Source organism: Bos indicus x Bos taurus, chromosome 12 (genome assembly GCF_003369695.1).
Source record: "Bos indicus x Bos taurus breed Angus x Brahman F1 hybrid chromosome 12, Bos_hybrid_MaternalHap_v2.0, whole genome shotgun sequence".
Classification (NCBI taxonomy): domain Eukaryota; kingdom Metazoa; phylum Chordata; class Mammalia; order Artiodactyla; family Bovidae; genus Bos; species Bos indicus x Bos taurus.
The window spans coordinates 51,236,508-51,308,596 of record NC_040087.1 but is presented as its reverse complement, the minus strand read 5'-3'; positions in this window follow the sequence as shown (position 1 = coordinate 51,308,596).

The following is a 72,089-nucleotide window of genomic DNA, read 5'->3' as shown; positions in this document are numbered from 1 at the left end:
TTGGATATGGCAAACGTCTCTCCATTTGATTGATTTCACTTTTTACCTGACCATAGCTATAACCAACCCTATTCTGAACTATTTTATGTTTAGCTCTTTTTTTGAATCTTTTCTAAATATCTGAGGTTTAAAACAAAGCTTATTGATTTTTATTCCTTATTGTTTAACATGAAAAGTTTAAAGTTATATTTAAGAACAAAATATTTTGGCCTAAAAATTTAAAATAAGTCAAACTAATGCAGATGTACTATAGCAATAAACGTATCTTTCTAGATACACAAAAACTCAGGAACAACATCCAGATGTGCTTTCTTAAAAAATTACTTGAAGACATAGTCAGCCAAAAATTTGATCATAAAAATTCAGTAGCATGGAAGGGTGTTATAAAACAAAGTTGTATTTTTCATTAAAACTACCTTAAAACAGTTTTGGTCAATCAAATTGCTGTAAATAAGTATATTTCCTGAGTCCTTGACTTCCTATTTTTCTGTTTCTTTCATCCATTAAAAGCAACTTACTAAATACATTTAAGTCACAACTTTTCCCCTTCAAATGCCTTTATATCATGTATATCAGCATCCTCTTGCTCCTTTAACAAATTACCAGACAGTGGCTTAAAACAACAGTGACATTCTATCTTACAGTTTTGGTTGTTGGAGGTCTGAAATCAATTTCACTGGACTAAGATAAAAGTGTCAGCAGGGCTGGTTCTTTTTGGAAGCCCCGAGGAATATCTGTTTGCTTGTCTTTTCCATCTTATGGGAAGACACTCACATTTAGACTTGGGGTCTCTTCTTTCATCTTCAAAGCCAGCATCATAGCATCTTCTCTTCTCTCTGATCTCTGCTTCCATCATCTCATCTCTTTCTGATTTGGATCTTTCTGCCTTTCTCTTACAAGAACCCTTATGATTACACTGAGTCCACTTGAGTACTCTAGAATCATCTCACCTCAAAATGCTTAACTAATGACATCTGCAAAGTCCCTTATACTTTGGGAGATAATATATTCCCAGGTTCTGAGGGTTGGAATGGGGATGTCTTGTGGCAAGGATATGATTCAACCTAGCATACCATGTTCCATTTGTTCTGGTATTTAGTGTTTCAGAGGAAAAGTAAGGTTATCACTATTTTCATTTTCTTAAATCTGTAGTTATTTTCAAACAATTTAAAATCACCTATCTTTTTTTTTGAATTCTTAAAAGGATATGGTAGTGGTAGACTTCACTGGTAAATTTAATTATTGGACCCAGGTCTTTTTCCCTTTCTGTTCCCAAACTCTTTGCCTTGAACTTTGCAGTTCCTGCTGCCAGTGAGGTGGATGCATTCCCCAGCCCTTGCCTTTGGTCTTGACTAGCTGGCTTGCCCTCCAGCCTCATTTTATCACTTCTCATTTGCCCTGGTCTAGCCACATGCACCAGGCCTTCAAATAACATTTCCTTTGCCTCAAAGGTCAATCCCCTCTCTTGAACTTGGATGCATTCTCTTCATCCTCGAGGCCACTGTGTTAAGGAAGCCTTCTCTGATTCCTGGACAAAATTTTACTGCTCAGCAGCCATTCATTGCCCTTCAGTCTCATTAAGCCAATTGATGAGACACAAGACTATGTTCAACTGTTACTGGAGACATAATCCATTTAACAGATATTTATTGTGAACTTGATATAATGTCCTTGAGAGGGCTCTCAACCCAAGAGAAATATTGCATCTCCAAAAACAGCTCTTGTTGACTGAGGACCTGCTCAGATAACTTGGCAGATGTTGTCCAAATCTGGTTTTCAGCTGCTTGTACATGTACGCACACATATGTACTTTAATCTACTTTAGAGTCTGTAGACTTTGAGGATTGCTGAGGATATGCCTGGGTAGATAATCTTGACAGGAAGCAGGGCTTGTTAGTGACAGAGACAACTTGGATTATCTTGAGACGTATGGCACTTAAATAAAATCAAGACACTCTCTCCTCTATTTGTATAGGATTTGCCTTCAGAAAACACTTTTGGTGCTGAAAACCCTTCAGGAACACTCTGGAGTATACGAGGGTTGACTGATGGGCCCAAGAACCAGTGCTCATGCTAAAACTGAATGTGTTATTCTCCACCTCATTTCCAAGCTTGCCAGGCAGATTATGATGGCCAGGATGAAAGCTGAAACTATGGGATGGCCATGAGATTTCATTTACTTGTTAAACGAGGCCATGAAACAGCTTAGTTTGATTGAGGGCAGTACTTCCAACTCTCCTGTGGAAAAAGAAATACACTTCAAACGGTTATATAAGTCTGCTTTCAGACCTTCGGGTTCTCATTTATGCACTCTCCATGCATAAATGGGCTTGAGCTTAGCCCATGCTAAGGACACTGTTTACCCATCTATAGACCATTCCTTTCCTCCAAGCCTGATAGAGAGGGGAATGGAGATGGCTTCTTAGAGAGCTGAATCCCTGGAGAAACATACCGCCTAGCATGTCAACATCCTCCCAATGTCCTTCTTTTGTATTTCTTTTCATTGAGGTATACCTATTCTTCCTTATCAAGATCTATCATGAGATTCAACTTGCTTGTAGGGTTAGTTGATGACTGATCTTTCTAGAAATACGCTTTCATTATAACACCATACCATCAACTTCTCACCTAACATGTGGCCTGGTTCTACATGCCAGAGGCAGGATTCCCCCACTCACTTTACAGAGTCTGTGATTATTCCAAACTCCACCCTCAAGTTCTTTAGGCCAGAAAGACTGTGGCTTTTTTAAAATCAGAGTTTTACCAAATATCAAAATGAATCCATCACAGGTATACATGTGCTCCCCATCCTGAACCCTCCTCCCTCCTCCCTCCCCATACCATCCCTCTGTTTGGCAGAACTAATACAATTATGTAAAGTTTAAAAATAAAATAAAATTAAAAAAATATATATATATATATATATATAAGCAAAAAAAAAAAATCAGAGTTTTAGATGTCCTTCATCTTAATTAAGACCTATATTTGTCTACATTTAAATCACACTTTCAATCAGATTAATTGATCCTGAAATACTTTGAACATGTTTCCTTTGTAATTACAAAAAGAGGCATATTTCTGCAGAGAGTAATAGTAAGTAGGGGTTTCCCAAGTAGTGCTAGTGGTGAAGAACCCACCTGCTGGAGACATAAGAGATGCAGTTTCGATGCAGTTTCACCTGGAGAAGGGCATGGCAACCAACTCCAGTATTCTTGCTGGAGAATCCCATGGACAAAGGAGCCTGTTGGGCTATGGTCCGTAGGGTTGCAAAGAGTTTGACATGAAGTGACTTAGCATGCAGCTTGTAGGAAGTAAAGACACGGGAACTTGAAACTGCAACCAACAGCACTGTGACCTTAGGCAAATCCCCTCTTTTGTCTGAGGGGTGATTTCCTCATTTGGAACACAAAGTATCAGTCTCAAATTTCTTTTAACATATATATCTCTATAAATTTTAAAGTTCTGTGGTTTTCATGGTGGGACAAGAGTTGGGGGGGAAGATTCCTTCTTTCCGTTTTCTTTTAAAAACTGTATTGAGGTACAATTGGCACACAATAAACTGCATAGATTTAAACTGAATAATTTCATATGCTTTGATTTCCCAGGTATACCCCTGGGAAACCATCACCATAGCCAAGATATCCATATCCATTGTTCCCCATTGGTGCCCCATTGTGATCACTCCTAGTCCTCCTTTCAGCTCCTCCTCTGAAAGGAGAAAACCACTCATCTGCTTTTAATCTCTATAAATTACTATGGGGAATGGAAATCCACTCCAGTATTCTTGCCTGGAGAATGCTATGGACAGAGGAACCTGACGGGTTACAGTCCATGGGGTTGCAGAGAGTCCAACATGACTGAGCGACTAACACATACACAGTGTCACCTCATGGTTTTGACTTACAGAACCCTAACAACTAATGATATTGAGTCAATTTTCATGGGGTTCTTTGCCATTTATATATATTCTCTGGTGCAGTGTCTTTCAAGGTTTGCCTGCTTTTTATTAGATTGTTTGATTTTTTTATTATTGGGTTTTCAGAGTTTTTTGAAGTGAGGTTAAGACAATGATTCTGAAACAAGTATAATAAACATAATTTTATTTTTTATTTTTTTTTCTTCAGGTGGAACTCCCTGTGGGACCCACATATGTATTTTATTTTATTTATTTATTTTTTTAGTTTTTTTTTAAATTTGATTTTATTTTTAAACTTTACAATATTGTATTAGTTTTGCCAAATATCGAAATGAATCCGCCACAGGTATACCCGTGTTCCCCATCCTGAACCCTCCTCCCTCCCCCACCCTCCCTCTGGGTCGTCCCAGTGCACCAGCCCCAAGCATCCAGTACCGTGCATCGAACCTGGACTGGCAACTCGTTTCATACATGATATTATACATGTTTCAATGCCATTCTCCCAAATCTTCCCACCCTTTCCCTCTCCCATAGAGTCCATAAGACTGTTCTATACATCGATGTCTCTTTTGCTGTCTCGTACACAGGGTTATTGTTAAATGAAAAAAAATAAATAAAGTACATTCTGGATACAAATGCTGTGCCAGATATATTAGCAGTGTCTTTTAAAGAGCAGAAATTATGTGGACCCTGAATTTCTGACCCACATAAATATAAGGTACCATAAAATGGTGGTGGTTTAAAGTCACTAGGTTTTAGGGTAGTTTATTACATAGCAGTATATTATCAGAACATTCACCATGGGATCTTTAATCTTTAATCACCAAGGAATAAAGAAGGAGAGGAGCAGAAATGAGTCAGGCAGCAGATACAGTGATTCAATCTGCTTTTGCCCCACCCAGTGGCTCTGTTTTCACTTTTCTGGTAAGCACAGGCATGCATGTGAAGTCACTTCAGTCATGTCCAACTCTTTGCAACCCTACCGACTGTAGCCTGCAGGCTCCTCTGTTCATTGGATTCTCCAGCAGGAATATTGGAGTGGGTTGCCATGCCCTCCTCCAGGAGATCTTCCCAACCCAGGGATCAAACTAGCATCTCTTGCATCTTCTGCATTGGCAGGCATGTTCTTTATCTCTAGCACCACCTGGGAAGCTCTCTAGGAAGCTGAACCTCTCCTTGAGTTCTATAATTTCAAGTCCTGATAAAAGAGAAGGAAATTCATTAGGACTGACTCAAATGTATTCTTTTTTAAAGCCGAATAACATTCCATTGTATACATGTACCACAATTTCCATATCCATTCATCTGTTGATGGACATCTAGGCTGCTTCCATGTCCTAGCTATTGTAAAAAGTGTTGCAACGAGCATTGGGGCAGATGGACCTACAGCCTATTGTACACAGTGAGGTAAATAAAAAAGAGAAAGACAAATATTTTATATTAAATGCATATGTATGGAATCTAGAAAGATGGTACCAATGAACCTATGTCCAGGGCAGTACGGAGATGCAGACATGGAGAACAGACGTGTGGACCCAGTGTGGGAGGGAGAAGGTGGGACAAATTGAGAGAGTAGTAACATACAATGGAATGTCACTCAGCTTTAAAAAAGAATACATTTGAGTCAGTCCTAATGAACTTCCTTCTCTTTTATCAGCACCTGAAATTATAGAATTCAAGGAGACAGTGAGCTTCCGAGAGGGCTTCCCCAGGGGCTCAAGTGGTAAAGAATCTTCCTGTAATGCAGGAGACTCAGGAAATGGGGGTTCAATCCCTGAGGTGGGAAGATTCCTCTGCAGGAGGAAATGGCAACCCACTCCAGCTTTCTTGCCTGGAGAATCACATGGACAGAGGAGCCTGGTGGGCTACAGTCCATGGGGTCGTAAAGAGTTGGACATAACTGAGCATGCATGCATGACCTGACCTGATGACAAGTATCATTGCACATTTCTATAATGCCTAGTGCTGAGGACTCAATGGGGCTCAAGCTTTAGCATCTGCTCATAGGAAGCATGTAGAGAGTGATGTCATTGCTTCTTTGGGCAGCAGTGGGTATTGGTTCTTCCTGAAATATCCTTTGTATCAATCTGGACAATGTCTGGGTCTGGCCATGAAATATTTCCAGTGAACATATATCACTTCTTATAAGAGCATGTCTGAGGGCTACAGAGGTTCTTCCAGTCTGAGGCAGGCATCTCAGGCACCCTCTGGAGGAAATTACACCTTGTTCTTCCACAGAAAGAAGTGGGAGAAGGAGTATTAATTTTCTATATAAGCAGCATTCTCAGACTACAGTTGATGGACAGTTACTTTTCTCGGTAGGCATACCTTTGGTTCCTCAAGATGATAGGTTTGGAAGTCCTAAAATAGCTTCTTCCTTTCCTGAATGTGAAATTTGAAAGGGAATACTTTGATGGATTTCCTGCACTAAATGGTACCTGAACATTTGCAGACACAATATAATTAGAGTATTGTTTGATACTTATAGTGTGTGGATTATCAAGACCTAGGGCAATTCAAAATGTGGGGAAAAAAAGCAATAAAATATACAAGTAAAAAAGGAATTGGGAATAAAATTGTTAATAAAGTACCTTTTGCTTCTAAACGCAGGATGCAATGTCACAAAAGAAAATGGAGATACCTAAGTAGAATAAAATTCCAAGGGACTTCTGTTCTGAAGTATCAAAGCTACACATAATGGCAAGGACAGTTCTCAAAACCCATATAGACTGTCATCAGTGAAAGGTCAGAGTCTTTCTCTCTTAAGCTGAAATAGGCTTGTGCTAATGCTAAGTGCTTTTGTTTGCAGTTGTTTTTAAAAATAATCTTGGGCTCAACAAGGGAAATGCCATAGCTGTGACAATTAAATTATTTGAAGAATCTGAAATGTCTTACATTATGTAAGTCTGCAATTAAAATTACTTGAGGCACTTTTTGTTGTAATAGTAACATATATTCATTGTTATAAATCTTGAAAACACATGTAAACAAAAATTGACTATCAGCTGTTAATATTTTGTCATATTGCTTTTTAGTCTTTTGTCTTTGTTTTTATGCATTTGCCTCAATTATTTAAGGAACAAAAAATTAGATTCACATTATAAAATACAGCAAAATGGTAGTGTTCAATAGAAGACAGTGCTTCTTCACCCATATAATCACTGCCAACAGTTGTTGCCAAGTTCCACTCTTTTTTCTATGCATATATATTAACCAAAAATGGGATCTTAGTGTACATTCTACTTTATCTGTTTGTCTGATCACATATTAATTTTGTAAAATATTCTTTTATATCATTTTTAATGAAATGGACTTAGTGATTGAATTACTCAAACTCATTAATATTTAGGTTGTTTTAATGTTTATATCATCATGATTAGATAAGTATTTATATGTATCCTTAGGATAAATTTCCAGAAGGGGAATGTTGGATCAAATATTTTCTGGTCTTTTAAGATTTCTCTTGCGATAAAAACAAAAATTGTCCTCCAGGAGAGATACAAATTTAGTTTCTTATCGGCAGAGTGTGAGAAAGTGTCTTTCCCTTATGGTTGTCTATGTTGACTATTATTTTTTAATCTTCTCTAATCTGATCCTAAGAGGATCTAATTATTATAATTTACATTTCTTTAACTGCTGAGTGAATGTGAGCATACAATTTCCAGTTTAGAGAAAACAGTAAATTGAATGTGCTTAGCATAGTCCTTGGAGAAGGAAATGGCAACCCACTCCAGTGTTCTTGCCTGGAGAATCCCAGGGACGGAGGACCCTGGTGGGCTGCCGTCTATGGGGTCGCACAGAGTCGGACACGACTGAAGCGACTTAGCAGCAGTAGCAGTAGCAGCAGTATAGTCCTTGGGGTTTAACTGAGTGAGTAACTTGCATCAGGTGACTCCAAGTGGGAAAGCTGCTGTAAGATGAAGTGAGAAGTGTGGCACTACCTACTTCACAGATCCCATGTTGACAGCCTAAGTCCACAAAAAGTGACAGCAGGATGAGATATGCTGGGAGCAAAGACGGAAGCAATGGAGACCCTTGTGGAGTCATGTTTCTTTTTCATTTGGGAGAGTTTTGTAGCTTTGAGGTCTCTAAGGTCTTTCCCTTTGGCTTTCCATCTGATTTGAAGATGGGACCACCTCTTTGAATGCCTTTATTCTTTCTGTAGAAGTTTTTGGAACCAATCCATTTTGGAGTGCTGGTTTACACACCTGGACCTCCTTCTGAATGACTATCCTCTCTTCTCTGCAGACTTTAGTCCCAGGAAGCCCATTAGAACTATCTGTGGAACTTTTGTGACCATTCATACCTCTCTCCCCTCTCCATCCCCTCACAAATTAAGTTAGAATCTCTGGGCAATGGGACCTGGACAGAGTGGTGCCTTATTTAAAGCTTCAAATATGACACTAATGTGCCTCCAGGCTAAAAAAACAAAAACCAAAACCCACTGGATTAGTTTATTTCCACCCTTCATTTGGAAAGCAAATTTGGAAGACTCGGCAGTGGCCACAGGACTAGAAAAGGTCAGTTTTCATTCCAATCCCAAAGAAAGGCAATGCCAAAGAATGCTCAAACTACCGCACGATTGCACTCATTTCACACGCTAACAAAATAATGCTCAAAATTCTCGAAGCCAGGCTTCAACAGTACGTGAATTCTGAACTTTCAGGATTTAGAAAGGCAGAGGAAGCTGGATTTAGAAAAGGCAGAGGAATCAGAGATCAAATTGCCAACATCTGTTGGATCATCGAAAAAGCAAGAGATTGCCAGAAAAGCATCTTCTCCTGCTTTATTGATTACACTAAAGCCTTTGACTGTGTAGATCACAACAAACTGTGGAAAATTCTTCAAGAGATGAGAATGCCAGACCACCATACCTGCCTCCAGAGAAATCTGTATGGAGGTCAGGAAGCAACAGTTAGAATCGGACATGGAACAAGAAACTGGTTCCACACTGGTAAAGGAGTATGTCAAGGCTGTATATCGTTACCCTGATTATTTAATTTATGTAAGCTGGAGTCAAGATTGCCAGGAGAAATATCAATAACCTCAGATATGCAGATGACACCACCCTTATGGCAGAAAGCAAAGAACTAAAGAGCCTTTTGATGAAAGTGAAAGAGGAAAGTCAAAAAGTTGGCTTAAAACTCAACATTCAAGAAACAAATATCATGGCATCCAGTCTCATCACTTAATGGCAAATAGATGGAGGAACAATGGAAACAGTGAGATACTTTGTTTTTTGGGGCTCCAAAATCACTGCAGATGGTGACTGCAACCATGAAATTAAAAGACACTTGGAAGAAAAGCTATGGTCAACCTTGACAACATATTAAAAAGCAGAGACATTACTTTGCTGACAAAGATCTGTCTAGTCAAAGCTATGGTTTTTCCAGTAGTCATGTATGGATGTGAGAGTTGGAGTATAAAGAAAGTTGAACACTGAAGAATTGATGCTTTTGAACTGTGGTATTGCAGAAGACTCTCGAGAGTCCCTTGGACTGCAGGGAGTTCCAACTAGTCAATCCTAAAATAAATCAGTCCTGAATATTCATTAGAAGGACTGATGCTGAAGCTGAAATTCCAATACTTTGGCCACCTGATGTGAAGAACTGACTCATTGGAAAAGACCCTGATGCTGGGAATGATTGAAGGCAGGAGAAGGGAATGACAGAGGATGAGATGGTTGGATGGCATCAACAACTTGATGGACATGAGTTTGAGTAAGCTCTGGGAGTTGGTGATGGACAGGGAATCCTGGCATGCTGTAGTCCATGGGGTCACAAAGAGTCAGAAACGACTGAGCAACTGAACTGAACTGATTCTTCATATATTACAAGAAGCACTTCTCTTCACACTGTTCCCCTCCCTGTATACAGATATATATATATATGTGTGTGTATATATATATATATACACACACACACACACATATATATGTATATATGTATAATTTTCCTAGCCAGCTCTAACTTGGATTTTACTGAAAAGAATCAGAACAATGAAGTGATAAACAATATGCAGTTTTACTACCTAGGTGCATGTAAGCCTAATGAGTATCACAATAATGCTTCTTGTTAAATCAGCAGTCTCTCCTGTTAGGGAGAGTTCAGTATGTTCTATGCCTAGAATCAATTTCATATTGATTCAAATATTTATTAGTACCAGCAAACAAATCAGTCCCTTAGCTTCAAGGATGTGAGTCTAGAAGTTCAGCCAGGGGACTAGAAATAGGTACAGCAGCCTATGAGCCTAGAGAAACTGTCTTATCTGAAGTCCAGGAGCTCTGACATCTGGCAACCAGACCACAATCCCAGGTTTGTCTTTATTTCCTTGCTGACATTTCAGATATAGAAACTACCAAATCACACTGGCTAGCTGGACCCATGGGTCCCACTATGGCTTCCTTGACATCTTTCTCTCTTTAGGTTGACTTTGATGTAAGATTTTGTAATTTCCATCTCGTCTCTCAGTTGTGGTCCAAAATGTTTGTCTTTCCCTCATGATTCAGAAGAACCACAGGGAGACCTGGGTTCAATCCCTGGGTCGGGAAGTTTCCCTGGAGAAGGAAATGGCAACCCACTCCAGTACTCTTGCTTAGGAAATCCCATGGACAGAGGAGCCTGGCACAAGCTACTCTCCATGGGGTCGCAAAGAGTCGGACACGACTGAATGACTTCATTTTCTTTCTTTCTTTCTTTACAGGGAAGAATAGCTCTAAACCAAAGTTGGTTCCCCTAGCAAGAATCATCTCCTTTTTCTAGGGTCTTCTCCAGTTCCCTCTTTGGAAGCTTCCCCATCCTCTACAACAACGGACAAGAGACAAAAGTGTATATTAGAGACTTCCCTGGTGGTCTAGTAGCTAAGACTTCCCCTTTCCAAAGCAGGAAGTGTGAGTTCAATTCTTAGTCAAGGAGCTAAAATCTCACATGCCCTGGGGCCAAAAAACAAAACATAAAACAGAAGCAATGTTGTAACGAATTCAATAAAGTCTTTAAAAATGGTCTGCATCAAAAAATCTTTAAAAAGTGTATATTAGACAGGGAAACACTATGCTTAGTATTCAGATAGTGCTATCCCAGCAGAAACGTTCTTCTTAGGGCTTTTAAATACATTAGCTCTTTTTTATTTGAATACCTGCATCTAGTCAAAGCTATGGTTTTTCCAGTAGTCATGTATGGGTGTGAGAGTTGAACTATAAAGAAAGCTGAGCATTGAAGAATTGATGCTTTTGAACTGTGGTGTTAGAGAAGACTCTTGAGAGTCCCTGGTACTGCAAGGAGATCCGATGGACTGCAGTCCATCCTAAAGGAAATCAGTCTTGAATATTCACTGGAAGGACTGATGCTAAAGCTGAAACTTCAATACTCTGGCCACCTGATGTGAAGAACTGACTCATTGGAAAATACCTTGATGCTGGGAAAGATTGAAGGCAGGAGGAGAAGGGGATGACAGAGAATGCAATGGTTCGATGACATCACCAACTTGTTGGACATGAGTTTGAGCAAGCTCTGGGAGTTGGTGGTGGACAGGGAAGCCTGGTGTGCTTCATTCCTTGGGATCGCAGAGTCCTCCAACATGACCGAGTGACTGAAATGAACTGAACTGAACTGACTTTGATTCCCCCGTTACTGCTGGCAGAAGTGTAATTAAGAATATGAAATCGTGGTCAAAGACCTATGGGCATGCAGGAGACTTTATCAGTTTGCGTCTCTCTGAGCTTTAATGTTCTCATCTGAACAGTTCATAATAACACCCGCCCTGCTGGCCTCACAGGGTTGTTGCAAGAGGAAGAGTATGAAGTGATGAACACCTCATTACTGAAGTTTAATCTATAAGCAATAAAATGCACAAGGTTCAATACATTTTTGCCAAATATATACACCGTGTAAAAATACCCACAGAGAGCCACAATAGCTCACCATCGCTGTAGAAAGATCTCTTGTTCTTTTATGTTTAATCCATATCACATCTCCAGTCACCACACAGAAAACCACCCTTCTGATTTTTACAGCCTAGATTAATTTTCCTTGTCATTTAATCTCAGATAAATGGGATCATATATTATGCGTTTTTGGTATGTGTTTGAACTTGTTCTCTAAAATAATGTCTGTCAGATGCATGTATGTTTTGCATATCCTTCCTTTTTATTGAAAGTGACAGTCGCTCAGTTGTGTCTGACTCTTTGAGATCCCATGGACTGTACAATCTATGGAATTCTCCAGGCCAGAATACTGGAATGCGTAGCCATTCCTTTCTTCAGGGGATCTTCCCAACCCAGGGATCAAACCCTGAACTTCCACATTGCAGGCAGATTCTTTACCAGCTGAGCCATCAGGGAAGCCCAAGAATACTGGAGTGGGTAGCCAATCCCTTCTTCAGTGGATCTTCCTGACCCAGGAATTGAATTGGGGTCTCCTGCATTGCAGGTGGATTCTTAACCTGCTGAGCTACCAGTGAAGCCCTTTTTATTGCTGAGGAGTATTTTGTTGCATGAATATACCACATTTTGTTTATCCACACTCTAGTTGATTGATATTTAGGTTATTCCCATTTTTAGCTGTTATGAGTCAAACTACTATAAACCTTTTTGTACATGTTATTTGGTATATACACACTTTCTTTTCCCTTAAGTGTGTATTCAGGGTGGAATTGCTGGGTTATGGGGGCAGGTACGACTTTATCTTTGTAAAAAATTGTTAAATTGCTCTCAAATGCATATTTGAGATAGTTCATGCAAATATGTTCAGACTCTTTAGTTTCAGTGATTCTCATGGGTTTCAGTACCGTTTTAACTTGCATTTCCCTAATGACTAATGATGCCAATCAGCTTTTCATGTGGCTAGAGGTTATTTGTATATACTCTTTGGTGAAGTGTCAAATCTTTTATCTATTTAAAAATTAGGTTATTACTGGATAGTCAAAATCCTTACAGTTAAAAATTCTTCTAATTATATTAGTTTATTTCCTTAGCAAACATAACAGAAAACAAATATGGAAACAGAATTCTAAATCTAATAGCCAGTGATTTTTCAAATTTCAATGTTAATACAAGTTACCTGGATGTCCTTTGAAAGGTTCATTATGATTCAATAGGCCTTGAGCATGGCCCAAGATTCTGAATTTCTATCAGGGTGCTGCAAAATGTCAACACCAGTGGTCCAGTTACCACCTTTGAGTAGCAAAGTAATCGGTGCATCTTTTATGATGGAGTAATGAAAAGTCATTTTATATAGATACATCTATCAATAACCTCAGATATGCAGATGACACCACTCTTATGGCAGAAAGTGAAGAACTAAAGAGCCTCTTGATGTAAGTGAAGGAGGTGAGTCAAAAACTTGGCTTAAAACTCAACATTCAGAAAACTAAGATCATGGCATCTGGTTCCATCACTTCATGGCAAATAGATGGGGAAATAACTGAAACAGTGAGAGACTTTGCTTTTTTGGGCTCCAAAACCACTGCAGATGGTGGCTGCAGTCATGAAATTAAAAGACACTTGCTCCTTGGAAGAAAAGTTATGACCAACTGAGACAGAGTATTAAAAAGCAGAGACATTACTTTGCCAACAAAGGTCCACCTAGTCAAAGCTATGGTTTTTCCAGTAGTCATGTATGGATGTGAGAGTTGGACTATAAAGAAAGCGGAGCACCAAAGAATTGATGCTTTTGAACTGTGGTGTTGGAGAAGACTCTTGAGAGTCCCTTGGACTACAAGGAGATCCAGCCAATCGATCCTAAAGGAAATCAGTCCTGAATATTCATTGGAAAGACTGATGCTGAAGCTGAAACTCCAATGCTTTGGCTACCTGATGCGAAGAGCTGACTCATTTGAAAAGACCCTGATGCTGGGAAAGATTGAAGGCGAGAGGGAAAGGGGATGACAGAGGATGAGATGGTTGGATGGCATCACTGATTCAATGGTTATGAGTTTGAGTAAACGCCGGGAGTTGGTGATGGACAGGGAAGCCTGGTGTGCTACAGTCCATGGGGTCTCAAAGAGTCAGACACAACTGAGCGACTGAACTGAACTGAACTGAACATTTATTGTAAATCACTATTCTTTTGGAATTAAAGCCTGAAAATGCCAAGCATGAAAAGAGTATTAGATATAAGATTAAAAGTTATAGATTCTGGTATATTGATTTGATTAGTGGGCCCAATTCTCCAACCTCATGCTTTCAAATCATTTGCCCTATAACTTTGTTATGCCTTTCACGTCCACTCTGTATCAGGTGTGTGACTTGCTTTGTCCAGCGAGATGTTAGCAGTTTTCACAAAGCAGAGTGTAATTGTGTAATTGGATTTGTCTGTGCTTGTTTCTCTGTGTTCACCCATTCAGCTTCCTGAAGAATGAGAAGACACAAGGTCATTTATTGGTCAATCTTTCCTTAGTGCCTCCTATTTATTGAGCACGTGCTTTGCATCAGGTAACATGTGAATCACTCTACTTATATTTTCCTAGTACACTTCCCCAAATAACTCCATGCCATAGGTAGTACTGTGGAGGATATTGAAACCTAACAGAGTTTCAGTGAAGTAATAAGCCCCAGGCTAGGACTTAAATTCTTTTTTTTTTTCCTGAGTCCAGATAAAATTTTAGGAACCAAGTTGAGGCAGCCTAAAACAACATCCGATAAGGGAGATAAGAACTCTAGAATTCTGAGGGGCAGCAGTAGAGAAGTAGAGAAGGATTTTCATTGGTATCCTTATGCCTCTCTTTATGCAGTTCTTTCCTTCATCAAAAGATCACCCATTTATTGTTTGTAGATTTTTTGATGATGGCCATTCTGACCAGTGTGAGGTGATACCTCATTGTAAACTGATCTACATTTCTCTAATAATTAGTAATGCTGAACATGTTTTCATGTGTCTCTTGGCCACCTTATGTCTTCTTTGGAGAAATGTCTATTTAGGTCTTCCACCCATTTTTTTTTTTTTGGATTGGGTTTTTGTTGTTGTTGTTATTACTGAGCTGCATGAGCTGTTTGTATATTTGGAGATTAATAGAAGCAACCTAAATGTCCATCGACAGATGAATGGATAAAGATGTGGTACATATATGCAATGAAATATTACTCAGCTGTAAAAAGGAAGAAATTTTATCATCTGTAGATATGTGGATGCACCTAGAGTGTGTCATACAGAGTAAAATAAGTCATAAAGAGAAGAACAAATATTGTATATTAACACATATATTGGAATCTAGAAAAGTGTATGGATGAACCAATTTGCAGGGAAGGAAAAGAAACATGTAGAGAATGGACATGTAGACATGAGGAGTGAAAGGGGGAGTGGGGTGAATTGGGAGACTGGGATTGACATATGCATATACCACCATGTGTGAAATAGATTCTTAGTGGGAAGCTGTTGTATATAGCACAGGGAGCTCAGCTTGGTGCTCTGTGATGTGGTGACCTAAATGGGTAGGCTGAGGGCTGTGGGAGGGAGGTCCAAGAGGGAAGGGATGTATGTCTACATATGGCTGATTTGCTTTGTTGTATGGCAGAAACTAACACAACACTGTGAAGAAATTATAGTCCAATAAAAATAGATCATCCATTATCTGTAGCCTCAATAACTCTGTGTAGCAAACTCCAAAAAGCTCACTGCATTAAAAAAATAAACATCTATTTAATTTAAGAATTAACAAATCAGGTGGGGAAGTTCTTGTATCCATCCATGCTGCCCCAGCCAGCAGTCAGTGAACCACCAAATGCCAGCATGAGAAATTAAAATTTTTTATATTTTACCTGGATTTTATATGATTTTATGTATAATTCATATATATTATATATATACATGTGGAGTGATGACAGACATCAATATTCAAGTTAATGTGTAAAAAAACATTATTATACTAAGTCTATTCCAGGCAGAGCATGCTATTCAGATAGTTGTGTAACTTTTACTGAAGTACCAAAATATTTTACTCTTATGGGTAATAATTTTATTTATAATATTGATTTTCTATACTATCTGAGTCTGGGCTGATAAATCTGTTTTTCAAGGATCTTAAATCTTTTCCTAAAAGTTACTTTTATATGTAGCATCCTACTTCTGGCAGCTATATCAACTCTACCAAGACTGCTTTGTTTAAGTTGAACCACAGTTAATTTCAGTTAAAATAAAATGTAGCAGCAATACTCCATTCAGAATGCCATTTGGAAGATTGCTCAACTTGGTAAGTAAGATAGACTTCCAGTGATTTTGGTCAGTAGCTGAGTAAACCAGGATGATTACAATGATGCACACTCTGTGTTACTAGAATTGATTTTCTTGTGGGCTCCCTTTATCTCATGACCTTTATTCTTCTTTTTTTTTTTTTTCTGGGCTGTTGGGCAATATATGTTGCATCGTTTGGAAAAAATAATTACTTGTCTGTGGTTCTCCCAGTACTAAATATAAGAACCTTAGAAGGAAAACATGTTACTTTATTAGCAATAGTAAAAGGAAGAAAGTGTTCTTTGTGTTTAGAATTATGAAGGAGAGCTCTGTGTCTTGAATCTGATTTTGTTGCTGTATTTTGGGAATGTCTGGAACAATAAAGATTACTATAAGCCAAGAGAGCTAGAAAGCCGTTAGCCTAATGTTTCATTTATTATTTTCTCTCTACAAAACTCATTCAGACAGTAGGATCATGGAGAGATCAGAAGCAAGAGTAGTTTATGTATGAATTGCCACAAATGACATACACCTAGACATTTTAAGCTCAAAGTTGGGTACTTAAAACAGACCTGCTGTTCAGCTGGTTACTTGAGGCATTATCTCAAATATGCAATATGAGAGTCTTCTCTTGGGTTTCAGTTTTGGATAGACAAAGGGAAAAAGATAATAAGTTTGGAATATAAATATTGCTCACAGCAGTACCTAAAGAACGGTGTTCCGAGAGGGCAAACAACAATAATAAATAATGGATTGTGAAATGCAAATCTGAAGAGGAGTTTTCTGCTGGGCTTTAACCTTGAAGGATTCTTTAAAGAGTTTAAAAAGTATGTAACTTTCTGTAGTTTTTAGCAAGAATGACAATTAGCCTAATTGTCAGTATACGAGGTACAGAATCCACATAGGAGATAAATAAATGCAATTTAATATGAAATAAGATGGAAACAAAACAAAAGAAAACCGCAGCTAGAAATAGAAGCTTCAGAGTCTTCCCTGGAGATCCAGTGGTTAAGACTTCCTCCTCCCAATGCAGAGTGTGCAAGTTCAATCCCTGGTCAGGGAGCCACATGCCTCAGGGCCAAAAAATAAAAACATGAAACGGAAGCTATATTTTAACAAGTTCAATACATATTTTAAAAATAGTCCACATCAAAAACAAACAAAACAGAAGCCACAGAGTAGAACGCTCTTTGCTTGACCTGGGCGAAGGTTAAATCAAACAGTTAATACTTTTTGCAAAATAGACAGTGGCCTTTCATTTGGCTGATGGTAAATATAAGGTGCTTTACCAGAGAGATGGCTATAGAACTGGCAACTGTTGTATCTCATGCAATGAAAGTGAAAAAGGGAATTCCCCAGCAAAGTTTTTCTTAATATTTTCTTTTGATTTTTTAAAATATTTATTGCTAAAATAATTTGAGAACTTTCCAATATTAGAGGAGTATTTTATTTTATGTTACTTGCTGAGTATTTCTTCTTTTGCTTATTTCTTATTTATCAAATCTGAGCTTCTAAAAAGTCTAGCTGGGTTAATTTGTAATAGTAGCTGTATTATACATTTTATTAACTATGGCTTGATAACTCATCTTTTGGCAAATGTTAGAATTCAGATCTCTCAAGAATCAGATATATGTAGCACATATGACAGAATGCATGAAGAGGCAAGTAATACAGTTTCAGGCTGCTGCAATTAGGAATGTTTTAGCATGTTTTTTCTACCCAAAGGGATATTCCCTGCTGACAACACCAATATAGAAAACAATTATTCCTACCTCAAAAGCCAAGCATTAAAGAAACAAAAACTTTCCATGTTTTTGTATAGCCACCTACGTGACTCCAAACAAAGTATTCAGATATAAAATTTCAGTGCAAGGCAAATGAGAAGAGGAGTCATTTTCTAAATCGGAGTAAATGATTGGCATTTTTCTGAATCGGTTGGAGGAAGCAATCTTCTTAGCAAGAGAGTTAATGAGGACTTTAATCTTTGAAGTCTGAACCTTGACCAGTTCCAGAGAGACTTAGAATTTGCTCTATTTAGTTATAAGGGAAAAGAAATATAGGTACAGCTGATTTAGTGCAAAGCAGACTGGGACAGTGTGGGATTTAGTGCAAAGTGGCCATGAGGGATTTAGTGCAAAGCAGCTTTAGTGCAAAGCCTCATAGCTCAGTTGGTATAGAATAATGAAGGAGACCCCAGGTCGATTCCTGGTTCAAGAAGATCCCCCGGAGAAGGGATAGGCCACCCACTCCAGTATTCTTGGGCTTCCCTTGTGGCTCAGCTGGTAAAGAATCTGCCCGCAATGCGGGAGACCTGGGTTCGATCCCTGGGTTGGAAAGATCTGCTGTAGAAGGGAACAGCTACCCACTTCAGTATTCTGGTTGGGAGAATTCCATGGACTGTATAGTTCATGGGGTCTCAAAGAGTTGGGCACGACTGAGCAACTTTCACTTTACCTCACTTCACACACTGGGACAAGATCAAGGAGGACATGGAGAGATCATCAAGTCAGAAAGATAGAAACAAGAGGGAACACAGAACATTAAGAATATTCGCCCAACCCCACAAATTCTTCAATGAGTGTGGGTAAGAGAGGGATTCACCATGGAACCCCACTTTGCATCACTTATAGGTTGTTGTGTTCACCTGTACTTCTGTCAATCATGTGCTAACATGCGTAGAACTCTAAATTTCAGTAGAACATAAATTTAGTTATTCTCAGTTGAGTTATTGGCATCTTTTTTACCATCATGTGTTAAAGAACTCTGGGCATTGTTGTGGGTCTGTATCTGAGCCAGTTGGATCCCAGATGGCAAGATTCTGGTAGCTTACACTAGATAAGCAGTTTAAACAAGCAGTGTCCCTTCTACCATGTTACATGCTGAGACTCTCTTCCTCTCTGGAAGCCATATATTGATACATTACACACACATTTCATGAGACAATATTTTTACTTCAGAAATGGATGCTAACACTGTGCTTCTGGCTGTAAGATACTTAACCTTGTAATACCACAGAAAGAATTTAAGTAACTTGCCTATTTATGGTGCTGATGGCTCAGTGGTAAAGAATCTGCCTACCAATGCAGAAGATGCCGGTTGGATGCCTGGGTGGGAAGATCCCCTGGAGGAAGAAATGGCAACCCAACCAGTATTCTTGTTGGAAAACCTCATAGGCAGAGGAGCCCATCGGGCTACAGTCCATGGGGTCACCAAAGAGTCGGACACAACTTAGTGACTGAACAATAACAACAGCAACAAATAAGCTACAAGCACCATTATATCTGTTTTCTTACTTTATTCTATCCTTGTTGGGTAGATATAGATTTTTAAAGATGAGAAATCACATTGAGATAATTTAAATAACTGACTTGGGTCGTGTTTTTGGTCAAAAGACTTATAATTAAGGTTTTTTTTTTTTTTTTTTTAAATCTTTATAATCCCATCACATTGCCATTCTCTCCAGCATAACTACTTCCAGACTATAACTGAAATGTTTCTTAGGAAGGATTTTTTTTTACAGGGCATTCATTTGAACTTCTCTTTCTCATTGCAAAATTTGTTTCGGTCACAATCTTATTTTACATATAATTCAGTCATTTTTTGTTTAATAAAAATCAGTTTTAAAGAATATTATATAATTTCTATTATTTAATTAAAAACAATGAATATGTATTCTTTTAGGAGAATGCAAACATGTATTCTATAATAAGAAATGCCAAATCTCTCAGTTGCCGACTTCCAATCTGACAATGGTAAAACAGACAGACTCACTTTATGAAAAAGGGTTTGCAAAGCCCTTAATAAAGTGACTAATGTATAAGCAGAAGGCTCTGTCACTGGGAGAGGCATAGGCTTGGATAAACTGTGCTTTAGTTCTGATAAAAATGAAAGAATTGATACATTTGAACTCTGTCATTCTTCACAAAGATTTGTTAAATAAAATCTATCAACTTTTCCAAGGTGATCTTAACTATAAAGAAAAGGATATGTTGTATAAGAGATAAAAGGCAGACGTTTCAGTGTTTTTTTTTTTTAAGATTTTTTTGTTTGTTTAGTGAATGTTATGAAGAAGCAAAAGTTAGGATAAGTGATGTTTTTTTCCAAAGCTTCAGTAAATACAAATCCCTCACAGCCTGCTTTAAAAATGGCTGTTGTATCCAAAAAGGATCATTGACCAGACTGTGAAATTATTTAATGTTTACAACTATGGAAAAAAAGAAAATACTGTATTGTCCAATCTGTAATTATTTTTTAATTTATTTTTTTATTGAAAGATAATTGCTTTACAGAATTTTGTTGCTTTCTGTCAAACCTCAACATGAATCAGCCATAGGTATACATATATCCCCTCCCTTTTGAACCTCATTCCCATCTCATTCCCCATCCCACCTCTCTAGTTTGATACAGAGCCCCTGTTTGAGTTTCCTGAGCCATACAGCAAATTCCCATTGGCTATCTACTTTACATACGTAAGTTTCCATGTTACTCTTTCCATACATCTCACCCTCTCCTCCCCTCTCCCCATGTCCATAAGTCTATTCTCTATGTCTGTTTCTCCACTGCTGCCCTGTAAATAAATTCTTCAGAACCATTTTTCAAGATTCCATATATATGCATTAGAATATGATATTTATCTTTCTCTTTCTGACTCACTTCACTCTGTATAATAGGTTCTAGGTTCATTCATCTCATTAGAACTCACTCAAATGCATTTCTTTTTATGGATAAGTAATATTTCATTGTGTATATGTACCGCAACTTCTTTATCCTTTCATCTGTCGATGAGCATCTAGGTTGCTTCCATGTTCTAGCTATTGTAAATAGTGCTGCAATGAACAATGGGATGCATGTCTCTTTTTCAACCCTGATTTCCTCAGGGTATATGCCTAGAAGTGGGATTGTTGGGTTATACGGTGGTTTTATTCCTAGTTTTTTAAGGAATCTCCATACCGTCTTCCATAGTGGCTGTATCAATTTACATTCCCACCAACAGTGCAAGAGCATTCCCTTTTCTCCACACCCTCTCCAGCATTTATTGTTTGTAGATTTTTTGATGATGGTTATTCTGACCAGTGTGAGTGTACACAGAAAATTATAAGACACTGATGAAATAAATCAAAGATGACATAAACAGATGGAGAGATATTTCGTATTCCTAGGTAGGAAGAATCAATATTGTGACAATGACTATACTAACAAATGCAATCTACAGATTCAATGCAATCACTATCAAATTACCAATGGCATTTTTCACAGAACTAGGACAAAATATTTCACAATTCATATGGAAACACAAAATACCCCAGACAGCCAAAGCAGTCTTGAGAAAGAAGAATGGAGCTGGAGGAATCAACCTTCCTGACTTCAGATTATACTACAAAGCTACAGTCATCAAGACAGTATGGTACTGGCTCAGAAACAGAAATATAGACCAATGGAACAAGATATAAAGCCCAGAAATAAACCCATGCACCTATGGGTACCTTAATTTTGACACAGGAGGCAAAAATACACAATGGGGCAAAGACAGCCTCTTCAATAAATGTTGCTGAGAAAACTGGATAGCTACACATAAAAGAATGAAATTAGAACACTTCCTAACATCACACACAAAGATAAACTCAAAATGGATTGAAGACCTAAGTGTAAGACCAGAAACTATAAAACTCTTAGAGGAAAACATAGGCAGAATACTCGATGACGTAAATCAAAGCAAGATCCTCTATGATCCACCTCCTAGAGTAATGGAAATAAAAACAAAAATAAACAAGTGGGACCTGATTAAACTTAAGAGCTTTTGCACAGCAAAGGAAACTATAAACAGGGTGGAAAGACAACCTTCGGAATGGGAGAATATAATAGCAAATGAAATAACGGACAATGGATTAATTTCGAAAATATACAAGCAGCTCATACAACTCGGTATCAGAAAAACAAACAGCCCAATTAAAAAGCAGGAAAAAGACCTAAAAAGACATTTCTCCAAAGAAGACATACAGATGGCTAACAAACACATGGAAAGATGTTCAACATTTCATTATTAGAGAAATGCAAATCAAAACCACAATGAAATATCACCTCTAATCTGTAATTTTATTTTCCATTCTTTCTTTATTTTCAGAGACCCTAAATCCTAAAACTTAGTACCAATTCCATTCTTCTAGTTCCAGACTTTTAGTTTGCTGGCTACATAATTATCTAGGTTATATACTAATAATCTGGGTTATATAGTAATAATCTGGGTTATATAATAATCTAGGTTTCCCTGGCAGTTCAGATGGTTAAGAATTTGCTTCCAGTGCAGGAGATCTGAGTTCAATCCCTGGATTGGGAAGTTCCCCTGGAAAAGGAAATGGCTACACACTTCAGTATTCTTACCTGGAAAATTCCATGGACAGAGGAACTTGATAAACTATAGTTCATGGGCTCAGAAAGAGTTGGACATGACAGAGTGACTAATGCTTTCACTATATAATAATATCATACACTTAAACAGACATTTCTCCAAAGAAGACATACAGATGGCCAACAAACACATGAAAAGATGCTCAACATCACTCATTATCAGAGAAATGCAAATCAAAACCACAATGAGGTACCATTTCACGCCAGTCAGAATGGCTATGATCCAAAAGTCTACAAGCAATAAATGCTGGAGAGGATGTGGAGAAAGGGGAACCCTCTTACACTGTTGGTGGGAATGCAAACTAGTACAGCCACTATGGAGAACAGTGTGGAGATTCCTTAAAAAACTGGAAATAGAACCGCTTTATGACACAGCAATCCCACTACTGGGCATACACACAGAGGAAACCAGAACTGAAAGAGACACGTGTACTCCAATGTTCATCGCAGCGTTGTTTATAATAGCCAGGACATGGAAGAAACCTAGATGTCCATCATCAGATGAATGGATAAGAAAGCAGTGGTACATATACACAATGGAGTATTACTCAGCCATTAAAAAGAATACATTTTAATCAGTTCTAATGAGGTGGATGAAACTGGAGCCTATTATACAGAGTGAAGTAAGCCAGAAAGAAAAACACCAATACAGTATGCTAATGCATATATAGGGAATTTAGACAGATGGTAATGATAACCCTGTATGAGAGACAGCAAAAGAGACACTGATGTATAGAACAGTCTTTTGGACTCTGTGGGCAAGGGAGAGGGCAGGATGATTTGGGAGAATGGCATTGAAACATGTACAATATCATATATGAAATGAATCGCCAGTCCAGGTTCGATGCATGACACAGGATGCTTGGGGCTGGTGCACTGGGATGACCCAGAGGGATGGTATAGGGAGGGACGTGGGAAGAGGGTTCAGGATGGGGAACATGTATATACCCGTAGCGGATTCATGTTGATGTATAGCAAAACCAATATAATATTGTAAAGTAATTAACCTCCAATTAAAATAAATAAATAAATAAACCTAAAAAAAAAGAAAATATTTAAAAGAACATTACAAATAAGCTTATTTACAAAATAGAAGTTGATTCACAGACTTAAAAAACAAACTTAAGGTTACTGAAGGGGAGGAGGGCACTAAAGAAATACACTACTGTATAAGCAATAAGAACCTACTATATAGCATAGAGAACTATATGCAATATATTGTTTTTAAGCAGTATATATTTTTAAGAAAATACAAACTGATATACTATAATAATATCCGTTTGTGTGCCTGAAGGTTGCTATCCTGAGCATATAAAGCACAAATTTCTCATAGCTTTAGCTGAAAGCACGTGTCATTTTCTTCATGGTCTACATCTCAAGTCGGCATAACCATCTGTTTTATGGTTGGAAGACTGGGAGACATTCTAGGTTGTTTGTGGGGAGACAATGGTGTTTTGAGCTAGATTTCCCTTGTCTGAATTACAGCATGATCACAGAGTATGTCAGATTTCCCATCAGAACTTCAAAGGAAAGCCACATGACTCTGGAAAGATTAGATAGCAACTTGGCACGCCTGTACTCACAAAGTGTCAAGTTGTGAAGCTACTAAAAAAAAAAAAAAAAAGAAGAAGAAGAAACAGTCATAACAGAGGGTGAAAAGGACAAATGAGATGGAAAAGATGTCCAGTCAAAGACTCCTCCCTGAGAGGGGAGGTTCTAAATACAACAGGACACCAAATCCAGCCCTAAGTATCCTAACTCAGGGGTAGTCTGAGAAGTATATAAGCCAGTATACTGCTGCTGCTGCTGCTAAGATTCTCCAGGCAAGAACACTGGAGTGGGTTGCCATTTCCTTCTCCAGTGCATGAAAGTGAAAAGTGAAAGTGAAGCCGCTCAGTCGTGTCCGACTCTTAGTGACCCCATGGACTGCAGCCCACCAGGCTCCTCCATCCGTGGGATTTTCCAGGCAAGAGTACTGGAGTAGGGTGCCATCGCCTTCTCCACAAGCCAGCATAAAACAGAGCAAAAACAGGTAATGCTAGATTTTCTCCTTTTCCATATAAAATACGGATTTACTCAATGACTTATCTAGAACCAAAGCTGAAACTTAGTAACTTGAGGATGTCGAAACAATGACATGACTGTCCGTGCACGGCTTGATTTTTCCAGGAGCAGAAGTCTCTTATTGATCCACCCTGAGGTCAGTGGCTCAAAGACTGTCATGGATCAACATCTGCCCAGTAATGGACAGTGGGGAGTAATGGGTACAGTGGTAGCAGCCATGCAGTATCCTCAGACGTGTGTGTTTATGTCTGCTTGTGTCCGGACTTGGCCAAAGACCTTTAGCTCAGTAAGGGACTCAGTTTTGAACAATTTTGTCCCCATCTGCAAAGAGACACTAGGGTTGAAACTGCCAAGTCAAGGAAACCACTGTCTTTTGGGACAATGGTATACTGAATCCTGGGGCTGTATTTCACTAGACTCTTCTCTTTGTGTTTAGTATTGTTCTTCAAACGATACTGAGTGGCAATGGTACCTGAACCCTAAGAATCACCCTTTTATAGAAGGAGAAAATATGTTCTATTTGAAATGTTGCCAGCAAATAAACTCTTTGAGGGCAGGATTATTTTCCACATTACACCCCCAAAATCTGGCAAATAAGACAAGCACAGCACGTGTTTGCTGGCTGAATAAAATAGAACATAGTTTTGTCATGTTGAAACCTCTTACAAGTCAATGTTGTAACTCTCATCTGCATTATTTTTGGGGAGTTTTAGTAGGATCATGACTGCTGAAATAGCTAGAGATTTGTCCCTCTATTGGAGCTAATAACTCAGTGAACTGATAACTGATATTGAAGACAACATACAACGAATTTATTTCCAGTTTATGAATGTGGGTTCCCTATTTTCTTCTATGAGACTTTGCATGTGGGTTAAGTAGAATAGTTGGGGGAAGCACTTCTACCTGATAGAATTTGTCCTACTGTTTCATGAACTTAGTAGTTGCATGTTTGCTTTACAGGCTGGGACGAGGTGCTGACTGTCCTTGCTTTTATGAAATAAATTTCAAAGCAACTAAGTATTTTAGACCCCTATTGTGCAAGATCCTAAGAGGAGGAGAAAGGAGATAACAGGCACTTAATAGTTTGTTTCTGCTGTTAGGTAGCATATATCCTAGCTGAGTGGCAGAGACGTGTACACAACTACATGACTCACATCTTCATTTCATAGAGGAATTTCTCAAATGCTCTATCTCCTTGTGTGCATGTGTGTTAAGGTGCTTCAGTTCAGTTTAGTTCAGTCGCTCAGTTGTGTCCAACTCTTTGCGACCCCATGAACCGCAGCACACGAGGCCTCCCTGTCCATCATCAACTCCCGGAATTCATTCAAACTCATGTCCATCGAGTCGGTGATGCCATCCAGCCATCTCATCCTCTGTTGTCCCCTTCTCCTCCTGCCCCCAATCCCTCCCAGCATCAGGGTCTTTTCCAATGAGTCAACTCTTCGCATGAGGTGGCCAAAGTATTGGAGTTTCAGCCTCAGCATCAGTCCTTCCAAAGAACACCCAGGACTGATCTCCTTTAGGATGGACTGGTTGGATCTCCTTGCAGTCCAAGGGACTCTCAAGAGTCTTCTCCAACACCACAGTTCAAAAGCACCAATTCTTCAGCGCTCAGCCTTCTTCACAGTCCAACTCTCACATCCATACATGACCACAGGAAAAACCATAGCCTTGACTAGATGGACCTTTGTTGGCAAAGTAATATCTCCGCTTTGCAATATGCTATCTAGGTTGGTCATAACTTTCCTTCCAAGGAGTAAGCATCTTTTAATTTCATGGCTGCAATCACCATCTGCAGTGATTTTGGAGCCCCCCAAAATAGTCTGACACTGTTTCCACTGTTTGTCCATCTATTTCCCCTGAAGTGATGGGACCAGATGCCATGATCTTCATTTTCTGAATGTTGAGCTTTAAGCCAACTTTTTCACTCTCCACTTTCACTTTCATCAAGAGGCTTTTGAGTTCCTCTTCACTTTCTGCCATAAGGGTGGTGTCATCTGCATATCTGAGGTTGTTGATATTTCTCCCGGCAATCTTGATTCCAGCTTGTGTTTCTTCCAGTCCAGCATTTCTCATGATGTACTCTGCATATAAGTTAAATAAACAGGGTGACAATATACAGCCTTGATGTACTCCCTTTTCTATTTGGAACCAGCCTGTTGTTCCATGTCCAGTTCTAACTGTTGCTTCCTGACCTGCGTATAGCTTTCTTAAGAGGCAGGACAGGTGGTCTGGTATTCCCATTTTTTTCAGAATTTTCCACAGTTTCTTGTGATCCACACAGTCAAAGGCTTTGGCATAGTCAATAAAGCAGAAATAGATGTTTTTCTGGAACTCTCTTGCTTTTTCCATGAACTAGCAGATGTTGGCAATTTGATCTCTGGTTCCTCTGCCTGTTCTAAAACCAGCTTGAACATCTGGAAGTTCTCAGTTCACGTACTGCTGAAGCCTGGCTTGGATAATTTTGAGCATTACTTTACTACATGTGAGATGAGCGCCATTGTGCGGTCGCTTCAGTCATGTCTAATTCTTTGCATTCTTTCTGGGCTGTAGCCCGCCAGGCTCCTCTGTCCATGGGACTCCCCAGGCAAGAGTGCTGGAGTAGGCTGCTATGTCCTCCTCCAGGGGATCTTCCCAACGAGGGATCCTGCTTCTCTTATGTCTCTTGCATTGGCGGTGAGTTCATTACCACTGTCGCCACCTTGGGAAGCCGGCTCTATCTCCTTAGCTGAACTTATTTTACTTTAGAGTACTTACAACACATTTGTTTGTTATCTGTCTCCTCTCACCAGAATGTAAGCCTATGAAGATAAAAGTGCTTTATTTTGTTCACTGCTCCGTTTCCAGTTCCCTGGACATTGGTTGGTACATAGTAACCGCTTAATAAATGTTTATTGTTCAGTGAACTGTCAATATCAGGTAACTTTTAATTTCCTCGTAATTTAAGACTAAATAAACTGTGAGGCCTTCAGTGATAACATTTTATAGTCACCTATAGTTCAGTTCAGTTCACCTATGGTCAGTGACAAATATCCTGTCAATAAAAAAGAATTATAAGAAAAAAAATCTATTCTTATCTTATCCAGTGAATTCCATCTCTTTCTAGCATGTATTAAAACATATTATTTTCAACAAAGAATTTTTTTTTTCTTTTTAGTCTCTGATGTTTCTGCTAGAGTAGATTCTCTACCACTTCTGTTGCTGAAGTGACAACAGTTCAGATGGGCATCAAAAATGTCTGATGGCATTTTGTAGTACACAGAACCTTATCCTCACAAAAATAGAATGTATATGGATGTTACAGTCTTTTGGGAAATTAAGACCACAGGATCTGAATTGATTACTTGAGGGGGGAAAAAGAATCAATACATAGCTACTTAATGTCTCCCAGACTCTGAATTACAGAAAAAATTTTGTTGAAACACAATGAAGTTATATGGTGCAATTCAATCACAGAGTAAATCATTCAGAGTTGTTTTGACCTTAAAATCCATCAATAATAGCAATAGTGTTTGGTAGCAAATGCAATTTTGAAGACTGATGCAAATTGTCTACTTAAATAACCATAACACCAACCAATTAAATTTTTTCACAGTCATTTTCATCTTTTTTTTTTTTCTTTTTTTCCATACACTGGTATCTTGGAAAACACCTGATGATGACAACTAAGGAACTGTAATTCTGCTGCCTTAGTCTGACTTATTTTTGCCTTAGGGAATGAATAAGAAAATTAGACATGACTCATATTAGTCATTTGTCAATGCAAAAATGTTTGAGCAAGGTAGGCCAAAAGTGACTGGCTGGGGATTGTAGAATTTATGGATTTATATTGCTTTCTTGAAAATATGTTCAGTTCAGTTCATCCGCTCAGTTGTGTCCGATTCTATGTAACCCCATGGACTGCAGCACACCAAGCTTCCCCGTCCATCACCAACTCCCGGAGCTTGTTCAAACTCATGTCCATCAAGTCGGTGATGCCATCCAACCATCTCATCCTCTGTCGACCCCTTCTCCTCCTGCCTTCAATCTTTCCCAGCATCAGGGTCTTTCCCAATGAGTCAGTTCTTCGCGTCAGGTGGCCAAGTATCGGAGTTTCAGCTTCAGCATCAGTCCTTCCAATTAATATTCAGGATTGATTTCCCTTAGGATGGACTGGTCGGATCTCTTTGCAGTTCAAGGGACTCTCAAGAGTCTTCTCCAACACCACAGTTCAAAAACATCAATTCTTCGGCACTCAGCTTTCTTTATAGTCCAACTCTCACATCCATACATTACTACTGGAAAAGCCATAGCTTTGACTCAATGGACCTTCATTGGCAAAGTAATTTCTCTGCTTTTTAATATGCTGTCTTGGCTGGTCATGGCTATTCTTCCAAGGAGCAAGCATCTTTTAATTTCATGGCTGCAGTCACCATCTGCAGTGATTTTGGAGCCCAAAAAAACAAAGTCTCTCACTGTTTCCATTGTTTCCCCATCTATTTGTCATAAACTGATGGGACCAGATGCCATGATCTTAGTTTTCTGAATGTTGAGTTTCAAGTCAACTTTTTCACTCTCATTTCACTTTCATCAAGAGGCTCTTTAGTTCTTCTTTGCTTTCTGCCTTAAGGGTGGTGTCATCTGCATATCTGAGGTTATTGATATTTCTCCTGGCAATCTTGATTCCAGCCTGTGCCTCTTCCAGCCCAGCATTTCTCATGATGTACTCTGCATGTAAGTTAAATAAGCAGGGTGACAATATGTAGCCTTGACATACTCCTTTCCTGATTTGTAATCAGTCTGTTGCTCCATGTCCAGTTCTAACTGTTGCTTCCTGACCTGCATATGGATTTCTCAGGAGGCAGGTCAAGTTGTCTGGTATTCGCATCTCTTTACTAATTTTCCAGTTTGTTGTGATCCACACAGCTAAAGGCTTTGATGTAGCTGATAAAGCAGAAGTAGATGATTTTCTAGTATTTTCTTGCTTTTTTGATGATCCAACAGATGTTGGCAATTTGATCTCTGGTTCCTCTGCCTTTTCTAAATCCAGGTTGAACATCTGCAAGTTCACGGTCCATGTACTGTTGAAGCCTGGCTTGGAGAATTCTGAACATTACTTTACTAGCATGTGAGATGAGTCCAATTGTGTGGTTAATAGAGCGTTCTTTGGCATTGCCTTTCTTTGGGAGTGGAATGGAAACTAACTTTTCCAGTCCTGTGATGACTGTTGACTTTGCCAAGTTTGCTGGCATATTGAGTGCAGCACTTTCACAGCATCATCTTTTAGGATTCAAAATAGCTCAAGTTGAATTCCATCACCTCCACTAGCTTTGTTCATAGTGATGCTTCCTAAGGCCCACTTGACTTCACATTCCAGGACTTCTGGCTCTAGGTGAGTGATCACACCATTGTGTTTATCTGGGTCACGAAGATCTTTTTTGTATAGTTCTTCTGTATATTCTTGCCACCTCTTCTTAATATCTTCTCTGTTTCTGTTAGGTCCATACCATTTCTGTCCTTTATTGTGCCCACTTTTGCATGAAATGTTCTCTTGGTATCTCTAGGTTTCTTGAAGAGATCTCTAGTCTTTCCCAGTCTATTGTTTTCCTCTATTTTTTTTGCATTGATTGCTGAGGAAGGCTTTCTTATCTCTCCTTGCTTTTCTTTGGAACTCTGCGTTCAAATGGGTATATCTTTCCATTTCTCCTTTGCCTTTAGCGAGAAACAGGCTGAATTAAAATCAGGAAATTACTTAACTTTTGGGCAAGATGACCTTTAAGTTCCCTTCCCACCAGACACAGTTTGATTTCAAGAAATTGTAACCCATCACTAGAGGACTTCATGCAGTACATGTTTTGCAGAGTAAGAGAAGGAAGCTGAAATATCTGTAATAGAGTAGAAAATGTAATTAAGTAATTTATCAATCTGGATTGTCAGATAGTCTAACTGATATTTTCCAAGCTTCTTGTGTCTTGAGATCACCAGATGAACTTGTTAAGAATCAGATCAGATCAGATCAGTCGCTCAGTCGCGTCTGACTCTTTGTGACCCCATGAATCGCAGCACGCCAGGCCTCCCTGTCCATCACCAACTCCCGGAGTTCACTGAGACTCAAGTCCATTGAGTCAGTGATGCCATCCAGCCATCTCATCCTCTGTCATCCCCTTCTCCTCCTGCCCCCAATTCCTCTTCAATCCTGAGCTCTGCAGATTCTGATGAAGTGAGCACAATTTGAACAAAAGAGAAACCTTCCTATAATCCAACCAGGAATGAAATGAATGTAGCTTTATCTTTTCCTGGTAACTAAATAAAGTGACTGACCCTATATATGACCATTTCTAATTATTTATATATTTGGCTAATCCAGGGAATTATGAATTTAGATTCCAGTTGATCAGGGACAGAAGTTTGATTACATACAAATTTGATTAATATTATATATATATACATACTTGATAAGAATCTTAAAATTATATACATACTCACATAACATTTATATAAAATATTTATTATACATATGCTTATTTTTTAAAACATTGAATGGGAAAGAGATTGACATTTTCTGCTCCCTGTATGTAGTATAATATAAATTCTTAGGAAGAGAAGACTTGTCAAAGTTTTTAAATACTGTGCAATTGCCAATAAGATATTTTAGACTACATTCTTAACACCCTATTCATCATGGACAAAATGATATGAGAGGGATGGGCACACTGACATATGAACAACATCATTAAAAAGGAGAAAAATTTTATGGCCTCATGTACATGAACTGAGATGCCACTTAATTATAGACTCAAATAAATGACTCTCTTAAGTAATTTTTGCATATTTGTATGTGGTTACTTTGGGAACAGCATTTTATTTTTGATAACTTTAAAAGTTCACTCTGTTCAAAACAGTAAAAGAAAAATGTCCTGGGAATTAGTGTGATAAAATCATTAATTAAAATATTTACTTCCATGCAGATATTCTATAATGGAGTTGGCACTTGAGAAACACACAGGAGTATTTTTTCCTACAGGAAAGTTCTGCATTAATTATATAGCATGCTCGTTGAAGGCATACATGAAGACATTTGTACTCATGAGCTGTGTGGACAAATGGACATATACTACTTGTGCAGCTAATTGCTTTTTCATTCATAGATGAAGAAATAAACTGTCAATACTATATGTTTAGAGTTAATGGGAGATTGACCTTCTTCATTGACATTTTACAAGTTAAAAACAATATTAAAATATTTTTTTAAATTTTAGGGGAAATTAATATTTCCAGTTTAAGAAAAGCCTGAGGACTAGAAGGATGGGTTAACATCAAAAGTTATGGCTTGGTCTCCTGAGGCATGTTCTTCCGTGCTTCACCTTCTTCACTGAGAAAATTACAATACTTTCTGTTAGATTGCAAAGATTCAGTGATTTTACACATGTAAAATGTTTGGAAGAGTGTCCAGAAAATACTTATTCCCAACAATAATAGTTATTGTCATCATTTTAGAGTGGGAAGCACTCTTAAGGAAATCATAAGTCCAGGCAGTCCTCTTCTGCAGCATTATAATCTCAGGGCTAAAGATAAGGCAATAAAGAGAAGGTAGAGAACCTATTTCACAAGCCAATTTTTCTTATGTATATCCGTTAAAATGCTTCCCTCACTCTTCTCTGCTTCAAAAAAATAATTTTAAAACATTTTCTGAGGCTGTCTGTCTTAGGAACCCTGAGTGCCAAGATGATATGGGACCTGGCCTCACCCACCAGAGGGCCTGGAACCTGGGTCTTCCCACCAGTACACCTGCACTAGCCCCAGTAGTAGGCTCAACCTTCGGTGGCTGGCCCTAGATCCAGGACATGACCTCATACCCCAGTAGGAGGGCATCATCCAAAATTAGCAGAATACACATTCTTTTCAAGTGCAGATGGAGCATTCTCCAAGATACTATGTCACAAAAAAGTCTCTGTAAATTTGAGAAAATTGAAATTATATCAAGCATCTTTTCCAACCATAATGCTCTAAGACTAGAAATCAACTATAATTTAAAAATTGCAAAAACCACAAACGTGGAGGCTAAACAATATGCTACTAATGAGTGGATCACTGAGGAAATCCAAAAATAAATTAAAAATACCAGGAGACATAATGCTCTAAAATCTGTGGAACACAGCAAAAACAATTCTAAGAAGGAAATTCAGGATAAAACAAGCTTACCTCAGGAACCTGGAAAAGTCTTAAGTAGAGAGTCTAATATTACACCTAAAGGAAGTAGAAAAGGAAATAAAAGCAAATTACTTAGACAGATGTCATAAAGATCAGAGCAGAAGTAAATGTATTGGAGACGACAAAAACAATAGAAAGATTCATGAGCTGGTTCATTGCAAAGATAAGCAAAACTGAAAAACCTTTAGCCAGACTCATCAAGAAAAAGTGTGGCCCCAAATTAATAAAATCAGAAGTTGAAAAGAAGTTATAACCAATACCAAAGAAATATAAAACATCATAAGAGGTTATTATGAACAATTATGTATCACTAAAATGAACAAACTAGAAATGGATAAATTCCTAGAAATGTACAACTTCTAAGACTGAGTCAGGAAGAAATAGAAAACTGATCAGACAATTACTGTAATGAAATTGGATCAGTAATTTTAAAAACTCCCCCAAATAAAAATCTTGGACAAGACAGTTTCACAGGAGAGTTCTATCAAACATTTAGAGAAGAGTTAACACCTATTCTTCTTAAATTATTCCAAAATTTGCAGAGGAAAGATTGCTTCCAAACTCATTCCACAAGGCCAGAATCACTCAGATACCAAAACCTTACAAAGACATCACCTCAAAAGAAAACCACAGGGTAATAGTACTGATGAACACAGATGCAAAAAATTTTTAACAAAATATGGCAAACCAACCTAAACAATATAATAAAAGGATTATGTGCCCTGATCAAATGGGATTTATCCTAGGAATGTGAGGATGGTTCAATATATGCAACTTTCCCCCTCTATTCTAGAGTCCTCAAACCTTCTTCTAATCTATTTTACTCAACTTTGAATATTGTCAGTGAGCATAAGGTTTTACAATAAAGGCCAGGGAGTCTTTTACTACACTTCTACTTCGTACCTTGCTTCAAATCTTCTATCAATTAATGAACACAAAGACAACTACTTCCCAAAGAGGATGAAATAGGAAAAGAGAAGCAGAGATGAGGACAGTCCCATGATTTGTTAATAAAGCATTCCATCCATCCATGCTGATTTATTTTCTGCCAAAGCTTTTGATTATCCTTCCCAACTTTCCAGACTGTAAGTTTTATGAAAGGAAGAACTGTTATCTTTACCAACATGTATCTAGCAACTAGTACAATGTATAGCACAAAGTAGACACTCAAAAATTTGTGTCAAATAAATGAAAAAGTAATCAGTTCAGTCATCACTCAGTCGTGTCCCCAGACTCTTTGTGACCCCATGGACTGCAGCACATCAGGCTTCCCTGTCCATCAACAACTCCCAGAGCTTGTTCAAACTCATGTCCATCAAGTCAGTGATGTCATCCAACCATCTTATCCTCTGTTGACCCCTTCTCCTCCTGCCTTCAATCTTTCCCAGATCAGAGTCTTTTCCAATGTATCAGTTCTATGCATCAGGTGGCCAAGTATTGGAGTTTCAGCTTCAGCATCAGTCCTTCCAATGAATATTCAGGACTGATTTCCTTTAGGATTAACTGGTTTGATCTCCTTGGAGTCTTAGGGACTCACAACAGTCTTCTTCAACACCACAGTTCAAAAGCATCAATTCTTCGGTGCTCAGCTTTCCTTATAGTCCAACTCTCACATCCACACATGACTACTGGAAAAACCATAGCTTTGACTCGATGGACCTTTGTTGGCAAAGTAATGTCTCTGTTTTTTAATATGTTGTCTAAGTTGGTCATAGCTTTTCTTCCAAGGAGCAGGCGTCTTTTAATTCCATGGCTGCAGTCACCATCTCCAGTGATTTTGGAATCCCAAAAAATATAGTCTCTCACTGTTTCAATTGTTTCCCCATCTATTTGTCATAAATTGATGGGACCAGATGCCATGATCTTAGTTTTCTGAATCTTGAGTTTTAAGCCAACTTTCTCACTCTCCTCTCACTTTCATCAAGAGACTCTTTAGTTCTTCTTTGCTTTCTGCCACAAGGGTGGTGTCATCTGTGTATCTGAGTTACTGATATTTCTTCTAGCAATTTTGAGTCCAGCTTGTGTTTCATCCAGCCTGGCATTTCACATGATATACTCTGCATGTAAGTTAAATAAGCAGGGTGACAATATACAGTCTTGACATACTCCTTTCCTGATTTGGAACCAGTCTGTTGTTCCATGTCCAACTCTAACTGTTGCTTCCTGACCTGCATACAGATTTCTCAGGAGGCAGGTAAGGTGGTCTGGTTGTTCCCATCTCTTGAAGAATTTTCCATGTTTGTTTTGATCGACACAGTCATAGGCTTTGGCGTAATCGATTAAACAGAAGTAGATGATTTTCTGGTATTCTTCGCTTTTTTGATGATTCAGTGGATGTTGGCAATTTGATCTCTGGTTCCTTTGCCTTTTCTAAATTCAGGTTGAACATCTGCAAGGTCACGGTTCACATACTGTTGAAGCCTGGCTTGGAGAATTTTGAGCATTACTTTGCTAGTGTGTGAGGTGAGTGCAATCGTGCAATAGATTGAACATTCTTTGGCATTGCCTTTCTTTGGGATTGCAATGAAAACTGACATTTTCCAGTCCTGTGATGACTGCTGAGCTTTCCAACTTTGCTGGCATATTGAGTGCAGCACTTTCACAGCATCATCTTTTAGGATTTGGAATAGCTTAACTGGAATTCCATCACCTCCAGGAGCTTTGTTTGTAGTGATGCTTCCAAAGGCCCACTTGACTTCACCTTCCAGAATGTCTGCCTCGAGGTGAGTGATCACACCATTGTGGTTATCTGGTTCATGAAGATTTTTTTTTTTTCATAGTTCTTCCGTGTATTCTTGCCACCTCTTAATATCTTCAGCTTCTGTGAAGTCCACACCATTTCTGTTTTTATTATGCTCATCTTTGCATGAAATGTTCCCTTGATGTCTCTAATTTTCTTGAAGAGATCTCCAGTCTTTTCCATTCTATTGTTTTCTTCTATTTCCTTGGACTGATCACTGAGGAAGGTTTTCTTATCTCTCCATGCTGTTCTTTGGAACTCTGCATTCACATGGGTATATCATTCCTTTTCTCCTTTGCCTTTAGCTTCTCTTCTTTTCTCAGCTATTTTCAAGGCACCTCAGACAACCATTTTGCCTTTTTGCATTTCTTTTTCTTGGGGATCATCTTGATCACTGCCTCCTGTACAATGTCACGAACCTCTGTTCATAGTTCTTCAGGCATTCTGTCTATCAGATCTAATCCCTTGAATCTATTTGTCACTTCAACTGTAAAATAATAAGGGATTTGATTTAGGTCATACCTGCATAGTCTAGTGGTTTTCCCTAATTTCTTCAATTTAAGTCTGAATTTGGCAATAAGGAGTTCATGATCTGAGGCACAGTCAGCTCCTGTTCTTATTTTTGCTGACTGTGTAGAGCTTCTCCATCTTTTACTGCTAAGTATATAATCAATCTGATTTTGGAATTGACCATCTGGTAATGTCCATGTGTAGAGTCTTCTGTTGGAAGAAGGTGTTTGCTATGACCAGTGTGTTCTCTCAGCAAAACTCTGTTAGCCTTTGCCCTGCTTCATTTTGTACCCCAAGGCCAAACTTGCCTGTTACTCCAGGTATCACTTGACTTCCTACATTTGCATTCCAGTCCCCTGTGATGAGAAGGACATCTTTTTTGAGTGTTAGTTCTAGAAAGTCTTGTAGGTCTTCACAGAACAGTTCAACTTCAGCATTTTTGGCATTACTGGTTGGGGCATAGGCTTGCATTACTCTGATAGTGAATTTTTTGCCTTGGAAACAGAGATCATTCTGTCATTTTTGAGACTGCACCCAAGAACAGCATTTCAGACTCTTTTGTTGACTATGAGGGTTACTCCATTTCTTCTAAGGGATTCTTGCCCACAGTAGTAGATATAATGGTCATCTGAATTAAACTCACCCATTCCAGTCCATTTTAGTTCTCTGATTCCTAAAATGTCTATGTTCACTCTTTCCATCTCCTGTTTGACCATTTCCAATTTGCCTTGATTCATGGACCTAACATTCCAGGCTCTTATGCAATATTGTACTTTACAGCATTGAACTTTAATCCATCACCACTTAAAAGAAAAAAAGTATATTGGACATTAAATACATATTTATTCTATTTCTGTTGCTGAATACATTACCTCACAAAGAGAACACAGTCAATAAATGCTGAATGAAAATACATAATAGAAAGTTGACAGTGTGATGCAGCATCAAAACATTGGAGGCTGTTTCACAGAGCCTTGAGCCAGCTAAGTTGGTGGATGTTGAATGTGTAAGACTAACCTCTGACCTAAGTATAGCACCAGTAACAAATGAAAATCAGCAAGACTCCTACTCTTCATTATATGTCCCTGAGTCTCCTGATTCATGTTGACTACTAAATCTACCAAGACTTTTGCCTTGACTTTTTAGCAGTGGTTCTGGCCTTATACAAAGTTTCACTTTGAGATGGTGATTAGAAAATAAGTGTGTGGTATGAAACTGGAAAAAAATAAATAGTGAGATGAATTGACCTAATAAGCTGAATGCTCCAAACAATTGTATGAACTAAAACAACATGGAACATCTCATCTATTTTATAAAGAAAAAACAGAAAGGACTGTTACATTTAATGAGAATTCTTTTGAATAGATTATACAATATTAGAGAGAACATGCTTTGTCATTAAATAAATTCATGACCTAGAAAATTCATTTTTAAAATTTCTTTGTGATTTGAACAATTGAAAAGTAAAATAAATTATCTCATGGTTCTCCCAGAAAAAGGAGTAAGTATAAAGCATTCCTTCTGGCTATAGAGTATTGTGAATATACTGTTATAGTAATATCATATTATTGACTTTTTATTCATATACACGTGAGACAGGATTGAGTCTTAACACTCTATACACAGTCAAACACAGTGCCCAGAACTTTACTGAAATTACAGATTTTTCTTTTAATCTCAAATAGCTTGGCAAACATGTTCATTTTATCAAATAATGTAAAACTTATTATTTACCTATTCTAGTGCCTTTCATATGCCATCTTCCCAAGTGGCGCTATTGGTAAAGAACCTGCCTGCCAATGCAGAAGACATAAGAGACCTGGGTTCGATCCCTGGGTCAAGAAGATCCCCTGGAGAGGGGAATGGCAACCCACTTCAGTATTCTTGCCTGGAGAATCCCATGGACAGAGGAGTCTAGTCAGCTACAATCCATGGGGTCTCAAAGAGTTGGACACGACTGAAGCGACTTAGCATGCATGCATGCAGTGCCTTTCATTTTTCATGTGGACTCCCACGGTGTCATTTTCTAGTTCAGAACAGCTTTGTTCCCATCCTCTTTTTGTACTTGTTATTTTCAAATACATTTTTATGCTATAGGCTTAAAAATACAATATGTATTTTTAAAGAAAAAATTTACTTTATATCAGAGTACTCTTGGTTTACAGTGTTACATTGGTTTCAGATGTATAGCCAAGTTATTTAGTTATACACACACATATATCGATTCTTTTCAGATTCTTTTCTTATACAGGCTATTACAAGATATTGAATATAGTTCCCTGTGTTACACAGTGAGCTGTGTTATGCTCAGTCACTCAGTCACGTCTGATTCTTTGCAACCCTTTGGACTGTGGCCCTGCAGGCTCCTCAGTCCATGGCATTTTTCAGGCAAGAATATTGAAGTAGGTTGCCATTTACTTCTCCAGAGAATCTTCCTGACTCAAGGACTGAACCCATGTCTTCTGTGTCTCATGCGTTGGCAAGTGGATTCTTACTACTGAGTCATCAGGAAAGCCCGGGCTACACAGTAGGACCTTTTGTTTATCTGTTTTACATACAGTAGTGTGTATATGTTAATTCCAAGCTGCTTCCCCTCACACTTTCCCCACAAGAAGCATAAATTTGATTTCTGTGTCTGTAAGTCTGTTTCTGTTTTATAAATAAATTCATTTATATAATTTTTAAGATCCCACATGTAAGTGATAGCATATGATATTTGCTTTTCTCTGACTTATTTCACTTAGTATGATAATCTCTAGATCCATCCATGTTGCTGCAAATGGTGTAATTTCATTCTTTTTCATGGCTGAGTAATATTCCCACACATACATATACCACATCTTCTTTATCCATTCCTCTGTCAGTGGGCACTTAGGTTTCTTCCATATCTTGGCTATTGTAAATAGTGTTGCTGTGAATGCTGTTTGTTGTTTTTAGTCACTAGGTCATGTCTGACTCTTCTGCAACCCTGTGGACTGTAGCCCACCAGTCTCCTCTGTTCATGGGGTTTTTCAGATGAAAATACTGGAGTGGGTTGCCATTTCCCTCTCCAGAGGGTCTTCATGACCCAGGGATCTAACCCATGTCTCCTTGGCAGGCAGATTCTTTACCACTGAGCCACCTGGGAAGCTCTGCTATGAACATAGGGGTGCATATATCTTTTCAAATAGATACAGATACTTTTTAAATATAAGAAGAAAGAAAAAAAGATCTTTTCTAAATAAAGGTGTGCTTTTCTAATTTAAGTCATGTGAAGGACATTTAATCTTTTTTAAAAAATTAATTTAATTGGAGGCTAATTACTTTACAATATTGTGATGGTTTTTGCCATACATTGACATGAGTCAGCCACAGGTGTACATGTGTACCCCCGTCCTGAACCCCCTCCCACACCCCTCCCCAATCCATCCCTCTGGGTTGTTCTAGTGCACTGGCTTTGAGTGCCCTGCTTCATGCATCAAACTTGGGCTGGTCATCTGTTTCACATACGGTAATATATATGTTTCAATGCTATTCTCTCAAATCATCCCACCCTTGCCTTCTCCCACAAAGTCCAAAACTGTTCTTTACATCTGTGTCTCTTTTGAGGTCTTGCATATAGGGTTGTCATTATCATCTTTCTAAATTCCATATATGTGCATTAATATATGATATTGGTATTTTTCTTTCTGACTTACTTCACTCTGTATAATAGGCCCCAGTTTCATCCACCTCATTAGAACTGACTCAAATGTGTTCTTTTATGTAGTTAAGTGATATTCCATTGTGTATATGTACCACAAATTTCTTATCCATTCGTCTACCGATCGACATCTAGGTTACTTCCTTGCTAGCTTGCTGGCTAAGTTGCTTCAATCGTGTCCGACTCTGTGCGACCCCATAGACGGCAGCCCACCAGGCTCCCCTGTCCCTGGGATTCTTCAGGCAAGAACACTGGAGTGGGTTGCCATTTCACTTCCATGTCCTAGCTATTGTAAACAGTGTTGAAATGAACATTAGGGTACATGTGTCTCTTTCAAGACTGGTTTCCTAGGTGAGTATGCCCAGCAGTGGGAATGCTGGGTCATATGGCAGCTCTATTTCCAGTATTTGAAGGAATCGTAAAACACTGTTCTCCATAGTGGATGTACTAGTTTGCATTCCTATCAATAGTGTAAAAGGGTTCACTTTTTTCCACACCCTCTCCAGCGTTTATTGTTTGTAAACTTTTTGATGGCAGCCATCCTGACTAGCATGAGATGGTACCTCATTGTGGTTTTGATTTGCATTTCTCTGATAATGAGTGATGTTGAGCATCTTTTCATGTGTTTGTTGGCCATTTGTATGTCTTCTTTGGAGAAATATCTGTTTAGTTCTTTGGCCCATTTTTTGATTGGATCGTTTATTTTTCTGGTATTGAGCTGCATGAGCTGCTTGTATATTTTAGAGATTAATTCTTTGTCAGTTGTTTCATTTGCCATTATTTTCTCCCATTCTGAAGGCTGCCTTTTCACCTTGCTTACATTTTCCTTCATTGTGCAAAAGCTTTTAAGTTTAATTAGGTCACATTTGTTTATTTTTGCTTTTATTTCCATTACTCTGGGAGGTGGGTCATAGAGGAACTTGCTGTGATTTATGTCAGAGAGTGTTCTGCCTATGTTTTCCTCTAGGGGTTTTATAGTTTCTGGTCTTACAATTAGATCTTTAATCCATTTTGTGTTTATTTTTGTGTATGGTGTTAGAAAGTGTTCTAGTTTCATTCTTTTACGGGTGGTTGACCAGTTTTCCCAGCACCAGTTGTTAAAGAGATTGTCTTTTCTCCATTGTATGTTTTTGCCTCCTTTTTCAAACATTTAATCTTATCACTTATATTTCTTTCATTTTATTCATGCCAAATCAAATGTTGAGATTCATGTTGTTCTCTTATAGTATGAGCTTGTAGAAGGTTTGACAGTGCTCAGCAAGTAAGTAAATCAGTGCCTGCTGAATGCACAATAACCATAAAATGTTTGTGATTTTTACCTTTGCAGATTTCATAATACTTTCTATTGTGCTAAGTCACCTCAGTCGTGTCTGACTCTGTGACCCTATGGACACTATGGACTGCCGCCCCCCAGGCTTCTTTGTCCATGGGATTCTCCAGGCAAGAATACTGGAGTGGGTTGCCATGCCCTCCTTCAGGGGATCTTCCTGACCCAGGGATCAAACCCTGCGTGTCTTATGTCTCCTGCATGGGCAGGCAGGTTCTTTACCACTAGTGCTACCCAGGAAGTCCTCAATATTTTCTATTTCTATCTTGTCTAAGTAACCATGACACAACTTTCTTCACCTTAAAATAATTGTATGTTATATACAGGCAAGAGAAGCATGACTCCACTAGTCTTATATTTAAAGTGCTATCCCTCCTTATTTATTCTCACTTTTTAATTTACTTTTAATCACTTCTCCCTCCAGTTTTGGACCATTATCCAGGACCATTACGCAGAATCCTGCTGCTTATTACAGTTCAGTTACAGTTCAGTCACTCAGTCATGTCTGACTCTTTGGGAACCCATGGACTGCAGCACGCCAGGCTTTCTTGTCCATCACCAACTCCCGGACTTTACTCAAACTAATTTCCATTGAGTTGGTGATGCCATCCAACCATCTCATCCTCTGTCATCCCCTTCTCTTCCTGCCTTTAATCTTTCCCAGCATCAGGGTCTTTTCCAATGAGTCAGTTCTTCACATCAGGTGGCCAAAGTATTGGAGTTTCAGCTTCAGCATCAGTCCTTCCAATGAATATTCTCATTTGTTGCCAACAAGTTGCAACTAGTCTTGTGAGAGAACTTAGCACTCCAAGTGACTGAGGCTGTAACACCTGCTATGGAGTTAGGGAGGAGTTAAGTATAAGCCATTGTTTTTTGTCAGAGACAACTAGTAAGAACCTGGCATACTGCCTGGAAAGAGGTAGATTAATGAAAAGGGGATGAAATCTTGAATATAATGTTACCTATTTCAGCATTCACATGTATAACTCTTCAGGTACATATGACATTATACATCCTCTTGAAATGTTTGAGAATGTCCAGTGTTAAAAAAAAGAGAGAACATTTAGTTACTTTTATTTTTCAGCCATATATATTGAAGTGTAATTTGTTTTCAGTAAAATTTATCCTTTTTAGGTATACAATTTATTTTTGACAAATGTATACAATAGCATAAACACCATGACAACCATGATATAGAACATTTTTATCATCTCAAGGAGTCTCTAGTGCCTGTTTTTGGTGTGGTATTCTCCACTTCCTCCCCCAGCCTTCTGGTAACTATTGATGTGATTTCTGTAATAGTTTTGCCTTTTCCAGAATTCCATAGTAGTAGATTATACTGTATGTAGCTTTTAGTACTTCACTTACTGCACTTCACCTAATGCCCTTGAGATTAATGTTGATGCAGTATGAGATTAATGTTGACACCAGGGCTCCCTTGGTGGCTCAGACAGTAGAGTCTGCCTGCAATGCAGGAGACCCAGGTTTGATCCCTGAATTGGGAAGATCCCCTGGAGAAAGGAATGGCTACCCACTCCAGTATACTTGCCTGGAGAATTCCATGGACAGCGAGGTATACAAGTTTCTTTCTACTGATAAGTAGTATTCATTTGTATCATATATCACACTTTCTTCATATATCCACCAATTTTAGAGCATCTGGGCTATTTCCAATTTTTGGAAATTTTGAGTAAGCTGATGTGTGTGCTTCGTTCCTCAGTCATGTCAGACTCTTTGCAATCCCATGCATTGTAGTCCACCAGGCTCCTCTATGGGACTCTTCAGGCAAGAATATTGGAGTGGGTAGCCATTCCCTTCTCCAGGGGATCTCCCCAACCCAGGGATCAAACCTGGGTCTCCTGCATTGCAGGTGGGTTTTTGTTGTTGTTGTTGTTGTTTTTTTACCATCTGAGTCACCAAAGAAGCCCAATTATGAGTAAAACTGATATAAATTCCCTTGTACGGTACTTTGTGTAAACTCCCATGTATAGTACTTTTTGTGCACACATATTTTTACTTCTGTTGGATAAATACTTAGGAGTGGCATTGTTGGATTGTGTGGTGAATCTATGTTTAATGTTACTTTGTCAACAAAGGTCTGTCTAGTCAAGGCTATGGTTTTTCCAGTAGTCATGTGGGTGTGAAAGTTGGACTATAAAGAAAGCTGAGTGCCAAAGAATTGATGCTTTTGAACTGTGGTGTTGGAGAAGACTCTTGAGAGTCCCTTGGACTGCAAGGAGATCCAACCAGTCCATTCTGAAGGAGATCAGTCCTGGGTGTTCATTGGAAGGACTGATGCTAAAGCTGAAACTCCAGTACTTTGGCCACTTGATGCAAAGAGCTGACTCATTGGAAAAGACCCTGATGCTGGAAAAGGTTGAGGGCAGGAGGAGAAGGGGACGACAGAGGATGAGATGGTTGGATGGCATCACTGACTCAAGGGACATGGGTTTGGGTGGACTCCAGGAGTTGGTGATGGACAGGGAGGCCTGGCATGCTGCGGTTCATGGGGTCACAAAGAGTCAGACACGACTGAGTGCGTGAACTGAACTGATAGTTAAGTTATGGAAAATTATGATCTTAACAGTATTAGTTATTTCAATCTGTAGATGTCATAAACATCCCATTTGTTAAAATTTTTATTAATTTTTATAATTTCCAATGGGTTTTACAATTACTTTTAAAGATTGTATCCAGGAATTTCATGTTATATGGTTCTGTTGTAAGTGATACTATTTTTAAAAAATTTGATTTCTAATTGTGCACTGGTGACCTGGGTTTGATCCCTGGGTCAGAAAGATTCCCCTGGAGAAGGAAATGGCAACCCACTCCAGTATGCTTGGCTGAAAAATCCCATGGATGAAGAATCCTGGCAGGCTACAGTCCCTGGGGTCGCAAAGAGTCTGACATGACCGAACAACTTCACTTTTTTTTCACTTTCAGTATATGGAAAACATTTGATGTTTGCATAATGACAGCGATCATTCAGCCTTGCTAAATTAACTTATTAGTTCTAGTTCTTTTTTTCTTTTATAGATTATTTGGGACTTCCTATTTAGATGATTTTTCATCTGTAACTAAAAACTGTTTTATTTCTTCCTTTGTATTTCTATGCCTTTTTTTTTTTTTCTGGCCTTAATGCAAAGATTAGGATCTCTAGCACAATGTTGAATAGAACTGGTAAGAGCAGAAATACTTGCCTTATCGCCTTCTCTTAATATATTCAACTAAAAGTATGAGTGATGTCAGAAACTAAGTTCTAGTTCCAGATCTATATTTAACTGTCAATTGAGATACTATTTCCCTCTTTATTCTAATGAATATCCTCAAGCAGGAAAAGTCTTTAACACCAAATTAAAAACCTATTTATGGCATTAAACTCTCAGATTAGTTGATAGTATTTTGTATTTGTATGAAAGAAACAGAAAAATTCCGGAGACCTGATTAAAGTTCCTAATACACAGACAATAACATTTAAGGATCTATCCATATAGTTATACACACTACTCAACAGTGCTAGTGCTTAGTCACATACTATATCCCCATCAAGTATTCAAATAATTATAAATATAGTGTTAAAATAGGCTACAATGGTATATTATATAATACAGGAGATATAGCCAATATTTTATAATAACTATAAATGAAATCAAACCTTTAAAAATTATGAATCATTATGTTGTACTCCCGAAACTTATATAATATTGTACATCAACTATATATGTCAAAAAAAACTCACCCAGATTTTTTGAAAATCAAATCAAAAAGTTATTTACTTTCAGTTTGGAACTTGCCTTGCCTTCTGTGATTATAATTGGTGGATGACAAATAAACTATGTATCACATTATAATATATACCACTAGTTTCATCATTTTGAAATTAGCTTTTTTGGGGGTTTAGATTGTGAAAATTAATTCATTAGGCCTGCATACTTTGGGGTAAATATGATTAAATTTTTCTTTAATTGCTATAGAGTGGCTAGAAGCAGTCTTTAAATGATGGTGACTTTACTCAGAATGTGTAACCAATCTTCATTGTTTTTTATATAAAATATTTCTAAAACATAAATTCAGGAAGGGATTTTTTGGAAAATATACAGATGTGCTCTTTATTTTTATACTTGCTTGAATTTGACCTTTTTTCCCCTTTCAGCCAAAGGTATGTATTATCTTAGGGAGATATAGATCATAATAACTTAGAATGTAAAATACTGATTTTAGCTTTGACTGACAAAATGTGATAGTACAGCCCGTAGACAGACAATAGTTGTGAGAGCCTTTGCACACCAAGAGTAAGACTTCGAGATCTGAACTTCGGGAGATTTTAAACCATAGATAGGGGCTTTCCAGGTGGCAGTAGTGGTAAAGAACCTGCCTACCAATGCAAGAAACATTAGAAAGGCTGCCAGTGCAGCACACATGAGACGCAGGGTTCGATCCCTGGATCTGGAAGATCCCCTGGAGGAGGGCATGGCAACCCCCTCCAGTATTCTTGCCTGGAGAATCTCATGGACAGAGGAACTTGGTGAGCTATGGTCCATAGGGTAGCAAAGAGTCGGACACGACTGAAGCAACAGCATAGCACACACACACACATACACAGTGAGAACTCAAGATATGCCCAGGTTAAAAATGAAGTCTTTAAATTTTTTTTTAATTAAAATAGTTTTGATTTTTGGTGAGAACATTTTAATTTCTACTCTCTGAGCCAATTTTTATGAAGATTCTTTTGTGGAGACGGCAGAGATTCAGGGCTCTGCTCTCCCTTCTCCTGGCTTTATCCTCAGGTTTTACCTTGGGTGTTAACCCTAAGAAGGAAGAAACTCCAGGTGGGGACTTTGGGATATCAGGGCAATTATCACTCAAGGAGTCCTCTCCAACATCCAACACAGAGCAGGTGTAGATGAAGGAAACAGTGCTGTGGTATGTTTAGGAGCAAGGATAACCTAAGATAATACAATGTTCCTGCGTAAAACTCAGCTCTCAAGGGGAGTTGTATAGGTTCCACAAATTCCTTGGTAACCTGAGAGGGTTATGGAAGGTCAGTGAGCATGAAATTATAGCTGCAGTGTGGCCGCACAGAACAGTTCTGGCTACACATAAGGAAATCTGCAGTGCTCATGAGGGGTAGACCGGCCAACAGTAAAAAGTGGCTGATGTCTTTTGGAGGCAATGAACATGCCTTGCCCAGGCTGAGAAAGCAGTTCACACTTATATAAACTGATACACTGCCACGGATATGTCCACATTAGAGTCTGTGAGCAGATGCCCAAAGACGAATGGGACAAGACATTCATCCAGGGGATAGTGTTTGAATCTCTGATAATCCAATGCTATGAGAAGATTAGCTTTCTTTTCTCTGGATGCTCAGTCGCTTCAGTCATGTCTGACTCTTTGCGACCCTATAGACTGTAGCCTGCCAGGCTCTTCTGTCCATGGGATTCTCCAGGCAAGAATACTGGAGTGGGTTGCCATGCCCTCCTCCAGGGGATCTTTCCAGCTTAGGGATTGAACCCAGGTCTCCTGCGTCTTCTGCATCACAGGCAGATTCTTTACCCCTGAGCCACCAGGGAAGCCCCTTCTTTTCTCTGTACCCAGGTATTATCATGGGAGGAGGCAGGGGTGGGAGATCCCCTTCATAGGGGAGAAAGCCTAGCAGGGAGATTAAACTTTGACTGTGACCTGGCTCCATTTATATCCAAAAGAGAATGACTTCCCTTTGGTTAGAAAGTTAAAATTATTCTTCTAAGCCTGTTATCAGAGGAAAAGACATTTAAGAACTAATTGAAGTCTGTTTTAAACAATTAAGGACATTTTTGCTTCATGCGCTTGGGGAGTATCATGTGTAATTTCTCATCCTATTCTACCCTGACAGATAAAAATAATTTTTCGGGACAGAAAATTTGCTTCATGCATATAGTAAGTGGATGCTGACCCTTTCAGTGGTGATATTAAGCTGAATGCTTGACATTCTGGCAAACCCTACCTCCTACCTTCATCTTAACAAGTTTGAAGTTAGAAACACCGAGAAAGCTTTGATATTTTTCTCTACCTCAGTAAAAAATGTATTTTGTGTATCATGACAAATCAATTACAGCCTAAATTTTTGAATAGTAAAACGTTCTTTACAAGGAAGTAATTTGTCTGTTACTGAAACATTTTAAAAATAAATACACAATGGAATTTATATGGCTTTAATTTAGATAATCAGCCTGAGACGATCCAATTGCACCTGCCAGCATCAGTTAAAATACTAATAAATTTAGTGCTAATGTTCTTGAAAGGGTGTATTGTCTATCCAGAACAAAGCAGGACTGTTTCCTCTTGACTGCAAAGGGTTTCTTATTTCCCCTAATGCTCAAAATTTATGTCATGGGGCTATTTATAAATAAGTATGTATCTTCCATGTTTTGAAAGTAAGAGTTGTCATCTGAGTTTAAAGATTGGCTTAATATCCATACCAATTTTAGTTCCAATATTTCAAGAGAAATTAGAGAGTATGTAAGCAAGAGTAATTCAAATGTATTATATTATTTACTCTTAGATTAAGTTTGGAACATGAATCAGATGGACTTAAGTTTAGAAGTAAAGGTGAATTTCTTGCCTCCTGACAATCACAGAAATATAGCAATGATTCTTAAATCACTGCCACTAGCCCAGCAGCTTCACGTGGGACCATGTTATGGGAACTTATTAAATTTCAAGCCCCACACTAAAACTACTGAATCAGAAACTCTGGTTATGTGGCTTGTAGTTTAACAAAAACTTGGGTGATTCGAATGCGTGCTAAAGACTGAAAGCACTATTGGCTTCCCAGGTGGCTCAGAGGTAAAGAATCCGCCTGCCAGTGCAGGAGACATAGGAAACAGGGGTTTGATCCCTGGGTCGGGAAGATCCTCTGGAGGAGGAAATCACAACCCACTCCAGTATTCTTGCCTGGGAAATCCCTTGGACAGAGGAGCCTGGTGGGCTACAGTCCATGGGGTCACAGAAGAGTCAGACACGATTTAGTGACTAAACAACAGCAACAAAAAGCATTGCTTTCCCTGAAATCCCTCTAAAATGAGACCACTTGCATATATGGAATGTTTTGGTAAAAATGTTCCAAGAAGTAACTGTACCAAAAATCTATGTAGTATTATTTTATTAACATGTAGTAAAATATTTAATTATAAATTTCTCAAAATGGTATACATGGTCACTTTTGACTGTAAATATATGTAATATACAAAAGATAAGAAAACTTCATTCGTGTAAGTATTTAGAACAGTGCTTAGAAATGTGCTTGATCACTAACTGAATGCCATAAAAAGTGATAACAGTTAAGGAGCATCTACATTCTAGCTAGTCATATATATTACTTTGTGCAAATATCTAGTATTTATAACAAATGTAAAATATTTTCCCAAGTGTCACTCAATTAGGAGGTGATAAGTCAAATGCAAGTCAACTCTTCAGTGATAGCTTTACCTCTCTAAGTTACGAAAATGCTACTGCTCTAGATAGGGGATTCATTAATGACTATCATAAAATATTATTGTGAGATACTGGTCTCTTAGTAATAATCAGTGTGCTGATAATAGCATGATTTTATTAATATAGTAATACACTGAATAAAGCCATTGAGGCATAGGTCCACAGTAGCAGCCTTTATACTTATGATATGCTTAAATATCTCTTCACTTATCTTTCATACTCTCTTTATAAGGTGAGCACTTCAGTGTTACAACTTTCCCCATGACTCTACTTTATATATTACTACTTAAAAAATAGTCCTCATAACCTGCCTAAGACAAAAGTATGCAACTTCTGTCTTGAATGGAATTCAAGTCAGTAATTTGCTATATCAAAATTTTAGTTCATTATTTTAAAACTGTCCTTTCCCTGAAAACTTGGACTCTATGCTACATTATTGCTATTTCAAACATTTTTGGAAAGGATGCTGCTGCTGCTAAGTCGCTTTAGTTGTGTCCGACTCTGTACGACCCCATGGACGGCAGCCCACAAGCCTCCCCCGTCCCTGGGATTCTCCAGGCAAGAACACTGGAGTGGGTTGCCATTTCCTTCTCCAATGCATGAAAGTGAAAAGTCAAAGTGAAGTCACTGAGTCTTGTCTGACTCTTAGCAACCCCATGGACTGCGGCCCACCAGGCTCCTCTGTCCATGGGATTTTCCAGGCAAGAGTGCTGGAGTGGGGTGCCATTGCCTTCTCCATTCTGCATTGCAGGACGATTCTGATAAACTAAGTTTGAAAAATACCTTATCACTCTGTTATGTTACTTGTTATTCCACTCTGTATAAGTACACGCACTTCGTGTTAAGTTTCTCAGCATGTCTGACTGTTTGTGACCTCATGGACTATAGCCCGACAAGCTTTTCTGTTCATGGAATTCTCCAGGCAAGAATACTGGAGTAGGTTGCCATGCCCTCCTCCAGGGGATCTTCCCCACCCAGAGACTGAACCTTTACCTGTAGAATCTGGTATTATCTCCAGGTAGACAGTGTCTGAATTGAATTGAATTCTCAGATGTGCTGCCAGAATCCAAGAATTGCATGTTAGTAGGGGGAAACCTCCACATACATATGTTGGAATTGGGTCCAGGAATTTTTGTACTTCAGACACCAGTGGCAAGCGCAGGTTACCTGGTCTTCTGACTGACTGACTACAAATTGGAGATTCTAACAAACTCCTCCAACTCAAGATGCCAATCACAAGTCCAGGTTGTTACTTGTACAACTGACTGGCTATAGATCAAAAGTTTCTAAGACTCCCTCTTTGGGCTCAATTAATTTGTTATAATAGTTCATGGAATTTGAGAAACTGTTTATTCACTAGATTATCAATTTATTACAGAGGATATGAGTCAATGGCAAGATGAAAAGATAGATACTTTCAGTAAGGTCCCAAACAAAGGAGCTTCTGTGTTTATGGAGCTTAGGGCCTGGCAAGGTGGCTTGTAGAAATGTTCTGTTTCCTTGACCTCTAAGCCTCCAAATACCTTCCTTTGGGATTTTTATGGAGACTTCATCACATTGGCATGATTAACTCGTTGACCATTGGTGATCAATTTAACCTTTAGCCTCTCTTCTCACCCTGGAAATCAGGGGATGTGACTAAAAGTTTCAAACCACTATTAAGTTGGTTTCCCTGGCAACCAGCCCCCATCCTTAAGTACTTTGAAGTCACCTTCACTAACAGAAAGTTAGTTGTGGTGGAAAGGGCTTACTATGAATAATAAAAGCACCCACTTGACCTTTATGGCTCTGAAGGATTCCCATGAATTGTAGATAAAAGACTAAATATTGTACCAAAAGATGCTCTCATTGATTTCATTGCTTAGGAAATCCCAAGGGTTATGGGGACTGTGAGCCAGGAATTGTGAAAGAAGACTGAATATAAGGGAGAAATATATTTTGATCATCTGTGAGACCAAATATATGTATTTTTTATAAATCATAATATCACAATGTGGAAGCAGAGATGAGGGAGAGTGGGAACTGAAGGGTATGTGGGTAGAGACAGAATTAAGCAGGATGCAATGGTATAGAGACAAAGACCATCAGACCAGCCCTGTGGGCTTCTAAATAGGAAGTGATGAAGATCTTGGAGAATCTTTCTGGGATCCCGGAATATAGCAGCTGGTATTTTTACGTATTCTAGCCCAAGACATTTAAACCAAGAGTGGGAGGGAGTTTTGAAGAGTACTGAGCTAGCATGGACAGATCTCTTGATATTTTAAATTTTTAATGGTGTGATAACAACTTAAAAATGGGGCAAGGTGGAAGGAAAGACAAGCTGGTCAACAATGACATTACAGAAATAGTTATACCTTGGTAGAGAGTGATTTGACAGGACTTAAAGAAAGTGAAGTCAAATTGGAAGAATTTAGGTCCCATGTCAATATTTTTTTGGTTTAGAATTAGTTTGTAGGGAGAAGAACACCCAATAAACCCTTGTTATTGAGGAATGGGGGTTTCCCAGGTGATGATGTGATAAAGAATTTGTCTGCCAGTGCAGGAGATGCAAGAGACATGGATTTGATCTCTGGGTTGGGAAGACTGGAGTAGGAAATGGAAACCCACTGTAGTATTCTTTCCTGGAAAATTCCATGGAAAGAGGAGTCTGATGGATCACAGCCCATGGGGTCACAAGGAGTCACACATGATTGAGCTACTGAGGTTGATATGGCATCGAGGAGCAGGGAGATTAAGGACAGTGACACTTGGCTACAACCAAGGAGCTGCCAGTTAGTTCTCTTTAAGGTTGTAGGAAAAAGGGTCAGCATATTCTACCTAAAAGTGCAAAGCCTTTGAAATCTAATTTTAGGTATGAAAATCTATCAGCAGTTTATTAAAGATATAATTTTTCTTCTTTGTCATAAATCTCTAAGTGACTTGGTTTGCTTTTAAACATGTTGTAAAAATCCACTTTATATTTAAATTCTTTTTTAATGAAATATTAGTTTAATGAATCACTTTTCGTTTGGGAAACAATTGGTAATCCTGTAGTTTTTCTATCTAAAGTTTGAAAGACATTGACCCTAACAGTAGCCATAAAATGAATGAATGCACATTCTTAGGTGTTGTTGGGGAGGTGAAAATCTCCTTTTACCCCTTGTGAGTTCTTATGGCTGAACTAATAGCAAAATCCATACAAGACAGATTAACAAGATAAAAATGAACAGGTTTTAATTCATGCACATGGTGGTATCGTAGAAATGGGACCTAGAAGTGGCCAAAGCAGGCCGCTCTTATAGTTTTTTAAGAAAAAGAAAAAATGTATTTGTGAGGAATTGATAGGACAAAGAAACTTGGGTTTTGTGTGTTCAGTGAAAAATCTAAACAGAATGTGGGTTTGAGGTAGTAAATTAAAGTAACATGGTTTGTTTACGTAGGTTTCTCAGCCTAAATTGGCCATATGCAGTGAGTGAACTTTTCACGAGAGAAATTTACTTCCTGCTTTCAGGGAAATGTGTGTGTGTGTGTGTGAGAGAAATGGTTTAAATAGACAATGCTTGTATAATTCAAGTTTGACATTACATTTTACAAAGCCAAAGGAGTTCATTTTAACTGGGAAGTGTGGTATTAAATAAAGGACTGGGAACAAAGTAAAACAGAGCGCTTCTGGTTAAGTCGTAACCTGGTGAGGTTGCCCACCAACAGTGCATCCTGAGAGGAATTAAGGATGAAAAACAGAATGAGGTACCCTGTACTTAAGCAGCCAAAACAGTTAGATCCATACCGCAAGAAGAATTTCAGTGATACCAGATTTTTGCTTCTCCCTGTATGTAGAAAAGGACTAACATCATTAACTTGAGGTCTCTGTTCTTTGTAATTAACAGCAATCTTTTACCATGATATATGATTGACTGAATGTATTTCCTAGCCAGAAAAAGTCATATATAAACTGGCTTCTCCTGAGCCACTGAGTGGCTGTATCCCAGGCTACAGTCTTAAGTAAGTCCATGAATAAAGCTTAAACTCACAAGCATTTTTCTTTAAATCAACATATCTTAAATTTTGAAGAATTGGCACATGGGAGAAAAAAATCAAAACAATTTGGAGGGCCTTAATCCCACTCCAGTCCTCTTGCCTGGAAAATCCCATGGACGGAGGAGCCTGTTAGGCTGCAGTCCATGGGGTGGCTAGGAGTCGGACATGACTGAGCGACTTCACTTTGACTTTTCACTTTCATGCATTGGAGAAGGAAATGGCAACCCACTCCAGTGTTCTTGCCTGGAGAATCCCAGGGACGGGGGAGCCTGGTGGGCTGCCGTCTCTGGGGTCGCACAGAGTCAGACACGACTGAAGTGACTTAGCATCAGTAGCAGGAACAATGTTTCTTTTAGAAAAGAGTTCTAATGCTGACTCTTTTGGTTCTCAATGTCCCATTTTCAAACTGTGTAGTTTAAAAAAGTGGATTTAGGTCAAGGGCTATTTTGAAAATCAAATAAGGTCACTAATACCCTTAGAGATTTATAACTAGTTGTGAAGTGAACTAGTTTTCTTAAATGCTGAGTGGATGGTATGTACTACTTTAATTCAGGTACTGTAACATTAAATCTTCTTTCAGTTGTGGGTTATGTATATTTCAAAAAGGTAGCATTACTTCACTACCTAATTTAATGTTACTCTTTTTTATGTGACTTCCTTTTTATGACCTTCTTAAGAGGCTGCTGCTGCTGCTGCTAATTCGCTTCAGTTGTGTCCGATTCTTCACGACCCCATAGACTGCAGCCTACCAGGCTCCTCCATCCATGGGATTTTCCAGGCAAAAGTACTGGAGTGGGGTGCCATCACCTTCTCTGCTCAAGAGGCTAGGGTATATAAATCAGAAATTTAGGTGGTAATTTCTTCAAAAACTATTCAGTTAACATTTTTAAGCTGTAAACAGTTTAGTTTGAAAAATATGAATACTTATTCTATTGAAAAAATAATGATTATTGTGACATATACCAAGCTGATGCAAATATAATTATTTGTGTAAATACAAAAACCTGATGCATTATAAAAAAGAAAAAAAATATCAACTTTTCTATTGCCAGATTTAAAAATTAGAATTGTTTACAAAAAATAATTCCTGTGAAGATAAATGCTCCAAAGAATTTAATTGTTTTAATTCTCACTTGTCAAATTCTCTACTCATCAAATATAAACACAGACATGGAATTTTTGCAAATCCAAGTAATCCACTATCACAAATAGATTTCTTTTTTAGAAATGTGGTCCCATTTATTTTGATCAATTTTCACGTTCTCATTGAGGTGGATCAACTGTTCCTTATGATCAATGTTTCCTGCTGAAATATCTGGAATTAAGTAGGCATCGTATATGTGCAGAATAATAATATTTAGCACTTCTGTAGTGCTTACTGTGTGTCAGGCTCTTTGAAGTTGCCTGGTAGGCTAGTCTATGGGGTCGCAAAGAGTTGGACACGATTGAGCGACTTCACTCACTCACTCACTTACTTATACATATTAAATCAGTAAATTCTCAGAACAACCCAACAAGAAGTATACTAGTATATCTCCATCTAACACAGAGAGATTAGCTAACTTGTCCAAGGTTTTATGCTTTGTGCTCAATTGATCATTCGTGTCCAACTCATTTGTGATCCCGTGGACTATAGCCCACCAGGCTTCTCTGTGGGATTTTCCAGGCAAGAATACTGGAGTGGGTTATCATTTCCTCCCCCAGGGGAATCTTCCTGATCCAGGAATGGAACCTGCATTTCCTGAGTCTCCTGCATTTGTAGGCAGATTCTTTACCACCGTGCCACCACAGCTGTTAGGCAGAACTCAGATCTGGGTAGTCTGATCCTGGAGATAACGCCTTAGACATAATACTATAGCTCAAGATTTTATAGTAATAACTCTATAGAATTATTCACTCACAGACTCATCATTAAAAATATTGATTATGCTAAATTGAGATCAGTATGGAAGAGGCAGGCTGAAGTTAATCTGATCAGGTGTGTGACTAAGGGGATTTATCATATTCATGGTCTGGTTTTCATAGAACTCATCTAAGGGCCTGCCCTATCATTTCTGGAACATCAACAATTGTTAAAAAAAAAAATGGAGTAACTAGTCTCCTAAGAGCCACTATTTAAACCATCTAGTGTTTTAAGTTGCAGCAGAAGAAAAACGTTCTTGGTTCTGTTTTGATCTTGATCGTGAAGGCATTTGGAGTAAATCCTACAGGGCTTCCTTGGTGGCTCAGATGGTTAAAGAATCTGCCTGCAATGCTGGAGACCCGGTTTGATCCCTGAGTGGGGAAGATCTCCTGAACAAGGGAATAGTTACCCACTAAAGTATTATTGACTGGAGAATTCCTTGGGCAGAGGAGCCTGGCGGGCTACAGTCCATGGGGTCACAAAGAGACTGATACGACTAAGCGACTAACACATTCACTTTCATACAGGTTATATGTGATAGTTCCCTCGATTCAGCTTTTAGATCCCTCAGAGCAATTAAAATATGAACATTAGGGACAAGGGTATATATATAAACCCTTGTCCCTAATGTTCATATATATATATATTTCATATATATATATAGTGGTCAGCCATAACCAAGTGAGTAAGGGAGAGAGCTGAGACTCTTTCTGGGCACTCTCACTGCAAGACAAGGATAACAAGTAGGTTTCAGTTGGCAAGTCAGCTCCAGGGGCTGGCTAAGGCCGCTCAGGTGCCCTGGAGAGTTCTGAGGCTGCATGCAGACACCAAAGGGAAACATGCTCTGAGTTTATCAGCAGTTTTGAGGGTATTTGTCATCTAGGCTGAGAGGGGTAAAAGTCAAAGTATTAGTCGCTGAGTCATGTTGGATTCTTTGCAACCCTATGCACTGTAACCCCTCAGGCTCCTCTGACCATGGGATTTTTCCAGGCAAGAATATCAAAGTGGGTTGCCATTCCTTTCTCCAGGGAATCTTCCTGATCCTGGGATCGAACCCAGGTCTCCTGCATTGCAGGTGGATTATTTACTGTCTGAGCCACCAGGAAAGCCCCCAAAGTGAAAGTGTTAGTTGCTCAGTCATGTCCAACTCTGAGACCCCATGGATGTAGCCCGCCAGGCTCCTCTTGCCCATGGAATTCTCTAGGCAAGAATACTGGAGTGGGTAGCCAGAGGGGTAAAATGTCTTAATTTCAGCAATTATGAAGAGTCCTCCAATTCAATGTGTGCAGCACTGATCAAATCCTCCCTTTCCCTCAGTCTGCCTGTCAGAGGTGGTAATCATTTATTTGTACCACTTTGCCTCTGTAGTTTGTCAGAACAGAATATGTTTCTGATTTAAAGTCTTTTAAATGAAGGTATTATGGAAGTATAAAACATCTTAATTCACTTGCTTAAGGTAGCATCGTAAACCCAGTGAGAAGGATAAACAAATGAGGAAATATACCTCAAAAACATTATTGCTTTTTACTTGCTGTTCTGAAGAACTTTTAGTTCTGGAGCAAATTATTTATTTCTCCCAAGAAGCAAAGCATCGCTTATAATATGAGTGCTCCTGGCACAAATGCTTGCGAAATAATCACCTGTTGGCAATAAAAGCTCTGAATCAGAATCTCACTATGTATACATAATAGTCAGGGTGATCACAAGTCCTCCTGCACACGGCTACTTCTGCGTCTATGTAGGTTTAGTAAGGCAGTAAGTATCCTGTGAGCAGATTCATGGTCACAGATTGCTTCCAAAGTGTTGGTAGGAGAATACCATTAGTAATGAGTTCACTGTTAAAAATTGCTCAGCATCTGGGCCTTGGGGTTGCCAAGAACTGTGGTGTGTTCTTGATTGTTGGCTGAAATTCTGGACCAGATGAAGGAGAACGAGGAAGAAGAGCAGAATTCTGTGTTGACATCGGATGAGGCAGGTGCTAAAATGACTAATGGGATGCAGTCACAGACAGTGCCTTTAACTCTGCACACGTTCCTGTTCCCTAGGGATAGCTAAAAAAGGGGGAAAAAACACAGCAAAGTTTGAAGTCTAATCTCTAAAGGTTCAACTGTAGACACTTTAGGCTAGAAATTCAGAAGTTTCCTTATCTCAATATTGATAATGCGGTTTTGTGAGCATTGAGGTTGGTGCACGTTTATTAATAGTCAAGAGGAAGTTGCCTCATTTGAATGTAAGGAGAGGTCTTGAATTTTCTGATTATCACAGGCAAGCACAACAGCTTGGCTCAAATTATGCTAATTCTTCAGCTGCCACAGTTTGCACTAAGGTTTACAAATCACTCTGCTGTGGTATAAATGTATAGCCATTTCTCCCAGAGCACCCTGGGGCTGGTGCTGGGCATTAAACTGGGTGACTGACTCCTGGGCCTCCTTCCATCAGAGGGGACTGTGCTGTTACCATCCTTATTTATATCCTTGAGTTCAACCTACCCTCTCATGGTTCTGGGCCTTTGTATGGAATTTCCTATCCTGAAATACCCCTCTTCCTTTCTTTATAGTAAAAATCTTATTAATCATTCAAAATATGCTCAGTTGCTTCAGTCATGTCTGACTCTTTGCAACCTATGGACTGTAACCCACCAGGCTCCTCTGTCCATGGGGTTCTCCAGGCAAGATACTGGAGTGGGTTGCCATGCCCTCCTCAATCATTCAAAACAAGGTGTAATGTTTCAAAGACAACTGAAATAGAGATTTTCAGTCAACCAGGCTTAGCATTCAAATTTCTCATAACTGTCATGCAAACTGTATATAGATTAATTGTATTTACTTAAATATGGATCTGGTAATTGGAAACTAATTTGTTCCAAAGGAAAAAAGGCAAAACAGCAGAATTAAACAGCAGTATCTTTATGTGAAATCTAGAAAAATGGTAGAGATGAACTTATTTGCAAAGCAGAAATAGCATCACAAATGTAGAGAACAAACATATGGCTACCAAGGGGAGAAGGAGGAATGGGATGAGTTGGGGACTGGGATTAACATGTATACACTGTGTGCATGTTAAGTCACTTCAGTCATGTCTGACTCTGTGGCCCCATGGACTGTAGCCTGCCAGGCTCCTTTGTCCATGGGATTCTCCAGGCAGGAATACTGGAGTAGGTTGCATGCCCTCCTCCAGGGGATCTTCCAGACCCAGGGATCGAACCCGCTTCTCTTATGTCTCCTGCATTGGCAGTCAGGTTCTTTCCCACTAGCACCACCTGGGAAGCACTACTACATATAAAATAAATAACTAATGAGAACCTGCCATGTAGCACAGGGAACTCTACTCAGTGATCTGTAGTGACCTAAATTGGAAGGAAATCCAAAAAAGAGGGGATATACGTGTATGCTGCTAAGTCACTTTAGTCGTGTCCGACTCTGTACGACCCCATGGACGGCAGCCCACCAGGCTCCCCTGTCCCTGGGATTCTCCAGGCAAGAACACTGGAGTGGGTTGCCATTTCCTTCTCCAATGCATGAAAGTGAAAAGTGAAAGTGAAGTCGCTCAGTCGTGTTCAACTCCCCTCGACCCCATGGACTGCAGCCCAGGAGGCTCCTCCGTCCCTGGGATTTTCCAGGCAAGAGTACTGGAGTGGGGTGCCATTGCCTTCTCTGATATATGTGTATATATATATATATATATATATATAAACACAAAAAGCTAATTCACTTTATTGTTCAGCAGAAACTAACACAAAATTTTAAAGCAATAAATTCATTTAAATTAATTAAAGAAGCATATTTACTATATATGTAATATGAGTCTACCATTTACATGAAAAGCTTAATTACATACAAGTTGTGAAACCTATGCTTACCAGTTTTCATTAGCAGGTAAGCTAAGATAAAAACTCAATTCTAAAACAATCTGTTTCCGTATTTAATTGTTGCATCAGGTTGGAGTTTTTCTTTCTTATTGGAGAAGGGTGAGGACATTTCAGTGTGCTCTTCAGCATTCGGTAAGGCTAGAGTTCTTTTTCTATGAAACCGTCTTGAAAATATAGGACAAAATTTCAGCTTCACATTACAAGGCATGACACACTTTCGTTAAGTATGCCCTTGCCTCAGTGTCCTTCAGGGCATTGTTTAGAAAATGACTTTTACTGGCATATTTCCTCTGTCATAGCACCTGTGGGAATATTGCTGCATGGAAATGGGAGGGTAATGACCCAAACTCTTCTTAGAACTCTTAGGAAATGATTTTTCAAAGACATTTAATTACAAAGAATTGCAGTTCATACACACAAGTATTTCCTCAGTAAACATTGTTGTCATTGGCTTATGTTTATGTCATCCTGAGACTTTCGAGAGGACTCAAAGTAGACAGTGGTGTACTCAGCTAGGAGGAGAGTCACTGAGCCATCATCTTCCTGTTGGGCCAGTAGAGTAGACTCCTGGAGGTTCTTCATTTTCAAACTTTTAGTAGCTAGCAATTTGCTTTTAAGTCACAAGGATTTGGAGAAAAGCAGCTTCATTTCCTCCCCCCGCCCAACCCAAGGAAAAATCAGTCTTCTTTCCTCCACTGAAATCTTTTTCTGAGCTAAATTTTTTTTTTTTGGTGAAAATTTAAATTTCCAAGAATATCATATTGGAAAAAATAATGGTTTGGATTTTGTACATCACTTTATTGCTTGCACAGCAGTGTCTTATATTTCATTCTCGGTAGGTATTGTTATTTGGCACTTGGCATTCACACTGAGTTTTCCAAGGGTCCTGTCTTTACCAATACCATCCTTCCCTTTCGAGAATTGCTTTATTTCTTTTTTTTTTTTTTTTTCTCTATCCCTGGACAACTGTTCCAATGATCAGGGTTTTTGTTGTTGTTGTTGTTGTTGTTTGTTTGTTTGTTTTATGACTGACTCTCTGGTTTAGCAATTGTTAACAACTGGTTATGTGACCCAAGCCAAAGTCCTTCCTTGGAGTTTTGCTTTTAATATCAAGTGTGTGCATGGCTACCAAGTAAGTCTAGAGTTAAAAGCAGAAATTAAAAATAGCACCTAAAATTAAAAGAAGATCATATGTGAGGTCTTTTTCCTTTCATGCTCCAGAAGAAGCAGCATTGATATTATATCCTTAAGAAGCATGGATTGAGATTCCTAAATAATATAACATGTATTTTGCTTTCTCAACAAGAAAAACATGAATGGTCACAATTAAGACAGGGCCTTCATCAGTTCAGCTCAGTTCAGTCACTCAGTCGTGTCCAACTCTTTGTGACCCCATGAATTGCAGCACGCCAGGCCTCCCTGTCCATCACCAACTCCCAGAGTTCACTCAAACTCACGTCCATTGAGTTGGTGATGTCATCCAGCCATCTTATCCTCTGTCGTCCCCTTCTCCTCCTGCCCCCAATTCCTCCCAGAATCAGAGTCTTTTCTAATGAGTCAACTCTTCACATAAGGTGGCCAAAGTACTGGAGTTTCAGCTTTAGCATTATTTCTTCCAAAGAAATCCCAGGGCTGATCTCCTTCAGAATGGACTGGTTGGATCTTCTTGCAGTCCAAGCGACTCTCAAGAGTCTTCTCCAACACCACAGTTCAAAAGCATCAATTCTTTGGTGCTCAGCTTTCTTCACAGTCCAACTCTCACATCCATATATGACCACTGGAAAAACCATGGCCCTCATAGTCTGCTGCTAATTGTTGGAAATGCTTATTAGGAGAAACACAGAGGTGAAAAGCAAACAGCTACTCTATAATTGCTCAAATCAGCTTTTCTGAACGATTCAGCACTAGGAGAAACTTTGTATCCAATCTCTCTGTACCTGTATCCCAACACACAAGGTCATCACCTTGTCTCTTGGCCATTGGGAGAACATATCTACCAGGAGGTATCATGGCAGAGGTGTATTATGTCTTGAGCAGCTCACGCACCTGAAGAAGTTTCATGTCATTGTCCTGCTCATTTTTTCACTGTCCAGACTAAGGATAAGCAATTCTGGATCACAAGGTGACCCCTGGTCCCATTGGCTAAATGTCTGGAGAAAGGATACAGGGCATCACGGTGTGGCAGAAGGGCTTGTGAGCGGGTGGTTCACCTCCCAAGAGGCTATGGGCATTTTGAAGATTGTCTAATTCATTACGAAGTCTTTTGCAGTTACTCCCTTTTTCTTCCTTTAGAATATGAAGTTTTTAATTGTAAGAATTTAACTCTGTGAGTTTGCCTGTGCCTTTTATGTTTCCAGTAAGTAAAGTATTCTCATTTCCAAAATACTATGTAATTATCATTTGAATTTCCTCTTTGACCCACTAGTTTTTAGGAAGGTTTTTGAATCTTCAGTTGATTTCTTTTCAATTTAAACATTTACTATTCCTTTCTAGGTATTTTTGTACTGTAGTTAGAATGTAGCCTGAAAAAATTGTACTTTTTAGATTTTCTTATGATTCTTTCATGGTTTAAAAAAAGATTTTTAGATAAATAATTTATAATTTTCCCGTGATTTCTCATACATTGAAAATGCTATTTTGAAATCATTTGCCCATACTGTGTTTTTACCTATTTCTTTTATAATTGTGATAATTTCCCCCACATATCTTAATGAAATGTATTTGTTGCATCCATGTTTACATTAATTTTACTATTATTGTGCCCTATAAGCTTTTACTGATATAACATTATTATTTTTTCCTATTTAAGACATTTCATTTTACATCAAATTCTACTTTGTTATTATTACCACTAACTTTTAAAAATATATCTTCCTTATTCCTTTTATTTTTAAACTTATGAAACATTCTATTTTAGATGTTTCTTTTTAATAGCATGTAGTTGAAATATTTAGGAACTGGATCCTGGTATATATTTTTAATAATAAACTTTTAAAATTTATTTTCATAACTGAAGAAAATATTAATGAATATTTATCCAATCCTTGACTGGCAAAGTAATCACTAAAAAGAAAAATGATGAAAATAATTTCAAAGGAAAGGAGTAATATGTTAGGTTGCCTAAACTAAAAAACGTGTTGTAAAAAAATGTCCCTACCTCCTTGAAAATAGAGGGATCATTGAGCAAAGCAGAAACAAGACTAAACAGAAACAGAAAACATTATGATAAAGAAAAATTACATAACTAGCAATGTGGAAAAGAGTAAAAAGAATTAAAGACACACAGTGGATAACTTCATGGAAACATATCTGAAAGTAGAGATGAAAACAGAAAGAACATTCCTGGATAGTAGTATAAAGATGTCACTATCCCCAGGTAGTGCTAGTAATAAAGACTCCACCTGCCTGAGCAGGAGACACAAGAGATCTGAGTCCTATCCTTGCATCAGGATGATCCCTTGGAGGAGGAAATGGCAACCCAGTTCAGTATTATTGCCTGGAAAATTGCATGGGCAGAGGAGCCTGGTGGGCTGCAGACCACGGGCCTGCAAAGATTTGGACATGACTGAGCAACAGCACTAGCACTATGCCTTCAAAGTAATCTATACTTTCAATATAATTTCTACTGTGTATAATTATAAACAGTTTTAAAATGTTCAATGGAAAAATCAACAAAAACAATCACGAACCTTAAAATTACTTTTTTCTTTGCTCATCAGTGCAAAGAAAATCTAAACAGAAGGTAAGTGCACAGTAATTATTAGTTATGTGAATGCATGGATAAATATGACTTTCCTAGCATTACAACATAGTTAAAAAAAGGCACAGTAATTAAAACAATATGGTATTGATCTTAACGCCAAATCTAAATTCTAGGACTGGAAACTCAATAGAATATGGATTAGGCTTGCTAAACGGAATGGAATAGGATGGAGTAGAATAGAGAATAGAATAGAACAGAATAGATATTAAAGAAAAGTCATCTCTATAATGTTATGGGAAACTGTGTGAGTGTTAGTTGCTCAGTCGTGTCTGACTCTTTGCAACCCCATGGACTGTAGCCCACCAGGCTCCTCCGTCCATGGGATTCTTCAGGCAAGAATACTGGAGTGGATTACCATTTCCTTCTCCAGGGGATCTTCTAGACCCAGGAGTCGAACCTGGGTCTCCTCCATTGCAGGCAGATTCTTTACAGTCTGAGCAAGGGACCTATGAATTACTGATAAGGGATAAAGCAATTAAGGAACATTTTATAGTATAATCATGACTAATGTGAACACATTGCCTACTATGTATTAGGCATTTTGGTGGTGGTTTTCCAGACTGATACTAAAAGTAACCATATGAAGTATTTTCTCAATGACAGATAGGAAAAGAGAAGCTGAGATAAGCTACTTAAAAGTTTACATACGAGATTTGAATGTCAGCAATTTGTCCCTAGAGTCCATACATTTAACCACCTGGTTATATTTTCTTCCATTTTTGTGTGTCTGTGTGCATGATATAAATACATCCATTATGTAAATAGATATATAAATGGAATCTGATAAAATGTGTATGACAAACATAAACCATGGTGGTGTAGTTGTCTCTTACAAGAGATATTTCAGGGAAACATTAATTCTTTAAAATATGTATGCTTTTTGGAGAAAAAAGGGGAACCTCTCTTTTTTTAACAGATATGGTTGAACAACTAGATGGGAGAAAGAACAACCTTGAATTTTAACCACACCATATATTGCATGCTGTGTACTAAGTCGCTTCAGTTGCATCTGACTCCCAGGCTCCTCTATCCATGGGATTCTCCAAGCAAGAATACTGGAATGGGTCGCCATTTCCTCCTCCAGGGAATCTTCTTGACTCAGAGACCAAAGCTGTATCTCTTATGTCTCCTGCATTGGCAGGCAGGTTCTTTACTACTTGAGCCACCTGGGAAGCGCATATATTGGGTTGGCCAAAAAGTTCATTGGGGTGTTTCCATAAACTGTTACAGAAAAATCCGAATGAACTTTTTGGCCAACCCAGTACAAAAAAACGGAGAGGGCAATGGCACCCCACTCCAGTACTCTTGCCTGGAAAATCCCACAGATGGAGGAGCCTAGTGGGCTGCAGTCCATGGGGTCGCTAGTAGTCGGACACAACTGAGCGACTTCACTTTCACTTTTCACTTTCATGCATTGGAGAAGGAAATGGCAACCCACTCCAGTGTTCTTGCCTGGAGAATCCCAGAGATGGGGGATCGTGGTTGGCTGCTGTCTATGGGGTCGCACACAGTCAGACATGACTGAAGCGACTTAGCAGCAGCAGTAGCAACAGTACAAAAATACCACTTGGACAGTAAGAAATACTGTCCAGCCCAGATTTCAAGCATCCAGAAAGTATGAAAAAGTATGTCATCCTAGAGACCAAGCAGGGAAGAGCTAGGGTTTGTGCTTCAGTCAGGGTCCCTGGTAGCTCAGATGGTGAAGAATCTGCCTGCAATGCAGAAGACCCGAGTTCAATCCCTGGGTCAGGAGTATTCTTGCTTGGAAAACATGGGTAAAGGAGCCTGACTGACTACGGTCCATGGGTCACAAGAGTAGGACATGACTGAGTGACTAAGCACTGGCACGCACTGTTCCCAAAAGCCAGGTGAAACGTGTATACCTACCAAGAAGGCAGGGGGTCAGGAGTAAACACAGAGCCAAACCAGCTCAGTGGGTCCCACACAGTCACACCCCTCAGTAGCTGTACTTCTTAAAAAGTGCTATGCAATATTAAGTCACCTTGAAAGCCTTATTTTTACCACTTTTATTTGCTCAGTCTTGTGTCCCCCAAACCAATCTTGTCAATTCTATCACCTGACTAGTGATAAGATGCCAATTACTGCACTTACCCAAGTTATCTTTTTTTAAACATTGATCTAACAGATCAAAGGACAGTTTCTGTTAGTTAAAATGCAGGCTCAAAATTTGATTATACTTCAAAGAGAACTTTTTTCTCTACTTTCACCTTAAGTCTCTTTTATTTGTTCATTTTCTCCAAACCTTGTCAGTGTGAAAGATTTACTTGTGGGTTTGAAAGGAATCTTCACTGGAGCAGAAGAGACAGTTTTCTCCAGGAGAGGAGAAAGTATGTTTCTGGAAAGTGAATTCTCTCAGCAGGATAAATTTTACACTCATGTGTAGGACATAGAAAGTCAGAAAAAACATCTGGAAATCTATAAATAATCACTTCCATTTTCAACTCTCTTTCCTCCAGACATTCTCCCCCTTATTAATAGATATTTACTGGTGTTTATTTAAAATTATGAATTGAAGCTAATATACTTAGATGCTAAATGAGGGGGAGATTACCTCCTTTAATTTTCTGTGGGTGAAAATAGAAATTGGATCTTGAAGTACCTTGGGAATTGTGATAACTTTGACTCACAATCAAATGCCACCAAGGATAACTGCTCCAACTCTGAAAAAATGATTAAAATCATAGAGAAGGGCTAAAAGAAGAAACAAATGAATGAAAGTTTTGGAATAACAACTCAAAGAAGTGCCTAGAGAGAGAGAAATGGACAGACATATCATCAGTAAAAATCAGACAACCACTGGCATTCATTAGGTTCAATTTTTAGAAACCAACCAACATACTCAGAGTCAAACATTGACTCAGTTCCTCTGTAAAGAAACTTCCCGCAGTGTGGGAGATCCGGGTTTGATCTCTGGGTTGAGAAGATCCCCTGGAGAAGGGAATGGCAACCCACTCCAGTATTCTTGCCTGGAAAACTCCATGCACAGAGGAGCCTAGCTGGCTAGAGTCCATGGCTGTCACAATGAGTTGGACACAAGGCAGTGGCACCCCACTCCAGTGCTCTGCCTGGAAAATCCCATGGACAGAGGAGCCTGGTAGGCTGCAGTCCATGCTAAGGGTCGGACACGACTGAGCGACTTCACTTTCACTTTTCACTTTCATGCATTGGAGAAGGAAATGGCAACCCACTCCAGTGTTCTTGCCTGGAGAATCCCAGGGATGGGGGAGCCTGGTGGGCTGCCGTCTATGGGGTCGCACAGAGTTGGACATGACTGAAGTGATTTAGCAGCAGAGTGACTAACACTTTCTGTAATAAACATCATTATGACTTTAAGAAATCAACATGTACACATTAAAAAACTAACTGTATGTGTATATTTATACTAACACCTGAAAACAAATATATATGTTGCCTTAGGCACAGTCTACACAATGCATCTTAAGGGGTTAAGAAATCTCCACTAAAAACCAATAAAGTTTTTACCCAAGTTTACTACATCTTGAAGTGGATTTATGAGAATGAAGTGCTTCGGTGAGATTTTCTGGGGAAAGGTCCCATCAGTAACTTAAAGTACATATTCCTGATTCTAATATTGCCTATTACTAGCAACTCAAAAGGTGGAAGGAAAGACCAAAGAGCCCTTAGGGATAGTAAGTTCAGAAAAGGAAACTTCACCTTGTTCAAAATTTTACACAGACCTGGACATGCATATTTTGAATGTATTTCAGCCATACAAGAAAAGGAATAAAGACAGATGCTTCTTTACGTTTTCCTCCTAGTCCTCTTTTAAGAATCTGGTATAAGTTATAAATTCTGACATCAGAAGAAAAATGTATGTGCACACATTCACCCAAATATTGGGGTACAACATGAGGGATTCAAAGACTCTGAAATTCATCCAAGAGAGCAGCTTGAGAACCTCTGATCAAAGGATTTGTTGGCATCATAAGAATAATGGGGTGTTTGTTAGAGGTCCTGAATGTGATGAGTGCTTTCATGTCAGCTGGAAGAGAAGGCATGAGAAAAGGTGTGGAAATAAAATTACTGAGTGGTGGATACAGTGAGTTGGTTCATCTGGAGTAAAATGTGCAAATGGATAAAACAGAAGGCAGAATTAAAAAATTATAACTGGTACTTAGAACAAGTACAATTTGTAGCATGCATTTCACAGACCACATTTATTTCCTTTTCTCACTGGTCTCTTGATGCTCAGTGACCTCAATTTCCCCCTGCCTAGGCTTGATCCCTGGATTAGGAAGACACCCTGGAATAAGAAATGGTAACCCACTCCAGTATTCTTGCCTGGGAAATCCCTGAACAGAAGAGCCTAGCTGGCTACAGTCCATAGGGTCGCAAGAGTTGGACATGACTGAGCTACTGAGCACACACACAGGAGGCATGAAAAAGGCAGTTTTAAGACTTTGTAGAACACATTCAAAGATTAAAATCACATTAAGTCATGCAGCTGTTTCATTTCTGTACTTAAAATGTCCAGTATCATCTATGGAAGTTAGTGCTTCCAACTTCTGTTGGAGTGGGTTCAGGGACATGGATTACCAGCTGCTTCGATTTTCTTCCCCAACCTAACTTCTGGTCCAGCAGCTCTGTGCTTGGAAAGTGCAGAGCAAGCGGATGTAGTGGGATGAGAGATATTTTCTCTCATAAGCCGTTTCCATGCTAAGTCTGTGTCAGGTCTAGGTTCAAACCAAATTTCTGACTTAGAGATGGGAGCCTTCCCTACTGCTGGAGATCTTTTACTGGCAATTTCCTATATGCAGACAAAGACCAGGAGGAGAAACAGTGAACGACCTTCTTCACCTCAACTTCCTCAGGACCAATCTGAGCGCTTCCACTGTGTTCCAGGAAGTTGAGGGATTTCACTCCTTGAGTTTGAATTCTTCCTGAGAATTATAATTCCCTTGTGGCTCAGATGGTAAAAGTCTGCCTGCAATGCTAGGAGACCTGGGTTTGATCCTAGGGTTGGGAAGATCCCTTGGAGAAATGAATGGCAACCCACTCTAGTATTCTTGCCTGGAGAATTCCATGGACAAAAGAGGTAGCAGGCTACAGTTCATGGAGTTGCAAAGAGTAGAAAATGAATGAATGACTAACCCTGAGAATTGCAAAGGAGAGGCTGGCCAGGATCTCCAGCACCAGAAGTGGGAAAAGGGGTTTTCCATAGAGCTCAAAAAAATGTATCAGAGCAAAGGAAGTATGACTACTTCTGAAGGTCATGAAAGGGACTACACGTAAGAAAGGATCCTGTGGAGGTATGCTGGGGAACAGGCCTCTGCAGAGTAAAGCTCAAGGTGCTCAAGGAGAGAGAATGAGAGAATGAGAAGCCAGCCAGGTGGTGAGTGCTCAGTTCAGTTCAGTTCATTGGCTCAGTCATGTCCGACTCTTTGCTACCCCATGAATCGAAGCACGCCAGGCCTCCCTGTCCATCACCAACTCCCAGAGTTCACCCAGACTCACGTCCATCGAGTCAGTGATGCCATCCAGCCATCCCATCCTCTGTTGTCCCCTTCTCCTCCTGCCCCCAATCCCTCCCAGCATCAGAGTCTTTTCCAATGAGTCAACTCTTCACATGAGGTGGCCAAAGTACTGGAGTTTCAGCTTTAGCATCATTCCTTCCGAAGAAATCCCAGGGCTGATCTCCTTCAGAATGGACTGGTTGGATCTCCTTGCAGTCCAAGGGACTCTCAAGAGTCTTCTCCAACACCACAGCTCAAAAGCATCAATTCTTCGGTGCTCAGGTTTCTTCACAGTCCAATTCTCACATCCATACATGACCACAGGAAAAACCATAGCCTTGACTAGACAAACCTTTGTTGGCAAAGTAATGTCTCTGCTTTTGAATATGCTATCTATGTTGGTCATAACTTTCCTTCCAAGGAGTAAGCGTCTTTTAATTTCATGGCTGCAATCACCATCTGCAGTGATTTTGGAGCCACAAAAAATAAAGTCTGACACTGTTTCCACTGTTTCCCCATCTATTTCCCATGAAGTGATGGGACCGGATGCCATGATCTTCGTTTTCTGAATGTTGAGCTTTAAGCCAATTTTTTCACTCTCCTCTTTCACTTTCATCAAGAGGCTTTTGAGTTCCTCTTCACTTTCTGCCATAAGGGTGGTGTCATCTGCATATCTGAGGTTATTGATATTTCTCCCGGCAATCTTGATTCTAGCTTGTGCTTCTTCCAGCCCAGCGTTTCTCATGATGTACTCTGCATATAAGTTAAATAAGCAGGGTGACAATATACAGCTTTGATGTATTCCTTTTCCTATTTGGAACCAGTCTGTTGTTCCATGTCCAGTTCTAACTGTTGCTTCCTGACCTGCATACAAATTTCTCAAGAGGCAGGTCAGGTGGTCTGGTATTCCCATCTCTTTCAGAATTTTCCACAGTTTATTGTGATCCACACAGTCAAAGGCTTTGGCATAGTCAATAAAGCAGAAATAGATGTTTTTCTGGAACTCTCTTGCTTTTTTGATGATCCAGAGGATGTTGGCAATTTGATCTCTGGTTCCTCTGCCTTTTCTAAAACCAGCTTGAACATCTGGAAGTTCATGGTTCACATATCACTGAAGCCTGGCTTGAAGAATTTTGAGCATTACTTTACTAGCATGTGAGATGAGTGCAATTGTGAGGTAGTTTGAGCATTCTCTGGCATTGCCTTTCTTTGGAATTGGAATGAAAACTGACCTTCTCCAGTCCTGTGGCCACTGCTGAGTTTTCCAAATTTGCTGGCATATTGAGTGCAGCACTTTCACAGCATCATCTTTCAGGATTTGAAAGAGCTCAACTGGAATTCCATCACCTCCACTAGCTTTGTTTGTAGTGATGCTTTCTAAGCCCCACTTGACTTCACATTCCAGGATGTCTGGCTCTAGGTCAGTGATCACACCATCATGATTATCTAGGTCATGAAGATCTTTTTTGTACAGTTCTTCTGTGTATTTTTGCCATCTCTTCTTAATATCTTCTGCTTCTGTTAGGTCCATACCATTTCTGTCCTTTATTGAGCCCATCTTTGCATGAAATATTCTCTTGGTATCTCTAATTTTCTTGAAGAGATCTCTAGTCTTTCCCATTCTGTTGTTTTCCTCTATTTCTTTGCATTGATCGCTGAAGAAGGCTTTCTTATCTCTTCTTGCTAATCTTTGGAACTCTGCATTCAGATGCTTATATCTTTCCTTTTCTCCTTTGCTTTTCACTTCCCTTCTTTTCACAGCTATTTGTAAGGCCTCCCCAGACAGCCATTTTGCTTTTTTGCATTTCTCTTCTGTGGGGTCTTGATCCCTGTCTCCTGTACAATGTCACAAACCTCATTCCATAGTTCATCAGGCACTCTATCTATCAGATCTAGGCCCTTAAATCTATTTCTCATTTCCACTGTATAATCATAAGGGATTTGATTTAGGCCATACCTGAATGGTCTATTGGTTTTCCCTATTTTCTTCAATTTAAGTCTGAATTTGGCAATAAGGAGTTCATGATCTGAGCCACAGTCAGCTCCCGGTCTTGTTTTTGCTGAGTGTTCACTGAGTACCAAATACACTTTCCTTAAGATCATTCTCACAAATTCTCTATGGGTCTTCTACATGCTCAGCATGGAAGGATATATTTAATATGATCTTGAGCATCTAAATATTTGTATTAATAAGTCCTACTGGTTCATTTATTCCACAATCCATTTTAGAATCAGCTTTGGGTAAAAATTAGATAAAACTTTCAGTTCACTGAAAATAAAAATAATACATATGTAATTTTACAGAAATGAAAAACAAAATATATATGCATACTTCAGACAAAATACTTCCCTGGTGGCTCAGTGGGTTAAAAAAAAAAAAAGATTTGCCTATTAATACAGAAGATGTGGGTTGATACCTGGTTTGGGAAGATACCTGGAAAAAGGGCAATGCACTCCAGTATTCTTGCCTGGGAACTCCCATGGACAGAGGAGCCTGTCAGAATATGGGTCTTCCTGGTGGCTCTGTAGTAAAGAATCTGCCTGCAATATAGGAGCTGCAGGAAATGCGGCTTCTATCCCTGGGTCTGGAGGATCCCTTGGAGGAAGGCATGGCAACCTACTCCAATATTCTTGCCTGAAGAATCCCATGGACACAGGAGCTTGGTGGGCTGCAGTCCATAGAGTTGCAAAGAGTTGGAAACGAGTGAAGTGACTTAGCATGCCCACGTAGACAAAATAGTTGTGAATCAACATACAAGGTCAATCTCTCCCAACAGGAAGCTCCCACAAGCCTCTTATCCTTGGCCATCAAAGGGCAAACAGATGAAAACCACAATCGCAAAAAACTAACCAAACTGATCACATGGATCACAGCCTTGTCTAACTCAATGAAACCATGAGCCATGCCATGCAGTGCCAGCAAAAATGGAGGGGTCATGAAAGAGAATTCTGACAAAACATAGTCCACTAGAGAAGGGAATGGCAAACCACTTTAGTATTCTTGCTTTGAGAACTCCATGAACAGTATTAAAATGCAAAAAAGATATGACACGGAAAGGTGAATTCCCTTTCTCTACTGGAGAGGAGTGGAGAAATAACTCCAAATAGAATGAAGAGATGGAGCCAAAGCAAAGGCAAAGCCCAGTTGTGGATGTAACTGGAGATAGAAGTAAAGTCTGATGCTGTAAAGAACAATATTGCACAGGAACCTAGAATATTAGGTCCATGAATCAAGGTAAATTGGAAGTGGTCAAGCAGGAGATGGCAAGAGGGAACATCAACATTTTAGAAATCAGAGAACAAAAATGGACTGGAATGGGCGAATTTAATTCAGATGACCCTTATATCTACTACTGTGGGCAAGAATCCCTTAGGAGAAATAGAGTAGCCCTCATAGTCAACAAAAGAGTCTGAAATACAGTACTTGGATGCAATCTCCAAAAAGACAGAATGATCTCTTCATTTCCAAGGCAAACCATACAGTATCACAGTAATCCAAGCCTATGCCCCAACCACTAATACCGAAGAAGCTGAAGTTGAATGGTTCTATGATGACCTAAAAGATCTTCTACAACTAACACCAAGAAAGATGTCCTTCTCATCATAGGGGACTGGAATGCAAAAGTAGGAAGTCAAGAGTTACCTGGAGTAACAGGCAGGTTTTGGCTTGGAGTACAGAATGAAGCAGGACAAAGACTAACAGAGTTTTGACAAGAGAACACACTGCTCATAGCAAACACCCTCTTCCAACAACACAAGAGATGACTCTACACCTGGACATCACCAGATGGTCAACACCGAAATCAGATTGATTATATTCTTTGCAGCCAAAGATGAAGAAGCTCTATATGGTTAGGAAAAACAAGACTTGGAGCTGACTGTGGCTCACATCATGAACTCCTTATTGCCAAATTCACTTAAATTGAAGAAAGTAGGGAAAACCATTAGACCATTCACATATGACCTAAATCAGATCCCTTATGATTATACAGTGGAAGTAACAGATAGATTCAAGAGATTAGATTTGATAGACAGAGTGCCTGAGGAACTATGGGCAGAGGTTCATGACATTGTACAGGAGGCAGTGATCAAGACCATCCCCAAGAAAAAGTAATGCAAAAAGGCAAACTGGTTGTCTGAGGAGGCCTTACAAATATCTGAGAAAAGAAGAGAAGTAAAAGACAAAGGAGAAAAGTAAAGATATACCCACCTGAATGCAGAGTTCCAAAGAATAGCAAGGAGAGTAAAGAAAGCCTTCCTCAGTGATCAGTGTAAAGAAATAGAAGAAAACAATAGAATGGGAAAGACTAGAGGTCTCTTCAAGAAAATTAGAAATACAAAGGGAACATTTCATGCAAAGATGGGCACAATAAAGGACAGAAATGGTATGGACCTAACAGAAGCAGAAGATATTAAGAAGAGGTGGCAAGAATACACACAAGAACTATACAAAAAAGATCTGAATGACCCAGAATACCATGATGGTGTGATCACTGACCTAGAGCCATACATCCTGGAATGTGAAGTCAAGTGGGCCTTAGGAAGCATCACTACAAACAAAGCTAGTGG